General features: G+C 41.8%; 1 protein-coding gene and 1 long non-coding RNA gene across 2 annotated transcripts; both read left to right on the top strand.

The window, feature by feature from the left end:
* The first annotated feature begins 11964 nt into the window (after nt 1-11964).
* LOC311064695 (putative ribonuclease ZC3H12C) lies at nt 11965-29430 on the top strand. The gene is made up of 6 exons (XM_084084608.1): nt 11965-12098; nt 21412-22323; nt 23216-23355; nt 24089-24323; nt 24588-24694; nt 25698-29430. Exons 2-6 carry the CDS (start codon nt 21527-21529, stop codon nt 27215-27217), a joined length of 2799 nt encoding a protein of 932 aa, XP_083940734.1. The 5' UTR covers nt 11965-12098; nt 21412-21526; the 3' UTR covers nt 27218-29430.
* A 26183-nt stretch (nt 29431-55613) lies between these two features.
* LOC311065282 lies at nt 55614-57678 on the top strand. Its single transcript, XR_014602814.1, has 5 exons — nt 55614-56297; nt 56569-56764; nt 56953-57005; nt 57227-57363; nt 57474-57678. It is a non-coding gene; the product is annotated as an uncharacterized lncRNA (long non-coding RNA).
* Nucleotides 57679-62573: the final 4895 nt, after the last annotated feature.

Raw genomic sequence — 62573 nt, 5'->3', positions numbered from 1 at the left:
AAACACCCGTCCTTGGTTCTGGTTACTCACCCTGCCCTCCAAATACGCAAGGGGACCTTTGATTTCTTTTTTTCATTTATTTAATTACAATTTTGTATTGTATTTAATTATTTTCATTTTCCCAAAAAAATGTATATACAAAAAAGAAAAGCTTTGTTTCTATTCCGAATTAACCAGTATGATCCCGTCCAGGGCCCACCTACTGTATCCAATAATTTGCACACACAAACTTACTGTACATGCACGCTCTGTTTCGCTCTAGATGCAGACAGGATCAGCAACCTGCAAAGTCTTAATCCCAGTCGTGTTAATTTAACTCTAATGAGAGTACACTTTTAACCAAATTAAGAGAAAAGTAATATAACAAGTAATGCAACAAGTTACTGTTGGAAGGGAGTAAACAAGTAAAGTAATATTATTTTTGAAAGGAGTAACAAGTAATGCATAACCTTTTTTTGTAACAAGCCCACTTTCCAGGCATGCCCTAATAATTTGCATTTAATTATACTTACTGGACACTGTCTGACACAGCGTCAAACTGTGTCTCTCTCTGTTTGTGTTTCTCTCTCCCTATCTCTCTGGGACAGTCGAACATAGTGCTTTTACTGCAGGTGGTGTCTACAACTCCATTTGAGTACATTTTGTACACACAGAGTCAAATAAACACATTGGTTCCTCTTGACAGAGTCTGAGATTTGTCCAAGCTTCACAAGCCTCGTTCTTTCGGCAGTTAGGTGGCTAGGGCTGATATGCCGACCAGTCAGCACCAGTATATTACCCTCCTCCTATCACCCCCTCACCCAGGGTTAAAGGCTGTATATGATATTTTTTTCTCTTTTATTAGTTTTTTTTGTATATGGAAATATATTAGCCTGGTAAACCCTCCCTCCGGAAATCTCATTTCCATTTGATTTCAGGAGAGAGTCTGGGCTGAACCGCCTTTCTGCAATAATCGCTCTGTTCTCCGAACCGACGAGCCTATCAGCGTCGTCGCACATCGTTCTGTGATTGACAGCGACAGTTGGCCAATCAGGTGGCGAGTTCGAGTGAGCCCGAAAGAAACCGAGTGCAGCCTGACTGGGGCTGACAAAAGACGAACGGCAGCCATTGTTGTTGTCCGAGTGCCTTCACTGTTTACTTTCGTTTTTAAAACGGTCTCAAACTTCTTTTTTGAGGCACGGAATTTACTATTAAGATATCGTTTGGATAGAATTTAGTTGTTTAACTTCATATATGTGGTCAATTAATCATGACAGAGCCTATTTAAAAATATAAATTTAGAGAACCGGCAGGGGCGGGGAGTGACACGCATGTATCCTAATAAGGCAACCTATTTTCGGCATGGCCGTCCCAAAAGTCCCGTTGCGTCACATAGTCTGGAGCTCGTCAACATGAACTGCTGATTGGCTGAAGGGGAAAAACGATCATTGGTTGAAGGGGTTGTCAGTCAACGGTATTACTCCCGCCCAACTCCAGCCCACAGCGATTATTGCAGAAAGGCAGTTCAGGCCAGACTCTCTCCTGAAATCAAATGGAAATGAGATTTCCGGAGGGAGGGTTTACCAGGCTAGGAATATATATATATTGGGTGGAAACCAAAACTGTTGCTTTTCAGGATTAAGAAAAAAAAGCATAAATAGCAGTGATTTAGTGATGCTGTAGTATGATCAAGGGCATTCATTTACGAAAAAGCACAAAAAGTTAAAACATGGAGATAAGAGGTTTCTGCCCGACAGCAACAATATTTTCTATCACTTTTTTCTAGCTCCACCAGATGTTGGTCCAGAGTGAGACGAGTGGGAGACTTAAGTGCCCATGGCTGCACAGTGCACACGCTTGCTTCCTGGCCTTCGGTACTTGTTACGCAAGAGCGACCCCCTCAGGTGGAAGGAGGGATCACAGGATGCTGTTGCTAGGTGGAACTCCCTGAAATGGTAAGTCAGTGGTTCTCAACCTTTTTTTTTTAACTCTGTACCACTAGCATAGGTCAAACAATCTTCAAGAACCACCCACCCCACCTACCCAGAGTCCCCACAACAATATGCCTACATATATTTAGTATATGAGAAGACATAAGTAGTCATTTGTATTTTATATAAAAAAAAAACAATAGCCGGAATTTGACTTTGTTGCATGCCACTTGCACCGGTATCGCGCACCAAAAATACCAGATCTACGAGCTCGCTACCCGTCAAGCTGTGACATGTTGTGTGCGCGTTGATCTGTTATTTTCGGTACGTGACGCACTGCGCACAATAGCTTGTACCGATGAAGAGTGTGTGTTTGTGTGTTATCACTCCCTTGAGGGGAGATACAACCCAGTATTTGGGTCAATCACATTACATTACATTACATTACAGTCATTTAGCAGACGCTTTTATCCAAAGCGATCATCACAGTGTTCTTATCGGTTCAATCCAGCATCCAACTGTTAATAATAATAATACCTAACAAAATAATAAAAACAAACGCTCACATTGCATAATACTGTAAATCACTGTTTCTTAAAATCTGGTCCAGGGCCCACCTGGGATCCAAATGGACCCTTACGGATCTGTAACTCAGAGAATGTACAATGTGTTATCTCTGGGACCTCTGGGAATTGTGTTGTTCTTGTTGTATTCCTTGCCAATAAATTGATGACCGGCGTTTCCGGTAGGTGACTCAATAGAGACTCTTTCCACCGGTCTTCAAATTATTGGCTCAGGAATGCGACAAAAAATAACGAATTCAAGGCTTCATGGGGTGTAATTGATAGAAGATAAGACATTTTTTTGGGTGAACTACCCCTTTAAGTGTTAATTTAACTGTGAGAATGTACAAAAGGTTATGCAGACAAATGAGAGAATCAACGACAAAGAATGCAAATTGTGCTTTGTGTATTTCCATATGACAGCACACGTACGTGCTCATTTGCGTGTATAATGTGTGTTTGTGAATGTGTGATTTGCTATGAGTCTCTGTGCATCCGTGCATGCTCTGCATATGTCCCTATGTGACCTGTGCCCTCTCGCCTACTGCAGCAAGCCCCAGACATGACTGTGTGTGTGTGTGTGTGTGTGTGTGTGCGTGTGTGCGCGTGTGCGCGTGTGTGCGTGCGTGCGTGCGTGCGTGCTCGTGCGTACTTGTAATACTATACTTGTGCGGGCCTATGTCCCCACAAGTATAGTTTTTTGAGAAATAGACATTGAGAAAAATGTTCTGGTCCTCTCAAGAGAAATAGGAAAGAATTCAGGTTGTGATAGAACTTTAGTGGTTAGGTTTAGGGGTTGGGGTTGGAGAGTACCATATTTATATTAGTTGTGCACCAGTGCCACTCATTGAACATAGCAGATCTACAAACCCACAATGTGTCGCAGTGCGCTGTGTTGTGAGCTTGTAGATTAGCTATTTTCAGCTTTTGGGTTAGGGTTAAAATGGCGTTATTTTGTAAAAATAAAAATTACTTTTATTAAATTGCCTAAAATGTTAATGTCCTCATAAGTATAGTAATACACACACACACACACACACACACACACACACACACACACACACACACACACACACACACACACACACTGGCACACTCCCATTGAAAGGGAATGGTCTTGAACAGTGGAAGGCTGGGGTTGTCACTGATGACGCTGGCTCCAGCAGCTGGCTCCAGATCACTAGGGACCTGGCCCCTGCTATTGTCCCCCTCAGGACCCGGTGACATGGCACTCGCCCTTCTGTCACACACACACACACACACACACACACACACACACACACACACACACACACACACACACACACACACACACACACACACCTGCCGTCGCATGCCTGCACAAACCTGGTGGCCTACTAAAGATCTGGAAAACCGTATTCGATGGTTGATTTAAAAGTGCTACTAATGCATGTCTGTGCACACACCTACTGTATTTGAAACCGATATAACAGATCATGCTTGTTGCAGTACATGCCTGTCTCTTCCACACACTGCGCCTACTGACGCACGCACGCACACAGCTTTCTGATTAAGTCATGATAGATCGTCCCCTAAAGGCCTGACCTACTGAATGGTGTGTGTGTGTGTGTGTGTGTGTGTGTGTGTGTGTGTGTGTGTGTGTGTGTGTGTGTGTGTGTGTGTGTGTGTGTGTGTGTGTGTGTGTGTGTGTGTGTGTGTGTGTGTGTGTGTGTGTGTGTGTGTACAAATACCTAAAAACATGGGCATTAGAGCTGTTAGGGACTGTATTGGTGGCGATGTTGCAGGGTGTTGATTGCCAACGACTTGTTGTGACGTACAACAATATCTTTCAGCGGTTCGTTAAATATAATGGTACTAGTTTGAGGCTGCTTTGTGTTCATTTTCTATTTTTATTATCATTTTTTTCCATGGTTATGATGCAAGTCCATGATGATTTTTTGCTGTGCACATGTCATTCAATTTCTCCCACAGACGGAAGTGATTCTCAACCTTTTCTGGATCGGCCCTGATCCCGAAAAGGTTGAGAATCACTTCCGTCACTTGATCATTTTGAAAGTGTTCGCAGCCCACCCATCTGACCACTTACGTTAAGTGGTGAGATGGGTGGGCCAAGTGCATTTTCAGAGCGTGTTTATTTGAATAATCAATCAATCGATTATGTTCAAACCTGTGGGCCCCGGTTATACAGTACTTAATTAGTAGCATGCCGGTAGCAGTGTGATCAATTTAGAAAAACACACACACACACACACACACACACACACACACACACACACACACACACACACACACACACACACACACACACACACACACACACACACACACACACACACATATATATATATATATATATATATATATATATATATATATATATATAAAATTACAGCTTTCAACCTGGCATCCTTATTTTGGGCATGTCAATAATATAGGTGAAGATTTTCACAAATTTTCAAAACCTTTCTAAAATAGTAGATTCACAAGCTTAATTATACTTAATACATTAATACATAACTGTTGATACCGATGTCATCAAAAAAAGGCAAATAACGGGTGGATATATGAGTCTGGCTGATATATATCAGTCTGGTTCTAGTATGGAGACTCTCTCACTCCATCAGCGTTTCCCCAAACACAGGCCTGCAAACAGCAGGTGGTGTGTGTGTGTGCGTGTGTGCTTCTGCACTGCCCTCCTTGAGTGACCCAGAGGGCACTAGGCCTAAGGCCATCCTTTTGTACCTTCCAATTCTTATGACCCCGACCCCACCTCCCCTGACACACACACACACACACACACACACACATACACACACACACACTATGTGGTCTGTGCTAGGTTTGTCTGGCTTGCTGTCCCTCTCTGTAGGTGGGAGCATGTGTTAGAGCTGTTAGTATTGCTGTGTGTGTGTGTGTGTGTGTGCGTGTTGTGCGCGCGCGTGTGTGTGTGTGTGTGTGTGTGCGTGTGTGTGCGTGTGTGTGTGTGTATGTGTAAGATATCTGCTCTCCTTGGCTTCCAGTGAAGGCCTTGTGTAGCCTGGGGGCTGGAGTAATCCCCACCACCTGGAAAGGTGTTTCCACAGTGGGAAGAGCCATAGGCTGTCCTGCTGTTCCTCCACTGCAACTCATTCATCTAAACTCGTGTTTTCCTCTCCTTCTCTTTTACCTCAGTCTCATTCATTGTCTTCAGATTTCTTCGTCGTTCGTGTAGGCGAGGCTTTTCAAATCAGTTTGCACTTTAAAATGCATTAAATGCAACTTTGAATAAAAGGTAAAGGTGCCATAAAGTTCACTGTGTTGGATTACCTATCAAGTCAGTTTCAAGTGTCTATATGATTTGAATACCGTGTCTGTAACCCGGGATTCGAGCCCCGGTCTCCTGCATGGGAAACCAAGCATCTTCTACCGCTTAGACAAAGGGAAATCCCCCCTTGGCCAGGGGAGATGTTAGCTGGTAGGGCTACTCTATTTCATTAACCCCCCTTTGACCTCCTCCACCGGGAAACCACCAATGTAACACCCAGGGCTACTCCATTACACCCAAGTGAATGGAATCCAGTGGCTTCCTTGAAAATCAAAGAAACCACAGGATGCTTTGGAAAATCAGAGGTGATGTCAAGTACAGAATACCATGGGTGCCGGTATGGTCTTTTAAGCCAGGGGTTCTCAAAGTGGGACCGGGGACCTTCATGGGGTTCCAGGGGGGTCCCCAGTGAAATGGAACAGTAGTTGAACCACTTCGGCCCTATTTTATACTTTAAAAAATGTTTAAAAATAGAAGATTTGCAATTTTTCCCCTTTTCCCCCCACGAAGACATGTCAAAAATATGGACGCCAGGTTCAACGTACTTTTGTAGTTAATATGACTGTCTTCTAGAAGTTGAGAGAATGTATAAACATTTATTCAAATTTCAGGTTTCACTCTTCACTTTTATCTCCCTACCTACAGTAGAATTCTGTACTAAATCTAACAACAATAGCGCTCTCTTATGGGGTCCCTGGCACAACATACTTTCAAATGTGGGTCCATGGTAACATCAATTTTGGGGGTCCTTGACATGAAAATGTTTGGGAACCACTGCTTTAAGACATGCAATAGGAAGTCCCCTGTGGCTAACACAAGTCAGAAGTGAGATGAGCGAAGTCAGTGTTTAACCACTGCCTGGAAATATTTAAACCGTGGAAGGGAAAACAAAGCTGACCAGGGTTTACTTGTGTAAATAGCATCTGTGCTGTGCCCACAGATAGTGTAGCATTTATAACCCCTGCCACCAAATGTTCACCTACACTTCTATAGGCCTGAAACCTGCCGGAGCCTTCTCGCATGCATCTCTATTGTGCTCGCTTCTTCTCTTAAGCTTAATTTACACTATGCAGAACGGCGGCGTCACTTGACTGAAAGAACTGATTGATCAGTTCTTTCAAGCAAGCGTCACTGTCCTTCTACGGAGTATAAATTATGCTTTAACTTCAGCGCTGATCTGTCTCTATAAATAAAATACTAAAGACTAGTTCCTACCCTGCCTGGGGGGAAAAAACAGAAGTGTGTGCCATAAGGGGACATGTGATGGAAACAATTCAGTGAGAGGAGAACATGTTTATTCAAACTAGAGATTTAAATCCACCTTGGGGCAAACAGGTTGTGTGTGATTCCAGGTTGTGCATGATTCTAGGTCGTTTCTTGTGTAAACAGTATTTGTGCTGTGTGTGTGTGTGTGTGTGTGTGTGTGTGTGTGTGTGTGTGTGTGTGTGTGTGCGTGTGCGTGTCCATGTGCGTGCGAGTGGGGGAGTCTGTTGCGAGGAAGTAGGGGACACCTGTTTATGTTGGCTCTGGAAGCAGATGGTCCATGCTGCCCCCAGTCCCCTGAGGGAGACACTGTCAGCTGAGCCCCAATTAAAGAGTCACCACAAGTCAAACAGTGGAGACGCTAAGAGAGAGAGAAAGAGAGAGAGAGCAAGACTTGCAGGTAGTTTATTAGGTAGAGAGAGAGAGAAATACACAGTCTAAGAGAGAGAGAGAGAGTGAGAGAAAGAGAGAAATCAGAAGAAACGAGTGCGTCATTGCTTTACACAAACTGCTGACACAGAATTGGAAGCCCACAATTGTAGCTGTAGCATTACGATTTCTATTTACTAGAACAAAGAACACGAACTAGAAACACTAAGTATAAGGGGTGTCCACTGCTCTCAACATAATATAATGACCAGAAGTCAATGTTGTGTGCAGGTCATGTATCACTCAAGGCTAGAGCATGCTGTCAGTTTCACTACACACCATTTAAACTCCAAGTTCAGACATACATCAGGGATCTCTAATATAAGTTACTACTGTAGGCCATTACACCAGGAGCGACGCAAATAAACGATACAAAAAAGCACCGCGATTATTTCACATCAAACTCTTATTTTGGCGATAGCTTATTCATACAGATTGATGATTGTATTTGCGCAGATTTTTTTTACCTTGTTTTGAAAAAAAAATACGTCGCTTCAGCGCCTCATTATAAGCGTGCCTTTAACACTGAGGATTTAACTATGTGGATTAGAATAGCACTGGAAACTGTGTAAGGATTAGTTTTTGATTCAAGTTGAATCAACAACTCATTCTGTACAACCAGATTTGCAAGACTTTGTGAGTGCTGCGCTTACAGTACAGTATAGATATCTTTTTGTTAAAGTGGAAAAATTAAAGCTGTATATTCTGACAGTAATTGCTACAGAGTGTTTGGTCAGTAACATGGGTCTCTCCAGCTCTTTTAAAAAACTGAAAATAAATTTCAAGTGGGTTACAAATTTCATCCAACCAGGAAAGAGAACACCACAAAGAAATAATCTTATCAGCATGTGTTCCAGTTCAAAATTTTCCGCTCATTTATTTGTTTATCACTTCTCTTAGTTTATCCTGTATCCTGTATGCATTCTCTCTCCTGATTAGATGAAATTGATATCCTGACCTGAACATTTATTTTCTGTTCACTAAAGAGCTGGAGAGATGGATATTGAAAAAAAAAACACGAATTTCTATGGGAATATACGTAGATAATAATAATAGCTTAAATTTATATAGCACCTTTCAAGAAACCCAATAATTTAATTGTTGTTTTGAAATGTATTGGATGCCCACCAGATGCTCAGTGAATGAACCAAGATACAAAGCTCTCCGACTGGAAACTGTGTTTAGTAGCATTGAGCGAACATCAATCTAGACTAGACTAGAGGACTAGGAACTCCAGTGAGAACTGGACGGACAATACGCGCATCCTATGGCTAGATATGATTTTACGCAGAGATTTTGAGGAGTTGCCACTTGAGAGCTCAAGGAGGCTCATCAGAGCTCATTGGCTGTTGACTTGACTGTCCCGGACATGAGAGCCCGCCTCCATGACTGGCGAGAAAATCAAACCAGTTTGATTTTGTGCAGGGGCTGTTAAGACCGCTATGACCGTTCTCAGAAATGAACAGTTGTGTCCCTCTTGAGAAGATTACTTATAGTTTAAGAAATGGGTTTGACACTTTTTTGAAGATTTGGCAACCTTATTTGGACTTTATAGAAACGTTGTCCCTACCTCAACCTGTATCAGAGATGGAATAGGTGGTTATCTACAGCTATCTCGGTCTAGATCTATTATTTCTCGAAGCTACTTAATGTTTTTACAACAGATTTGTCTCTTCTTAATGTTCCTTTTCTTTCTTTTTTGTACCTTTTTATTTTTGATTATGTTTTGATTATTATTATTATTATTATTATTATATTTTTTTATCTGTGCTGTCCTTTATGTATGTGGGTTTGTATGTGGGGAGGGGGGAGGGTTCTGGGGGGGTTGTATGTATACTTTGTGAAAAATTAAAATGAAAAAAAAAGACCGCTATGACCGCATCGCTGGTGGTGTCGGTCAGGTTCGCACTGCCTTATATGTAAATGAAGGCAATGGTTAAGGAAAGTCTTCTGGTGAGATGGACTTCCCTCTTGAATTGAGAGCAGTGAGCTTCACAAACTGCAGTAACCAACCACTTATGCCTGACACATAATACGAGCCAATCTACAAGCTCACACAAAAATATTTGCAACAAGGGTAAGGTGTAGTCATGCAAACAGTGCGGGGGGGTGGGGGGGGGTTGTAATACGTAGCCTCAGTTCCCAGTTCCCCTCTGTGCTGGGGAAATAGCACAGCACTGAATCCTTTGAAGACACACCACTATTTTGTCAAACCTGTCCAAACAATAAATGCCCCCCTTCGGCTCTTTTGTCCCCGCCCTTGATTATTCAACATTCTCCCTCCCAGTTTCTTACTCTCTCTTTCAGCTCAAAGCTTAAAGGGCAAGACCACTTTGGTAGAAGGTTTTGGTTGTGTAGTTACCCTGCCATGATGTAACTCCAAAGGTGGACAAGAAATCAAAAATAATTGCTCTAGAAATTGATAATTCAAAATATGCTCCTTATTGACTTACATTGTACGGTAAAACAGCTCTCAAAGTCAATCTTGTAGCACGTAAACGAACACAAACAAAGCTGATTCAGACAATATAGAACATCACCAAACCCAGTACTGTTTTTCTTTTTTAATAGAAATGTCAACTTCCTGCTGATTTTACTATTTGAAGATCCGGATCAACATAGTCAACATTTTTATTTAAAAAAAAAACAGTACTGGGTTTTGATGTTCTATATTGTCTGAATTAACTTTGTTTGTGTTCGTTTATGTGCTAAAATAGTGACTTTGAGAGCTGTTTTACCATACAATGTAAGTCAATGAGGAGCTTATTTTGAATTATAAATTTCTAATCAATGGAGCAATTATTTTTGATTTCTTGTCCACCTTTGGAGTTACATCATGGCAAGGTAACTACACAACCCAAACCTCTACTATGTGGTCTTGCCCCTTAAAAAAACTGCTTCAAAAGGCTTTTTTGGCCTCGGTGCCCCAAGTGTGGCACTGACTTATGCAGGGCCAGGGTGGCATGAAGTATGATCTCTGAAGTATAGCTCCTTTTGGCAAGTGACACCGGCGCTGTACAGAGGTTAAATAAAGCTCTTGATGTTATGTCCCCCCGCCATCCCACACGTCCACTACTTATTTGTATTTCTTAAACACACACATACATGCAGACACACACCCCGTAACACCCATTTAAGGTGCACACATTACTTTCACCATAATTTGTTTAATTGTTTAGAGTTCAGCCCCCCCCCCCCCACACCCCATGTATGTAACAAAGAGGTCCAGGGAGACGGGCTCAATTCTAGGCCCTCTCTTATATCTCTGTGTGTTTGTGTGCATATGTGCGTTTGGTCATATACGTACGTCTACATGTGCATGTGTGTGTTCTGTGTGTGTGTGTGCGTGCACGATGCATCCTAATGTGTGTGTGTGTGTGTGTGTGTGTGTGTGTGTGTGTGTGTGTGTGTGTGTGTGTGTGTGTGTGTGTGTGTGTGTGTGTGTGTGTGTGTGTGTGTGTGTGTGTGTGTGTGTGTGAGATGGCCCTGGGCCTGCATGGTGTGTCTGCGTGCAGCTGCCCTCCGAGGGTCCTCCTTTGTGTCGTGTCCCCCCCCCCACACACACACCATTGTCAACACGCCCCCTTGTCCATTCACGGCTCGAGCCAGCGGATGGGCTGGTGGTGGGGGGAGTTGGTTGGAGAAGGGGGGGTTGCTGATAGTAGAGGAGCATTGAGTTCATGTGTCTTTTTGGCTGTGGGTGAGGGGTAGGAGTTTGGGTATGGGCTTGTGTGAGAGAGAGCATACTTCATACATTTCCTTCTTGTTCTTAACTGTACATACTTAACATTTGTTTTCTGTTTGGCAATGCATGTTTCACATGCCAATTAAGCCCCTTTGAATTGAACTGAATTGATAGCTAGGCAGTGTGTTTTGCATTTAATTGTATATTATTGTTTGTCTTTAAATGTTTCGATGAATTGAATACACAGGACCCCAATGGAAACAAGCCATAGAGCTTTCCTGGGTTATCCTTTTAGCATCCTTTTGTATGAAACCGTACCTCTGTGCTTTTTTGCTGTTAATAAAGTATTCAATAAAAAAAAGGGTATGCATGCATAGTAGTTCTGGAAGAAGAAAAAGAAAGTTAACTGAGACTTGCATACATGTTTATGTGCATTGTGTGTATGAGCATGCCGGCAGATTAGGGGTGTGTGTGTGTGTGTGTGTGTGTGTGTGTGTGTGGGCGTGCATGCATGCATGCATGCGTCCTCCTCATTGTGAAGTCACTGCGTTCCTATTGGCCAGTGGGCAGTCTCTGTTGCAAAGAGGGAATGGTAGAAGTTTTGCAGCTGCATTTGTTGTCTCAGTCACACTGTTGAACCTGCCTGTCTGGGGGCATTGCACTCTGCAGCTCTACCAAATAAACTACAACAAAGAAAACCCAAGGACTGTTGCTAGACGGACACTGCTCTTCTCTTCTCCTCAGAGGCTATTTGGATTGGCAGCCTTATTTTCTTTACTTAGATTCTCTGCTGGATTCCAGAGATAATTAAAGAATAGAGGAGTTTTCATCCTCTGCTGCCAAATTTTGGGAATTCATGCAGAAGTGTGTGTGGTTTCTCAGCTTGCTGGAATAACCAAAGATATTTCAATAGAGCAATTCTAGGAAGTCAGTCTTTTTGTCATTTCTCACTGGAGCCCTTGGTAAGTACGTAAACCTATTTATATCATTATTATTGTATTATTAATTGCCTTCATTTCACCAGGGTTAGCTTGAAAGTTATGTATGGTAAAAAGCAGTCACATCATTTGTATGCTGTTGGAGAATCAATTTCCCATATTTGTTATTTTATTACTTATTTTACTTACTACTTAGCTACTTACGACTCTATTTTATTAACTTAAATGTCAGTTTTATGACTCTGTCTGCGCTATGAACCCACAAAAATCTGTTTCACAATTATGTGAATTAAGCAATTAATTCAAATCTTATTTGGTCAGCTGTTGCACCGTGGCCTCTTCACCTCACCATTACACTAGGGTTAATAACGAGACCATTACACAACCATCTCTCCATCCATCAGGCTCACACAGACACAATCAGATCAAATCCTGGAGGTCATCACATACCTATTGACCAAAGACATGACACTGATAAACTATGAGCAACAAAGACATTAATAGGTATATATCTTCCACCAAAAGTCATCATTAACAATACTTGTGATTAATAATGGTGGTTATATATCAAGCAGAGACCTAATACATTGCAATCAATTGTATTGAAACTTAGAAACTAGAAGACACTACAATATATAACCACATTGCTCATATGTGGCATAATATTGCAACACAACAAAGATTCTGCAGGAGACTGACGTGTTTGGATGTCAAATTATGTTCTCCTTTTTAGTTTTGTTTTTGCTTGCTGCTTACAGTAGTAATTACTTCCTATAGCTTATCTTAACCACTTAAACCCTATTCTATAGTTTCAAAAATACCGTAGGCATTCTACAAGCTCAACATGTGATCCAAAGCTTGTAGATCTGCAAGTTTACAAACTGTGCTGCCTTTTGCTTGTTAACTGTTGTGTATATAGGCTACTCTGTAGGTAATGGAAACATATCTAAAAAGATATGTTTCAAGTTAGCAGATATTTGGGCCACAGAGAGAGAGCGTAGAAGGGGGGGGGGGGGGTGGGGGGGGGGGGTTAGCAGCAGACAGGAGCTGGATGCTCAAATTTGAAGTGTGTTGAGTTTCTGCAACACCTCTGGGCTCCCATCACATGATGCTGATGATGTCAGCATCATCAGCATGATGCACACTGAGCGTGCTGAGCTCAGGATGCGCCACAGAGATCACGTGAACCTGAACCAGTTGCCCGAAGGGGGTGGGGGGTGGGGGGGGGGGTTGTATAGGAGAGTACGCAGTTGTAGAAGTAAGACGAGGAGGATTCTGTGTGTGCGCGCGTGCGTGTGTCAGTGTGTGTGAGGGCGTGCTTTCAGGATGGTCCCCTGTGGATTCAGTAGGCATCTGTTGCCCCTGCTGCCTCTAATCCAACCCGCCCCCCCCCACATCCCCCTTTGTCCCGTGCAGACGTCACTAGTGTGTGGTGGAGGACCAGCTCGGCTGTGTCCAGCTCTGCCCAGCCGGCAAATGGCAGCCGCACAGCCGCGGTTCAAACCCCCCGGGAGTGACACAGGTCTGGCCTCAGGGGAGCGACAAGACACCCTAACACCCCCGCTACTCTCTCTCTAGGACCCCAGGGGGATATCCCCTCCCAGACCTCCAGACATATAGACACACACACACACACACACACACACACACACACACACACACACACACACCTTTGTTACTCTAATCGGGAGGACATCAACATTTCAGGACACCGATTTTATGACACCCTAACCTTAAAGCCGAAAATAGCCGCGTAGATCTGCTATTTTAAGTGTCCAACACCAGCGCACAACTAAGTATATACGTAAATCAGCCATAACTCTTATCTCTAACCCCAGTCCCTAAACCAAACCTCTAAATGCCTAATCCCAACCCCTCAACCAAACTTCTAAATAATGGCTAACCCTAACCTGAATGTTTTCCTAATTGTAAGCCTAACTAAAAAAAAAGAAAAATCTTCCATAATACAATGAGCCTCAAAGCCTGTCCTACCACTCTCCTGTGAGGAGGATGTGAGGGTGTCATTACATTTTAAGGTGCAAAGACTCAAGGAAACGATGCGAGTGAAGGACGCGAGGATGTTATAGTGTCATACGCTCAGTCACAACCCCACAACATAAACATAGGCCTATTCATTGTTTGGGGCGGCATACAGTGACTCAGGAGGTAGAGCGGCCATCTGGGAATCGGAAGGTACCCCGTTCGATCCCCAGCTCCTCCAGGCTTTGTGACTCCTGGTTAAGTGTCCCTGAGCAACACACTTTACCCCTAACGGCTCCCCCGTGCTCTCACTTGGACCAAGTCATCAATACAGAGAACTAATGTCACCTCAGCGATCAATACAAAACCCCTTTTTTTTTTTTCATTAACCACCGTCAACCTGTCGTCCATATATTGGGTGCCAGGTTGCCATGGTTTACATTATTAGCCTGGAAACCAGACGAATCTGCCAGTGTAAATCCTTTTAGCCCTCAGTGATATTAGTCTGTCCATGCCAGGCTAGGTTTACATTATGTTTAGAATTTTTCAGCATTTCCTGAATCTTTCACATTTTCCTAAAATAGTAAAAATAGCAGATCATGAGCATGTTGTATATCGGCTATTTTTGCAGTTCATTGTATGACAAATTATAGGGTTTAAGTGGTTAAGTGAAATCAGCTTTTTATAGAAAAGAAAGGTGGTTATTTTAAGTAATTTTTGGTGATGTAGGTAATAAAATGTCTCAACACAGCTACACAGTAAAATCCTCAATGTTCTTTTATTTGTTAACTCTAACTGCTACTACTAATGGCGTCACAATATTTCAAATATTGCTGATGTCATGTTGAACTTTCTCCCCCCTTTTTTCCCTTCCTCCTGACGTCCTTTAGGATGTGCTTGGTTGTGACAGCAGCACTACAGTGTTAACTAAAACAAAGACCAAAACTAAAAGGGGAAAACATATTTTAACTGAAACTAAACTAAAATGTTTTCAAAACAAATAAAACAAAGCAATATTAACTAAAACATACTCAAATTAAAACAAAATATAAATATGCATGTAAAACAATTATTTTCCCACCATCATATCTGATGTCATGCATTCTTTCATCCTACCTTTTTCAGCTTTGATAAATCAAGGTTTTCCTCATAATACCTGAAAAATAAGACTCAAGAATCTATATTAAAACTAAATTAAAACCAGTCAGTTTCTAAAACTAAAACTACTTATGCACTCACAAAATTAACAAAAACTAAAGTGACGTCAAACACCAAACTGAAACTAATGAATATTACAAACAATAATAACTTGTTTACACAGTGAGGAATTAACAGGTTGTCAGAGCAGCATTACAGTATACAGTGAGGAATTACCACCAACTCTCATTCAAATGATGGTCATTTGAATCCGTAAACTGGGGGGTTTCTTTACACTGCTAGCCGCTTGGCAGGTGACCAACCATTGTTTTGATGCTGCTTTGTATTCTAAATGTTTGTTGGTCAAACGGTAAAAGTGGCCTGTGTCCTTTTGGATATCAGACCAAGAAAATGAAGTAAAAGTAAGAGCAAATCTACAACCATTTAGGCATGCGACTTACAAATGTGAGATCAGAATAAGCAGAGTAAGTATGAACTCTAGTCAATAAACAACAAGTTAACTAATCACATAAATAGAGTGTAGGGCGAACAGTGTAGTCAGTGCCTCACCATACCAGGTAAACAATGAACCTAGCATCTGTCTAAATCACATTCTTCACATTTGGGGTTCAGAAAAACTAACCTACAAAACAAAAACGAGATCACGTGACATAAGATATATGTCTGCATAGTGGACTGCATAGGGGTACAAGGGGAGAGAAGTGCTGGGGCGTGAGGTAGAGTCTGAAGAGGCGAGTTGACGAGTCTTACTGCAGAGTTTATTACAGTTTATTTATTGGGAGCCAGGAGGGAGAAGAGTCTGGGAAAGGTGGAGCGTTGTAGCCTTATTATTAAGGCTAGGAGACTGATCTAAGTGATCAAGAAGGGTTAGAGGTTTGGATCATGCCTTGAAGGGAGGGGGGTGCCATGCCTTTTCCAAATGCCAAATCTGTTATGCAGTCAAACATGTATTGTGGCTGTTTATAGTTTAAGTACAGATGAGCCAGACTGAGTCTGGCATAGCGTTAACCACTTAAGCCCTACAGTATATACTTTGTTGTACGATGAATAGCGAAAATAGACGATCTACAAGCTCACAATGCGTCACAATGCGACTGATTGCATTGTGTGGACACAAGTGTTCCTTAGTTAGATTAACTTTCTGCCATTTTCAAATGTTATGCTTTGTATGGTCCTGTTAATGTGAACCTTTCAGTAATATTTTGCATCATTTTAGTTCTCATGACCGGATTATTAAGGCGAGGCGATTTAAATCTGATGGTTATTTGCTATGTGCTATGTAGGCTTTATACATTCTATGGGTGTGAAGTGGTAATAATGGTCTTTACATTTTATAAAATGACATGTGTAACGGTCTTAAAAGTATCCTCAATAAAAACAAAGTTATATATATAAAAAAAAGAAGGTCTTTACCCCATTATTTTTTACTTTTTTGACATTATATTGTGTGCATATATACTGTATTTTCTTACCATTTACCACAAATCTGTCAAAATATCATATTTATTATCTGGATGCTTTGGTGACTTTTTCATGCCAAGAGAGCAAAATAGATTGAGAGAAGTACATTATGTAAATGATGAAATTCCATTCTATTTCTTTTTTGTTTTTGGATTTCTTTGGATCTAATTTAGAACAGTTGGATATAGAATCTAGAACACAATACATTCTAGCCAGTAATTTGTATACCATGGCAGAGCAGCTGCTTGTAGGTTATACAACCACCACACATGCATATTTTGTTAATTCCGTTACAATGGCCATTTGTTTTAGGCTATAAATCCTCACACATCTGCATGATAAAAAGAATTGTTGCATTTCCAGTGCATACGATCCCAGTGTTGCTGTTCTGTCAGGCTGGTCAGTATTGAGTATCTTTGTTGCATTTTTGCAGTGGTGTCACTGGTCTGGTCCCCTTTGCTGTGTCATTTTGCAGTGATGACACTGGTCTGGTCCCCTTTGCTGAGTCATTTTGCAGTGGTGTCACTGGTCTGGTACTCTGTCTGTGCTGGGTCACTTTGCAGTGGTGTCACTGGTCTCGTCCCCTGTCCTGGGTCATTTTGCAGTGGTGGCAGAAGTGATGGAATGGAATCAGCACCTGACTGTTGTAGGACTGCGAATACCGATTATTTTCTTCGAAAAACAGCGATTAGCGATTATAATAACTTTTTCGAGTCATAGCGGCCAACTCTATGGCTTGGGTTCCTCCGACACCAAGGGACACACAGGTAGATCGGTTGAACACATTTATTATATACAGTGCCAAGATGTTACAAGCCAGAGCGGATGGAATTGATGTCATGACAGAGGCTCTCTCCTGAGTGTGTGTGGATGACTGATTTATCCTGTGTGCATTGATCATTGTCCACACCACAGTGTGTATCTTTAATGTGTTAAAAAAAACTATACATCAATGAATCTATCAAAGATTTTTTTTATAATTGACTCAATTGATTAACCCCTTAAGCCCAATTTTGTACTTAGTCTTTCAACAGTGTCACGCAAAAATAGTAAAAAATAGCAGATTTACAAGCTCACAACGTGTCACATGTGATATGTTGTCAGGTATTTTAGCTATCTTAGAAAATCGGTTATGTTTTATGATGTTGCACCCCTGGACTGTTCTCACGCAGCAGATTATCACTATTGTCACTTCAGTGTGTACACAGTACAATCCTCAGTGTCAAATTAACTCGGCATGTACAAATGGAACCAAAATGGATCCAAATGCTCTCAGTAGTGGTTCATGTGGTTAACATGTTTCAGAAGATATCCTTTGTGCTGTGTCATCGTTCTTTTAGTTGATTCCCCTGGAATCCTGTCCGGTGACTAAGGCCTGCACTGCATTACTAGGGGTCACTTGCTGTGTGTGTGTGTGTGTGTGTGTGTGTGTGTGTGTGTGTGTGTGTGTGTGTGTGTGTGTGTGTGTGTGTGTGTGTGTGTGTGTGTGTGTGTGTGTGTGTGTGTGTGTGTGTGTGTGTGTGACGGGTGTAGCATGAATAGATACAGCCTCCGTCTGTGCATGCCGTATACCGGTAGTTCTAGTGAACAATGACCTCCGTCGCGGGAGGACAGATTGGCTTGGCAGCTGTTTTGTTGAGCGACAGCAAGCCAGACACACTTCTCTCCCCACCGCGGCCCCGCCAAGCCCCCCCCCCACACACACACACACACACACACACACACACACACACTCTCGCTTTCTCCTTTTGTGCTACTTTCATTGTTGGAGGACTAAATTATTCCAGCCCTCTTCTGGCATTCATGGAGACAAACAGTGACGCGGCAGCTTGGATGCTGGGGGTCGGGTCATTAAGGGGGCCCCCGTTTTCCGGTGGGCTGACAAGACCCCTCTCCCATCCCCCTTTGCGGTGATCACATACAGTATTTTATAATACTGAAATACTAGGCCATGTCCAAGCACACAGTACAATTCTGAGTGTAAATTTAACTGAGTTTGCGTTTAGAGATTATACTGTGTTTTGTTGGTACTTTTGCAGATATAAACCCTTGCACCCGTTGCCATTTTGCATTATGTCCAAATCACTGTTGTAATGTAGGCCTATCAGTAATGTTGCTTAGTTACTCTATATTAGCAACACCACTATATTATTGGTTATTTAAAGGGCAACGTTTAGACCGTTTAGGTCTTCATCAGGCATATGGTTTTTGACAGACAGAGGAACATATTTATACCAGAGTCATTGGTAGAGCAAAATGTAAAAAATGTTGCCCTTTAAATAAAAAATGTTTGGGACCTACAATCCAGTGTGCAGATATTTTAACTTATGATCTCTGTCTTGTTATCCAACGCCTAGCCTAAAACAGATAGTGTGCAGACAATATCTTGATTAAACTCAATCTGTTAAATAGATTTTATGAAACCTAGTGTCCCCATTCTGGAACATTCAGTGAAAATAGCAGGTCTTACAAGCTGCAATGGGTTTTGGCAATTTTTGACAAGGAAATTTGGTGTAGACTAGGGTAAAAAAGGAGGGGGCTTAGTATAAAGCCCTGGGGACACCGGTCAACGAAGGGTTTAAGTGGTTAACAGCTGACCACCAGCTTGATTTACAAGGTTCCTTGAAGCTTTCTTTTATTGAAGAAAATAACATGTATTCATGAATAGAGGACTGGTCTAACATTGTTCGGCATTCGGCTTAATCGGCAGCACAATGAACAAAAGGTTTGACGCTATACTTATGCAATATCCTGCCCCAAACAAACACAAATTATATCCATGGATAAAGAAACCTTTAAGTCCAGCGAATCCTTTGTGAAATGGAAATCTTTTAGATTTGAGAGAGAGAGAGAGGGGGGCGGGGGGAGAGTGTGCGCGCGCAATGCACATGCGTGCATGAGAGAGAAAGATGTGGGGGTTACAGGAACATATGTTTTTTTTTGTTTTAACAGGGTCACAAGTACTTATCCAACACAACAGGTCCCTCATTGATTCAGCTAATCCAAGGACAGTGTCCCTCAGTGTCTGCAGGCTAGAGCTGTGTGCTCTAAAACGTACAAATGTTCTAAGGATTGTAACTATGGGGGAACCCCAGATGGTTCCCTGAGGAACCCCACCACTAAACTCTTCTTTACAAGCTTGCGCCTTCAAATCCCTATTTTCGGCGAAGATATAAAGTGTAAAGCCAAAACAGGAGAGGGCGTAGGAAAGACCCCTGGGGGACTTTGAAGTCCTTGAACAATATAGGTCTTAAGGTTTTAATACGTACAGTAAAGGCAATTGGCAGTTTCACTCTGCAACATATTTAACACAAGCATATCAAACGTTGCTTAATTTGTTTGTCTATTTTTTTTTTAAACTATCCGCTTGATTCCCTTCCCATGCCCAATAAATTGTTTATATTGTGAGCTATATGGTGTATACATGTTGACAATGGTGTAAAGTAACTAAGTACATTTACTGTACTACTCAAGTACACTTTTCAGGAATTCTTACTTTATGGAGTGTTTTCAATACTTTATACTTCTACTCCTCTACATCTCAGAGGCAAATATTGTACTTTTTACTCCACTACAAATATTTGAAAACTTTTGTTACTTTTACTCTTTGGATTTGGATTATTATTACAAAACATATATTAACCAACCACTTTTGAAAATAGACGATTTGAATAAATTTTATGCAGTTGTAACTTGTGAAATGGGACATTCTGCATAATGAGTAATTTTACTTTTGGTACTTTTTGAATTTTGATGCCAATACTTTTGTACTTAAAAAAAATATATACATTTTGAATTCTTTACTTGTAACAAAGTATTTTTACATTGTGGTATTGATACTTTTACTTAAGTAAAACATGTGAGTACTTCTTTCATCACTGCGTGTTGAAGCACTTTAACAGGCTAGTAACATGACCAAACGTGTAATGCTGTGCTTCGGTGCTTTTAAAGCACTGAAAAGACATTATCATTTTCAGTACACTGCTCCTACACTTGGGTCATGCAAGGCTATGTCGTTGCTGTCGGGCGGAAACCTCTTAACTCCATATTCTGGAGCAGTACACACACGTCATAGCCAAGCTGTGAGTTGGTGCTCGGTATCAAACCCAGAATCTTACAATACAAGGGCGAGCTCTCTACTAACTGAGACACACTCGGGCACAAAAACAAACATGAACAAACTTAATACACCCATGACAGGCCCCTTTAAAATCAATGATTCATAAAAGCCATTAGTCATTGGCTTATTCCACATGGTTTATAGTTCAGAAATGTGTTTAAAGCTGGATTTGTTCTGGTATTTCACCTCAGGTGTGATTTATTGTTCAGTGTTCACTTTGACATTTGAGCTCATTGCTGCTTAAATGCAAATCAGGTGCAGAGGGAGGAGACATATTATTACAGTTTGCAACCTGCCTTTGTAGAAATGCCCCTCGACCGTACCTTTGTATCAAGTGAACACACACAGGGACTGGACAAATGGAAAATGTCACAAGTCTAGTTGTCACATGGGCACTGTCCTAGCTTCCAAGATTACTGTCACATACAGTACAGTGTAGTACCTCCTGTACTTTAAGAACCTTCTCCACTCTTAGATCGGTTTGTATGAGCACAGTATGTCTGTCTAGTGCGGAATCACATTCAATTCTGAAACACCAATCATCTCATTAGTCAACCCAAACACAGTAGCCTTTCTGTTTTAACCTTTCTCTTGTTCTCTCTCCCCTCTCCCCTATAGGCTTCCCTCCCAGGATTGGTCAGTGAGTCATCAGCAGTAACGGTGGGGTCCCCCAGGTGTCAGGGCGGTCAGGGAGGTAATAGCAGGCGTGGGACTGGATGTGTGAGGCGGCTTCATGGGCCTGAACGACCATCTGGAGGATGGGACGGGCTGCATCCTCAGCCTGGGGCTGGATTTGAACTACCTCCACGTGGAAGGAGGCCGACATGCCACCCAGAGTGCCACCGCCGGGCACTTAGGGCCCCCGCTGGCCGGAGAAGAGGAGGCGGGAGCTGCCGGTTGTGGTAACGGCAGCAGTGGCAGTAACAGTAGGAGCAGCAGCACCAGCAGCAGTTTGAGCATTAGCAGCATTAGCATCAGCAGTAACTGCTCAGAAGAAAGTGCCGTCTCGGACAGCGACGATGAACGGGTCCAGCGCCGGTTTCCTGTACCCCTCCAGAACCCCTCTGCACAGAACATATCCCCTCGAGACTCTCCGCCCCCAACGACGATGCCTTCGCAGCCGCCGGCGACAGCAAAACCGGTCGCCTCCGCGGATCCCCTCTCAGACTATCGAGCCAAGGTGGACTTTGCCCTGAAGCTTGGCTACCCTGAAGAGCTGGTGCTCCTGGTCCTGAGGAAGCTAGGCCCCAACGCTCTCATCAATGACATACTGGGAGAGCTGGTCAAACTGGGAACAAAGACGGAGATGGAGCAGCAAGTCGGCGTCCTGGGGGGAGGTGGATTAGGAGGAGGCGGAGGTCCCACAGCCTACCAGTCCTCCTCCTTTTCCGCTCATTCCTCCTCTTCCTCGTCCCGCTCCTCCTCCACCTCCTCCCTGGACTCCTGCCGGTTGCTGTGTCCCTCGCGGCTCCTGGAGGACAAGGAGAACTTGAGGCCAGTTGTATTGGATGGAAGCAACGTGGCCATGAGGTGAGGAATGGGGGTCTACCTACAGTAATGGGACAAAATGAGCGTCGCCAAGTGAGCCGGTACATTAGGGCAGTGGTTCTCAACCTGGGGGTCGGGACTCCCAGGGGGGTCCCCGCATGATTTTTGGGGGGTCTCCAGATGACGAAGTGACAATTTAAGGACTTTTAAGACCTTTTTAATACTCTGAAAAAAAGAAAATAAAGTAGAAAATAACATTACTGCATCAAAAGTAATAAACAAACTATACTATAAAAACTGGTCAAACATTGGCCAAATTGCCAAATAATATAAGAAAGAGGTCAACATTGTGAAAATAGCCGATCTACAATCTCACAACGCAAGTTGTTGTGAGCCTGTAGATCTTCTATTCTCACAATATTTATCTGAGTCAGACACAATGTAATGACTCCTACAATTCCAAGTGCTTGTCAGGTGGGTCCCCAGTTCAAATATTATTATTTTTGGGAGTCACGGCTTGAAAAGGTTGAGAACAACTGCATTAGGGGTTGCTGTTAGAACGGCCTGCAGGGGCTTCCAGTGGAGGCAGGTTTTCACTGTGATACGCTGACACAACTTAACACAACTTCTAGGGAGGCGGAAACTATGTGTAGTGTTGGGCTCATGCACTACATTGTATTAGTAATGCAAGTTCTGCATTTTGCATTATGTTTTTTATGAACATAAGCAATAGCCTGAACAAAATATATATTCAAACCATTTAAAAAACATGCTGTTAATTCCAAACCCCTTCCTTGCCTGGAAACCTGTTTTTCTCATTTCAAAATCTTTCCAGGAATGTTATGACTGTGGGAACCCTGATCGTCGTCGCCTTCCCTCATTATTTACTGCCCAATGCCCATCTCTAAAATAACCATGATCATTTTCTTCACAGTCATGGAAACAAGGAAGTGTTCTCCTGTCAAGGTATCCAACTCGCTGTTGATTGGTTCCTGGAGCGAGGACACAGTGACATCACTGTATTTGTTCCTGCCTGGAGGAAGGAACAGTCACGACCTGATGCACTCATAACAGGTAACGGACAACCTTCATATTGATAGTAGCAATAATAATTTATTTATTTTACTTACCTGTTCTACCCCAGATTTGAAACCCGGTCTCCTGTGCAAGTGCTGACATTTTTACCATTGAGCTAATAGACCCTGCCTGCTTGCTCATGAGAGAAATGTAATTCCTCCTGATGATCTAATTCTGGTTGGTTAAATAAAAAGATGGGAGAGCAGTATATCGTGTGCAGACATTCCCTTCTTCACTTGATCATTTTTTGGGTCCAGCACCGTGTTCAAAGAACTGTGGGGATGCGCATATCCTACCTTTTAAAAAAAAAAATATTTTGACCTTCAGGTCAAACTTTGAGACAAACCAGAAATAGGTGTAAATGTCTCAATAGAAAAGCAGGGAGACCAAATACAACCACCCCAATTGTATAAGTTATATTTATATTGTATTAACATCCACCATACAGATTGGACAAAATGAAAAATATATCACACAAAAAAGTTACATAATACAGCTTTAACTGCAATAACCAGATATATATGTATAGGTTGTTGTTGGAGGTGGGGTGACACATTGTGAGCTTGTACTGCAGATTTGTTTTCATTTATTTTTTAAGCCATTTCACAATGAGGGGTCCACAGCCAGAGGCTATAGCTATTTGGAGTCATTGGTATGGAAAGGTTTGGTGACCTCTGGGCTAAGACATGAATGATTAAACCACTGTGATGATATCTGTCTCTGCTTGCAGACCAGGAGATCCTGCGCAGGTTGGAGAAAGAGAAGATTCTGGTCTTCACTCCGTCCCGTCGTGTTCAGGGTCGTCGGGTTGTTTGTTATGACGACCGCTTCATTGTCAAGCTGGCCTATGAGTCAGACGGCATCATAGTTTCCAATGATAACTACCGTGACCTGGCCAATGAGAAGCCAGAGTGGAAGAAGTTCATTGATGAGCGGCTACTGATGTACTCGTTTGTAAACGACAAGTAAGAGTTCCTCACCATAACAAAACTATAACTAAAGGGTCCCGTGAAAATCCTGACAAATAGTTCCTACAGTATATGGGTACCTTCTGGGGTTCCCCAAAGGTTGCATCTGAAGAACCCCTGAAGATCCCCCAAAGCACATTTACGTTTTGGATTGAAAAAATTGTTACTGTAGAAAAATACACAACTGATGTTCTTGTTTTTTTTCTTCTTTTTTTTTAGTATCTAAAAATATCGCTTTTCCATTTTTTCCTGTGGATTTAGGTTTATGCCACCTGATGACCCTCTTGGTCGACATGGGCCCAGTCTGGAGAACTTCCTGAGGAAGAGACCCATCATACCTGAACACAGGAAGCAGCCCTGTCCCTACGGTAACAACACCAACATCCCTTTACTCTCATACAACAGTTTGTGACACAAATTAAAGCTGCAATCCCAACCTTCTTTTAGTGAGTAAAGTGTTATTTTGACCAATCTTTAATGATAAACTATATTAACCCATTAAGTCCTATGGCCGATTCTACTAATGTCTTCTGAATCCTAACAGTTTTCTGAAAAAGTTATGTTGCTATATCAGTGGTTCTCAAACGTTTTCATGTCAAGGGCCCCCAAAATGATATGTATTTGGCTGCGGACCCCCATCTCAAAATACTTTGTTCCAGGGACCCCCAAAAGCAAAGATTTGAGTTAAAATGTTCACTTAAAAAATAAAAATCTATTTAAATATCAATTTAAATAGATTAGAATAGAAAGAATAGCATATCTACAAGGTTGTGACGTGCTATGAGCTTGTATATCTGCTATTTTTAATAGACAACCAATGTGCTATATATACATAGCTAAAATCTAAAATGATACAGATGCTTTCCCAGTTTTAATATTTTATTCAATAAAACGAATACAACTGCGGTGCTCAGATGACAAATGAAGATCCTGTGTTTGAGTAGAACACCTACTGGTTGAGCTATTGCCTGAAGCTCAGAAGAGCAATAACACCATCTGTCAGATGTAAAAGTGAAATGATGCCAGGCGCCACATTCAACAAGCCTTTTTCCTGTCACTATTTACATTCTATAACTATATATCCACTTGGTCGGTATTATACAGAATCAGCACTGACTTTACTTAAACCCTATATACTTTGTTGATCAGGGTCCCCCAGGGCTCTATACTATGCCCCATCCTGTTTTCGCTCTGCACTAAATATCTTTGCCAAAAATAGCTGATCTACAAGCTCACAACGCGTCGCAAGCTTGTAGATTGGCTATTTTCGCTGAATGTTTGCCCCCAAAATAGGGACGCTGGGGTTCCTGTGGTGAACCTAGTAATTACATTGTACATGCCAGGTGAAATATAATCTCTGTTCTCTCTTAGGGAGGAAATGCACCTATGGCCACAAGTGTAAGTTCTATCACCCAGAGAGAGGCAACCAGCCCCTGCGTGCAGTGGCTGATGAGCTCAGAGCCAGCGTCAAAAGTTCATCATCTGCCAAAAGCCTGCTTGGAGACACCCTGATAATAAAGAGCCTCCATTTACCCAAGGGCCAAACAGATGGGATGCTGGTGGAGACAGATCTTGCCCGAGGACCTTCAAAGAAAAAGCTGGACTCTGGCCTTCATAGTGATTGCTTCAGTGACTTCCTGGAAGATAGGCTGGGTGTCCGGGCCAAAGCTGATACTCGCAGGGGAAGCAGCAGCAGTAGCAGCAGCTGTAGTAGCAGCATTGTCCTGGGGCACCTTGCTCCAGGGGGGCCAACGGGAAGCCAGGACAGGTGGGACCAACCCAGGGGAGGAGATGGAGGGACCACAAGGGTCGTTGGCGCGTCGGGGCCAGGCCGCACTGACACCTACCCCACATGTGAGTCCCCAGAGCTGGACTACAGCTGCCTGATGAGGGCCTACTCCAGCCTCAGTCTGGTTGTGCCCCAAAGTCCAGAGAGGTTCTTCCCGGCTGACTTGCGGGCCGGGTCGCTGGCATCGGACTGCAGCAGCGAGGGCAGCGTCAGCTCGGACTCCTTCTCCCCTGACCCGCTAGATGACAGAATCAAATGCCACCGTCACCACCGTCCCACCCACTCCCACCACCATCACCACTGCCCCAAACGCTGCTCCCACCCTCCGGCCAGCCACTCCGCTCCCAGTGTGGGGCTTCACCCTCCCCATAGTTACCCCTTGCCTCAGACACTGCGGAGGCTACCTGGCTTTGGCTCGGAGGAGCCTCCGTCCTCGTACCCCCCCCATCCTTCACACCCCTTTAAGCCACCCTTGTTCTACCTACCTCTCCACCCGCAGCATTCGTCCCTAAGCAGCCGCGCTGGGTGTCCGAGGGACTACCCAGCCCCTCCACCCACTCTTCCCCAGACCTCCCCTCTGGGCCACAGTCTACTCGCCTCCCCCTGGCAGGAAAGCAGGCCCCAGGACTCCCGATTGTACGAGGGGTCGCCCCTTCACGCCAGGAGGGACTATGCTGGATTGAACCAGCACCATCAACAGCAGCAGCAGCATCTGTCAGGGTGGGAGGCGCAGTACCAGCAGCCTCCCAAACCTTTTCTCTGCCAGAGCCTTCCGGAGGGCCGTGACGAGGGCTGGCACTCGCCCTGGGGCAGGGATGGTCACTTGTCACCTCGCGGTCTATCTACGTCCCAGCACCCCCACACTTCTCTGCCTCTGTCCCACAGTGCTCATAGCAACAACCACCCACCGGTGGCCCCCCAGCATCAAGAGTCCCCTACCCTGGGTCGATACCAGGACCTGAGGGAGAATGTGTTTGTCAACCTGTGTAATATCTTCCCTCCAGATTTGGTGAGGGTGGTGATGGGCAGAAACCCCCATGTGACGGATGCTCAGCAACTGGCGGCAGCCATTTTGATGGAGAAGTCCCAACAGGGTTACTGATAGTAATCACTGTGGGCGAATGGCACCAGTAAACAATCCATAAACAGGTGTGGGTCCACACTTACACAGGTTTGCCTTGGACAGTTCAAATTTGTTAAATGATCTGGGTCGTTTTCATCTTTTGCAGCATCAGCAGGGTGAAGCAGAGGTTAATTTGAAACTTGAAAAGGTTACGGCCAGGCCTGAGGTTTAAGATATGAACCTCCTACTGCTTATTGGATGTAATAGAGTATGACCAAGAGAAATTGTGATATCATATTTTTGAAATTGTATTTAAAGAGGACGAGCCTCGGGCTACAGTACAGTACTTTATTTTTCTATCTTCAGAGTTGCTTCTCTGCTCTGATTACCACGAGCACCTTCAGCACTTAACATCGGGATAGTTTTGCTGGCATTGGCAATGTGCTTTAGGGAGGGATTTGTTGTGTTTCAAGGTTGGCCGTGTTGTTATTCTTATGTTGTGCATCTTTAATTTATTTATTTTGTTCATGTTAAGTTATTTTAATTTTTTATCTGTTCTGCACTTTTTATTATTATTATTATTTAACCAGCTTTCATTTTAAATTGGCAATCACATGAGAATAACAAAAAAGAAATCTTTGCCTTTGGGTTACCTCCGTTTGAAATGACAAACTGGGGTAATGACAGCCATTCCAAAATATAAAAAAATTCAAACATTCCTACCAAACATTTGCATGCATAATGCATGGATTATCTCAGCAGAAGAGGTTGTGGTTTTCTTTCTCTAAACAGGTCTACCACCTGTTTCAGAGTGGCTGTAGTTAAATTAGATTAATTTCCTGTTTAGGGAAGTGAAACAGCCACAGCTGAATGTCTTAAAAAGTCCTTTAAAAAAAAAAAAAGAAACCCCCATTGCTTTGTTTATTTTTTAAGCTGCGTTCACTTCCTCTTGCCGGGAGAGCCCTGTCAGCTGACTTCACAGTTTGTGAGGTTGCAATATTGATTGAATTAAAACATGTTAAGTCTGTCCTCAACCACCATAGTGGCCATTTTTTAAATCATGTTCAAGTGGCTGTTGAGGAGCAAAGTGCAGGTGCACTGGAGTAGGTATTAACTACTGTTTTTTGTTGGCATTTTAATTGTCTTTATTTATTTAAACATAAGTGTTAATTTATTCTTGTCTTTTTTGTTCTGTATATTAAAGTGGTGGTGATTTTGTTGGATGGGGCCATGTCACATGTCAGGGCTGTCATCACTAGGGAGCTTATCTCAGCATTGTGTTGTTCCAGGCAGATGAAACAGGGTATTTCTGGCCTCTGCAGCAGGCCTACATTCTGCTTGCTTCAGGGACCGGTTTCAAATACACAAACACTTGCTTACTTACTTTCATACTTGCTTTCCCTGAGTTTGATACAGTTGATGTTGCTGATGATTCTTTCACATCATGATTCAGATGTGAAAGACATGGCAATGACCACAAACCACAAGGAAAATCCAGATCTCTGAATTTAAAAATGGGTTTTTCTGCATAGGGGTAAAATACTCGGCCACCACTTGGCTGGGCCCTCCAATGTACATAATTGGCCGTGTTTGTGGTTGGGAATCTGGCAGGGGAGAGTTTTCTCTGTCACTGCACTCATGACTCCTACAGGTTGGTCGGGGCACCTGTTCAGCAGGAAGCATAACTGGCAGGGATAGCATGTTCCTCCGCATGCGTTACGTCTCCCTGGTGAAACTCCTCACTGTCACAGAAAAAGAACTGGCTGATAACTCCCATATATCGGAGGAGACACATTGTTGTCTACACCTGCCCCAGGACTACAGTGGGGGTTGGCAGTGACAGGGACTACATGGGGGAAATGGGAATTGGCACAGCAACTAAATTGGGGAGAAAATGGGGAGAATTGGGAATTATATTTAGATAAAAAAGATGTCCTGCCTCTGTGTAAATCTAGCCTTGAATAACCACACAGCAACATGTGGCTGGAGAACGCCTCTTCTTGTTGATACAAATTGTATCCTGTTATTGTAATACCAGATCATTGTTTTATATGAGAATATTTATACAAGAAAGTATTGCTTTGAGTATACAGTATGTGATGGCAAATAGTGTCTTTGGCATGTTAGCCTATAGTATATGTGGGGGCCTTAAGTATTTGAGAGCATGAAATGCATTTTTTATTTTATTTTTCAACAGCATGTAAAGTTTTAAGAAGTTCTACTTTTTACTGCATTTGGGCTTCTTCATCAAGAAAAACTGTTTTCTTTATATTTTCACATGCTGGATTTTACCAAGCTACAGTTGTAGACTATTGAGATTTTACTGGATAATATTCAAGTGGAATGATGGTACTAATGTTGAAGAGATGCAGGATATATGCATGAAAATGGATTTCTACATGGACGTTCCTTACTCGTTACTTAGGGACACTACTGTAAGTCAAAAAGTGTTGAGTGAGACTCGCTTTCAGAAGCCATCCTTGATGGCCACAGTTGGACTTGGACTTGCCGTCCCAGACTGTAAAGCCTGAAAATATCAGAACAAGCTCACAAGCTCGTTGTGAGCTTGTAAATCGGCTTGTAAACTGGCTCGTCCGTCGTATGATGGACTATAAATTCGGCATAACATTACTGTCCACCGTCCCAGAAGTGCACCTTCCCTGGATGGGAAGCCTGCTTTGTTCACCTTGGTGGTCTAGCACTGTGTGCTAGAGCGTACCATTGTGTGTGGGCACATTCTAACAACAACATGGTTATGTGCTTTGTTAACACGCCTCTGGATATTCTGAACCATGTTCAGTAAAAGAGAGAGAACATTTATTTTTTTAATGTCATGGACTTTTTCATACCAAGGTTTTTTGATTGTTTGTTTTTTTCCTTAAATTTCAATGTTTTGTTTACCAACAATAAGAATTTTCTTTTTGTGTGTGTGAAATCATTAGGGTCTTGTCGCATAAAGGGATTTTATGTTTTATTAGGCTTTTTTTTGGTCAAATACTCTGGTGCTGATGGTTTGGATATATCAATGCCAGTTCATTTGTGATTGTCTGCTCAGATAATGTTATTTATGCTATAGAAAGACTTTTTCTTTTTTTTTATTCAATAGGGATGGGTTTGTGAGCTTGTAGATCTTAACCTCTTAAAGTTATGGCCTCACTGTGCTCAGGTCAGTGTGGTCACGTAGAATTAAACAACACTGGTCCATTTGTTTGTCACTCTTACATTCCAAAATGAGTATTACAAATAAATACGGTAAATCAAATAAACTAATTTACCAGACTAACATTGATAAACTTTTGATACCTCAACATTTTGTCATCAGTATTTTAAAGTAGCCAAAGGCAACCAAAAATATATAAAAGAACAGTTTACAGTAATATGATTGTATTCTCAGATGGTCGTCTCTAATTTGTGTTTAATTTAATCGTAACTTTATTGAAGACACTGGTCAAAAAGGGTCTGATTCTCTTTAGGAAAAGCATATGGCGTATATTAACATTACACACAAATGATCGTTATGTTTCCAAGCAGAGAATGCAAACAGAATACTTTTTTTAAAAGAACTGTCGATACAGTTTGTAATATTTACAAAATAAAAATATAAACATTTAAGAAAATGTACCAAAACATTTCCAATGATATCTAGCTGTAATGCTAATTTCTTTCATATCACTTCTTTCAAACCCACCCCTAGGTATCTACAATAACATATTGCCCCGTCCTTAACAATGGTATAATTTGCTAAAGGAAGTTCTTGAAGTAGCCGGAAACTCCAACATTTTTTGTTTGTTTGTTTTCGTTTTTCATGTCAGAGACACTAATCTTACATAATTGAGATATTTAAAAAATGTATAATTTGTCTTATTATAATAGAACAAATATTTAAATTATTTGAAATATCTTTTGGAGTGAAATATTTCAGAGGTTGCTGATGAACAGAGAGCTTTAGGCAATGAAACCCAAAATTAAAGCTTAAAAAAAACCTTCTTTGAATGCTCTGGCCTGTGTGCCACGCAAACACATTCAGGGAAATGAACTGTGGCCAAATGTGAAATATGTTGAACTCTCAATGTTATGTATAACTGAGCAATAAAGTGCTACTCAAGCTTGTTTTAACATTTTGTTCTCATCTTTGGAGAGCACTTGTTTCCACGCGAAGATGGGCAGGATTGATTGATTGATCTTTTTTTATTGACAAAGCATATCATTATGGACAAAACGACTGATTGCACATGTTTGGTCAAAAGGATGACACAAAAAAGCCAATTTGGTGTTGTGACAAGGGGGGAAATAAAATACAGTAAAAAAGCAATAAAATGCAGTTAAAATCAGGACCAAATGGTTTTAAGAAAACTCATTAAGTATCCAAAAATACAATACAAGTACAATACAGATACTCAAATCAGAAATCATGGATAGTTCACCCAAAACATTATTCACCAGAAATAGCTGATGTCCAGGCTCATGTTGCGTCAAAATGCGACGTGTTGTGAGCTTGGAGATCAGCTATTTCTGACAAAGAGATTTGGTGTAAAAGGAAACGAGAGCAGACAAGTACAGTTGCAGCAAGTTTCACTGTGTATATCGAGGGTTTAAGTGGTTAACCTGGTATTCTCCTGGTGTAATCACTGACAGGTTAGATCTGTCACTGCCAACAGTACTAGAGGTCCTGGTAGGATATAAAGCCAGCAGTACATGAGGTCCTGGTAGGACATAAAACCAGCAGTACTAGAGGTCCTGGTACTAGGATATAAAAACAGCCGTACTAGAGGTACTGTGTCAAAGAAACATTGCCAGGATAGATAAACTAGCTGTCTTGGGAATTGAACTTGTGAGAATTCTGTTCTGGGCTGTCACCATAGAATCATTATCTAGCCATCAGCCCACAGTGGCCTTCTAAGCCATTTGAATTAATATGTTGTATTTTATAATGCAGTACCATTCAAACATACCATAATGTTTTTTTTCCATAAATCAGTGCTATCGAACCCCCATAGGGACTAGGACAGCATGTTGCTGTTTTCGGTAAAAAGAAAATCGTAAAAAAAAAAATCGTTTCGGTAAAAAGAAAATTTACTAAGTCCAGAGCTCGATGAATGTTAGGGACGAAAAAAAAAGTCACTACAAAGTACTAACATTCAACTCTAATTTTAAAATTTACCGAAACTTTTGTTTCGGTAAAAAGAAAAATTACTAAGTCCAGAGCTCGATGAATGTTAGGGACGAAAAAAAAAGTCACTACAAAGTACTAACATTCAACTCTAATTTTAAAATTAGAGTTAAAAGAAAAGAGCTCGATGAATGTTAGGGATGAAAAAAAAAGTCACTACAAAGTACTACCATTCAACTCTAAATTGCCTGAAACATACTCCTAACAGGTTTTTGGGGGGACGATTTTGGCCTCCACACTTAGTGATTTTTTCGGATTTAACTTTCGTTTCGGTAAAATAAATTTTACCGAAACGAAAATTACCAATCAACTCTAAATTGCCTGAAACGTACTCCTAACAGGTTTTTGGGGGGACGATTTTGGCCTCCACACTTAGTGATTTTTTCGGATTTAACTTTCGTTTCGGTGGTGACCAACTTTCGTTTCGGTAGTTTGATTACAAAATGTAAGTTGTGTAAAAAAAAGTCTGACTATACTAAGTTGTTATTTGTTTGTTTAAGTCAGGCTATACTCTACTTAGAGTCATATGTTTACAAAATGTACTAAAGTACAGTGAACGTCTGTGCGGTTTGTCTTCATCACTGAAAATAACGTACATGTAAACAGATATAAAACTGCTGTCATGTGCAGTTGGGGTGAAGAAACACAACCATTTCACTCCTAATAGTACCTATTTGATTTGACATCCTGAACTTGCTGCTGTGGCTGAGGCTTGAACCTGTTACCTGCGGCTGACTAGTCAGTGACTCTATCCATTCACCTACAGCTGTTTCCTTGGAATCTGTGGTTCTAAAACGTTTTGTTGTCAACCCCCCAAATTGACATGTATTTGGGCAGTGGACCCCAATGTGAAAAGATGTAGTGTCAGGGCCCCCCATGAAAAAGATTTATATTTATGCTGTAACACATTTTTTTTAAGTTATTTGTCTTGTTTGTTGTTCAAGTCAAAGCACCAGGAAGGCTGTACTTGTCAGCCATCTGTTAGCTCAATGGGTTGAGACGCAGTATTCATGATCCAGAGGCCATGAGTTCAAATCCCATTGATGTCTTTCCTATGAGTCTTTCCTTTGCAGACTGGCTTCCAGAAGATCAACTGAAAACCACCAGGAAGGCTGTATTTGTCATCCAACTGTTAGCTCAATGGGTTGAGACGCAGTATACATGATCCAGAGGCCATGAGTTCAAATCCCACTGGTGTCTTTACTGTGATGCTTTCCTTTGCAGACTAACTTCTAGAAAAACAAGTTAAAACCACCAGGAAACCTGTAACTCTCAGCCAACAGCATAGCTCAACTGGTAGAGCGTCTGTCCAATAACATGACTTGACTTGACTTGACTGGGTTCGATTCCCACTCGAGTCAAGTGTCCCCGGAAACTTGGGGCAACGGATAAATTGACTGATGTCCTTAGTGATGCTTCCCTTTGCAGACTAACTTCTAGAAAAACAACTTAATTCTAAAAAAAAAAAAAAAAAAGTTATAACCACCAGGAAACCTGTAACTCTCAGCCAACAGCATAGCTCAACTGGTAGAGCGTCTGTCCAATAACATGACTTGACTTGACTTGACTGGGTTCGATACCCACTCGAGTCAAGTGTCCCCGGTAACTTGGGGCAACGGATAAATTGACTGATATCCTTAGTGATGCTTCCCTTTGCAGACTAACTTCTAGAAAAACAACTTAATTCTTAAAAAAAAAAAAAACAAGTTATAACCACCAGGAAACCTGTAACTCTCAGCCGACAGCATAGCTCAACTAGTAGAGCGTCTGTCCAATAGCATGGCTTGACTTGACTTGACTGGGTTCGATACCCACTCGAGTCAAGTGTCCCCGGTAACTTGGGGCAACGGATAAATTGACAGATATCCGTAGAATAACTTGCAGGAGTGTGCTGGTTCAAATCCAGTTCAACCCAGGACCGAGCGGTCCTGGGTCCTATTCCTACTCCTCCCCCCCGACTATATTCCCTCTTTACTCTACCCCTACTCTACTCACTAATCTACTCCGCCTACTCTACACACCCTCTATCTATCTATCTATCTCAGTAACTGAGACCGAATTGGCCAGATTCGGTTTCAGTTACTAAGGTGGTGACTGGATTTGAACCAGGACACTCCTACAAGTTATTCTACGGATATCAGTCAATTTATCCGCTGCCCCAATTTACCGGGAACTTGACGTTAGTGGGAATCGAACCCAGGACCGCTCGGTCCTGGGTTGAACTGGATTTGAACCAGCACACTCCTGCAAGTTATTCTACGGATATCTGTCAATTTATCCGTTGCCCCAAGTTACCGGGGACACTTGACTCGAGTGGGTATCGAACCCAGTCAAGTCAAGTCAAGCCATGCTATTGGACAGACGCTCTACTAGTTGAGCTATGCTGTCAGCTGAGAGTTACAGGTTTCCTGGTGGTTATAACTTTTTTTTTTTTTTTTTTTTTTTTAGAATTAAGTTGTTTTTCTAGAAGTTAGTCTGCAAAGGGAAGCATCACTAAGGATATCAGTCAATTTATCGGTTGCCCCAAGTTACCGGGGACACTTGACTCGAGTGGGAATCGAACCCAGTCAAGCCAAGTCAAGTCATGTTATTGGACAGACGCTCTACCAGTTGAGCTATGCTGTTGGCTGAGAGTTACAGGTTTCCTGGTGGTTATAACTTGTTTTTTTTGTTTTTTAGAATTAAGTTGTTTTTCTAGAAGTTAGTCTGCAAAGGGAAGCATCACTAAGGATATCAGTTAATTTATCCGTTGCCCCAAGTTACCGGGGACACTTGACTCGAGTGGGAATCGAACCCAGTCAAGTCATGTCAAGTCATGTTATTGGACAGACGCTCTACCAGTTGAGCTATGCTGTTGGCTGAGAGTTACAGGTTTCCTGGTGGTTATAACTTGTTTTTGTTTTTTTTTAGAATTAAGTTGTTTTTCTAGAAGTTAGTCTGCAAAGGGAAGCATCACTAAGGACATCAGTCAATTTATCCGTTGCCCCAAGTTACCGGGGACACTTGACTCAAGTGGGAATCTAACCCAGTCAAGTCAAGTCAAGTCATGTTATTGGACAGACGCTCTACCAGTTGAGCTATGCTGTTGGCTGAGAGTTACAGGTTTCCTGGTGGTTTTAACTTGTTTTTCTAGAAGTTAGTCTGCAAAGGAAAGCATCACAGTAAAGACACCAGTGGGATTTGAACTCATGGCCTCGGGATCATGTATACTGCGTCTCAACCCATTGAGCTAACAGTTGGATGACAAATACAGCCTTCCTGGTGGTTTTCACTTGATCTTCTGGAAGCCAGTCTGCAACGGAAAGACTCATAGGAAAGACATCAATGGGATTTGAACTCATGGCCTCTGGATCATGAATACTGCGTCTCAACCCATTGAGCTAACAGATGGCTGACAAGTACAGCCTTCCTGGTCCTTTGACTTGAACAACAAACAAGACAAATAACTTTAAAAAAATGTGTTACAGCATAAATATAGATCTTTTTCATGGGGGGCCCTGACACTACATCTTTTCACATTGGGGTCCACTGCCCAAATACATGTCAATTTGGGGGGTTGACAACAAAACGTAAAAGTTGGAAAATATTCCTTGTTGGTTTTGAACTCAGAACCTTCTGTGTGGAAGGCCTGTATCCTATCCACTGCTCCACCATGGTTCATAATCCACACACCACCAAAACACATCAAAGCACTGCAAATAAATATGTGCCACACCAAACAATAAATCCAGTGCACCTCCTGGCTGTAAGAATGTTATCTATGTTGTATGTCATACTTTATAAAACGCTACATCTTAACAATTCCCACATTTTTCACAGATTTTGCCTAAATGAGGTCTTAATATGGTATTGCTTTTTTATAGGGCCTGTAGCAACTCATAATGTAATAACGGCTCATAATGTAATAATGGTTCATAATGTAATAATTTAAATGTAATAAAAACTCATAATGTAATAATCATCTCATAATGTAATAAAAGAATTAGCGCATAACGTAATAACAGATTTTTCTATAATGTAATGTGGGAATCTAGGTGACTGGTGCACCCACTGCACCTGACCTGGTCATATGACCAGGAAGTATAAAAGCCAGCTCCTCCCAGTAGAGAGCCATTTGTCTCTGCTGTAGGCAGCATGGTTCATGCAGGGAGAAGGAGAACACATGGTAGGCCAAAAACTGAACCTTGTAGATCTGCTACTTTGTGCGACCCTTTTGTTTGTTGTAGCTCATGCTAATGTTTAGCTTATTGTTTGAGCACATGTTACTACTGGCTTTTGTTTGTTTGGTTGCCTATTTTCTGTTGAGCACATGGAGGCTTCCCATTCTCTTTAGCACTTTAATTTAGCCAACAGCATTGTGTTTTATTATCTTATTTTAATGCATTTATTTATTATTTCAGTTTTACAAATGAAGTGACCTCCTGGTGGTGTCTGTTCTATCTGCCCTACCTGGAGACACGGGTAAAGCAGTATACATTTTATGCATTGCCTCTTTGTGGATTTTAGTGTATTTTAGTTTGTAACATCACTGTCTTTTATACAGCAGCTCTGGTGTTGAGGTTGCCCCCTCGCCTTGGCCTTGCATTGTGTGCACCATTACTGCAACACAAAGTAGGTTTTAAGCTGTTTTGTTCTTTTAATGATTTGAATATAATGTTTTATAGTGTGATACTAGGGCTGGCAACTAATGCGTTTTGTTTGTCTCCTTAAAGGGACCACACCGGCCACTGTTTTCCACTGTTAATTTACTCTTTTTGTTTTGTTTGTTTGAGCCATCTAGCCAAGGTACACTGTAGGCATAGGTTTTAACATTTATCCATATTGGCATATTTTAACTGTTTCTCTGTTACAATTTAATTCATGTAACCCTGTTCAAGGCCGGGTCCGCCCTGCTGCACACGGCTCTCCTCTCAGCTTGGGACTGCACTGGGGACCCCTTTGGTTTTATTGGTGTGTATTCATATAACCTGGCACTGCATGTTTTGTATTTGAGTTTTGTATTTATATTGCATAATTTCTTTGAGGCCTGTCCCCTTTAATTTTCCCCTAGTTATTTTGGTATTCACTGTGTGCACCCGCCCTTCCTTATAATGTGAGAGGTAACTGTTAGATTGCCATTTTAATACTAAATACCTTGCCTTAAATACCTTAATTGTTGTCCTAGTTTGTAATAGACAGTGATGTGTTTTGTAATTTTATGGAAATAAAGTTGTTATATTTTTCCACAAACTGCCTCTAGTAAAATAATTGTTCCTGTTTAAGGGAAGTTGAACAGTATAAGGTTTAGGGGTTCCTCCTGCCTCCTCCACAAGCGGGAGGTGGCGTAGTCAGGCATATCACAGTGGTACTACTCAGTTACTACAGTAATAATGTGTTACATTATAAATCTCACGTGGCCGCTTATAATGTAATAAAAGTTCATAATGTAGTAATGTCTCATATTGTTGAGAAAAGTGAAGTGTTACATCATATTAATCATGGTCACCCCTGTCCGTCCGTGTGTCCGTCTGTCCGTGTGTCTGTTAGCCCGGCCGCTGCAAAACTGTGCAAACACACTCCCTGGATGCCAAACCCGAACATCTGCCCCAAAATTTTCTGATTGTCCTGTTATAGCGCCACCAGGAGGCCGATTTGTGCAAAACACATTTTTGGATATCACTCCTACAGATTTTGTCCAAACCTCATGCAAATCGGTACACAGTATCTATATAGTCATGTGATCAACACGGGTCTCTCTCGATTTTTTATATTCTATCCTGATTGGCTAAGATTGGCTTCCAAAGTTTGCAGGATTGGTTCGTTTTGAACAAAATGCCTCAAATCATGAATACAGTGTCCGATTGAAAGGCCTAAGAAGAAATAGACCCTTTTCACATTGGCCTATTATAGCGCCACCAGGAGGCCACAATAACCTCCCTGACCTGGCGGAGACCTGTGCCCCGAGGAGCACTTTTTCTGGTTACATTATGCAGTGTTATTACATTATGAGTGGCTACGCAAGATTCTTAATGTAACACATTATTACATTATGGGCTCATGATTTTATTACATTATGAGCTGATTATTACATTATGAGCTTTTATTACATTTAGTTTATTACATTATGAGCTTTTATTACATTTAGTTTATTACATTATGAGCCGTTATTACATTATGAGTTGCTGTAGCAACTCATAATGTAATAACTGCTCATAATGTAATACATTTACAGTAATAAACCGGGCTAACGGTGCCAGAGATTAGCTGTTCACAGACAGACACACAGACGGACGGACGGACAGGGGTAAAACATACTCTCTCGCCATGCCTTTCGGCCTGGCGAAGACAATAACGGCTCAAATTGTTGTTTCCTGGCAAGTATGATGGTCAGTATCATGGTCGGTATAATGTCAATATCATGTACGTATCATGGTCTGTAGAATGTCTATCATGGTCAGTTTAATGTCAGTATCATGGTCGGTATCATGGCCAGTATCATGGTTAATTATGGTCAGTATCATATCAATATCATGGTCAGTATCATGGTGACCATGATACTGACCATGGTACTGACCATGATACTGGTACTGACCATGGTACTGATACTGACCATGATACTGACCATGGTATGGACCATGATACTGATACTGACCATGGTACTGATACTGACCATGGTACTGACAGAATCAGAATCAGGTTTATTGTCACATCACAGGTTTACAAGGTAAACAAGTGGGTGAAATTCGTTTTTGTACAACACTCCCATCGCAACGTTAAATTCCGTAGAAAGAAGAGTGGGGAGAGAGAAAAAGAAGAGGGGTAGGGGGTTAAGTGGGAAGGAGATCAACAGAGAACAATAGAAGGCCAAAAACAAGTTATCTACATATTTACAAAGTACCTGAGATAAGAGACAAACTAAGGTGCCTGAGCATAGCAGCAATGTATGTATACTGTGCATGATATACTTATAGACGCTAAGGTGCTTAGAGAGAAAAAGAGCGCAATAATGAAAAATCAAAAAAGTTTGTGCATTATACATGGGGATTAAGGTGCAGGGTCAGTGCGTGTTCACCTAAGGGTGGACTGACCCTGGTATAATCCGCAAGTAGCTCCATGAAGGAGAGCAACAAAAAGTAATCTTTAGCATTTTGACTAAAGCTTTTGCCACAAAGAGTACATTTAAAACCCTTTCTCCTGTGTGTATCAACATGTGTTTTTTAAGATTAGCATTTTGACTAAAGCTTTTGTCACAAACTGTACACCTGAAGGTTTTTTTTTCCGCTGGTATGATTCCTCATAAGTCCAAGTCATTTTTCCTGGTATAATAATCCACAGGTGTGTGACCATAATTAACCATGATACTGGCCATGATACTGGTCATGATACCGACCATGATACTGACCATGGTACTGATACTGACCATTTACAGTAATAAACCGGGCTAACGGTGCCAGAGATTAGCTGTTCACAGACAGACACACGGACGGACGGACGGACGGACGGACAGGGGTAAAACATACTCTCTCGCCATGCCTTTCAACGGCTCAAATTGTTTTTTCCTGGCAAGTATGATGGTCAGTATCATGGTCGGTATAATGTCAATATCATGTACTTATCATGGTCTGTAGAATGTCAGTTTCATGGTCAGTATCATGGTCAGTATCATGGTCAGTTTAATGTCAGAATCATGGTCAGTATCATGGTCGGTATCATGGCCAGTATCATGGCCAGTATCATGGTTAATTATGGTCAGTATCATATCAATATCATGGTCAGTATCATGGTGACCATGAAACTGACCATGATACTGACCATGGTACTGACCATGATACTGACCATGGTATGGACCATGATACTGATACTGACCATGGTGCTGATACTGACCATGGTACTGACCATAATTAACCATGATACTGGCCATGATACTGGTCATGATACTGACCATGATACTGACCATGGTACTGATACTGACCATGGTACTGACCATGATACTGACCTTGATACTGACCATGATACTGATCATGGTACTGTGGTAAATATTGATACACATTTATGGACTTATAGAGCCAATCTGAACACACACACACACACACACACACACACACACACACACACACACACACACACACACACACACACACACACAGAGACATGAGGCTGATATTGAGTGGTCTACAGCACATTCCAGAGAACACTAGATGTCCAGTTCAAAGGATGCTTCCCAGAGGGCATCTGACCTTAGCTGACCTCTAGGATCTTGGGGTGTTGCTCTTCTGCACAATGGACACACACACACACACACACACACACACACACACACACACACACACACACACACACACACACACACACACACACACACACACACACACACAGAGGAGATGTAGCACACACACCTAGCTCCGTGCACATCCAATGTATGCAAGTACATACACACACATGTGAAGTCTGCCTATAAATACTGTGTGGACAAAGAAACCGTCCCTTCTTGTCCCTTCCCTCCTTGCCCTTCTTCTTCTTGCTCTGTTCTGTTCCGGCCACACCATGTAGCAGCAAGGCTGACATGTGCTCTGGTGCTCTGTACTCTGTTTTGTCCAATAAATCGACTTGAGGAACATTACTGGTCTGGACCTTTCAACTTCTTCTATGCAACTTTTACTACATTTGGCGAACCAGCCAGGACGTGTAAATGGTTTGGTCTTTTTTAGACTACAGTGCTGGACACTGGAGTGTCTGTGACCGTTCCACACGAGAAGAACTTGAGAAGAGGAGTACAAGCTGTGATTTTCTTTTGGGAAGAACATTTTTTTGAAAGCTCATCCGGACCAGATGCAGACCATCTTCCTACACAGATGCACCAGAGGAGCAGGCTATGGAAAATTGACAAGACCTGATCTTCAACAGATCTACGATGGAACCTCACAGCATCAACCCCTGTGACGACATGGAAGAAAAGAAGTAAAAAGAGGGTTACAGGAAAACTTCAGAGTAGTATGGACAGAGGACAGCAGCATGTTGGCTTGCTAGCTGCACAGACAGCTGCAGCAAGGATGCAACCAGGGAACAGCACTCAGCACTGAGGGGCACAGATGGCCCCCACCCATTCTTTGCCTATGCCACAGGATCCATCTCTGCTCCGTGTGACTGGACTTTGTGTTTGTGGACTGGATGGAAGGTTTAACATGTTTCAATGTTTGTCTGTCTTTTCAACAGGTTGTTTGTTGATGTTATATGTTTGTTGATATTTAGTTGACTAAATTGACATGAGGAGTATTAGAGGAAAGTTGACATGTGTAATAAAAAGAGTCAACGAGGTATTTGCCACGAATGTGAAGATTATTTGTTTTTATGGCCTAACCTCTGGCATTTTAACATTTCAATTGAGCGGGTCCGACAGAGGTTCGGAAGCTCTTGGCCTTGGAAAACAGAGATTTAAAGTACAAACAGATGTATTATCTTACATGTCCTAAATTTGAAGATTGGGGAGAGTTTTTACACACAAACCAGCAGATCTATTGTTCTGTAAGTGAGTGACGACGAAGCTGTATCAACTAGTGTTTTGTTGAATGTATGTTGGTTATATGTTTGTGATAATGGTGATTTAAACTGCGGAGTGTTTGGCTGCCGTTTTATTGCAGTGTTGTGAAGGATTATTTTTCACTCTCTGGTCTCTTGTATTAAATGTGGAGTTTTTTATTTTTGTTGTTGAGTACATATGGACATGGTGACTAGAAAGGGTAGAAAGTCCCTAGAGAGCACATGGTTCATTGTGATGTTGTGAATATGTTTAACATTTTTTCCCAGAGTTTAAGGAACAGAGAGACCTGCACACTGATTGGAAGGGGAATGCATTTCGATGCGACGTGAGCATCCTATGTATTTTCTGTGAATAAGATTTTCTGAGTTGTTTTCTTTTTAAGCTTGTTTTATTGGGAAATAAGTTCCAGTGTTGCCGGTTATCGTCAGACGAGCGTCATGTGATCCATGGCTACGCAGTGATCGTAAGCCGACACGTTTCTAAATACTGATATTCTTGCATGATTTGTGAAACAGTTTGTCTAGTTTTATTTTGAAATTGAATGTGAATCACCTTATGACAATACTGTGTAATCTTAATGCCTGTTTTATGTTGGTCTGATTGTGTCACAGTACGTCTATCAAGGGGGGCCAATGAGATGTTGTGATGTGATGAGTTCTGTCTTTTTGAGGAGTATGTTTTTGAAGTATGGTTTTCTTACTTGTGTTTGATTTTCTTCATTGTACCCTTGTTTACGAAGGACCTTTTGGGCCCTCCGTAGGGGGGAATGTGGTAAATATTGATACACATTTATGGACTTATAGAGCCAATCTGAACACACACACACACACAGAGACATGAGGCTGATATTGAGTGGTCTACAGCACATTCCAGAGAACACTAGATGTCCAGTTCAAAGGATGCTTCCCAGAGGGCATCTGACCTTAGCTGACCTCTAGGATCTTGGGGTGTTGCTCTTCTGCACAATGGACACACACACACACACACACACACACACACACACACACACACATACACAAACAAGAGGATGTAACACACATACCTACGTGCACACTGAAGTACATCCATACATGCACACACACACATAGGATACACACTGTTTAGACATCTGGTTCAGAGCACACACACCACATGCACAAACCTATAGGAACAGCATGCATGTGCATAGACACTGGGTATAAATATCCACTCTGAGCTGAGTTCTCTCTCTTTTCCTGCTGAAAGCTGCCATGACCTGTCCTGTGTAACCATGTAAGTAATTATCTTCTCTCCTTAATAAAATCAACTGAGGAGAAGAAATGCCTTGACTCCTTAATTCTCCTTAAACAAGGGCAAATAGCCCCACAGATTAATGCATTTGACCACAGTACTGACCTTGGTACTGACCATGAGACCATTATACTGACCATGATACTGACCATGATAATGATACTGACCATTTGTGGTATTGCTCTATGACCATACTAGCGGCCAGGCATCAGTGAATCAGGCACGGAAGCAGCTATTCACCTAGAAGAGCAGAACAATTGATGGACTCCCCCCAACACGAGCTGCACTGATTCAACATACTAAGAGGGCAGCCTACCAAGCTGGCCACTGCTGGGGACAGGCGATGGTTGCAGCCCCTGAACTCCCATCCCCAGGTGAATGGGGGTGGAAGAGGAAGGAGACAGGTGAATGCAAATAATTTAATCCACTTCTTTACACTTGTAAACCTGTGATCTGACAATAAATCTGATTCTAATTTTGACAGGAGGATGGGAAGTGCACTGGACCACACAGAAGCGAGCCTGGCCTGTCGGGAACTCTTCCGCTGTGGTTGCAAAAAGGGATGCAGTGGACAATGCAGATGTGTTAAGGCAGCACTTCAGTGTACTACCCTTTGCTACTGTGGTGGACTGTGCAACTAACATTGTGTAGGTTATCTGGCTTTATTGAATAGACCCCTTAACAGACGACGTCACACTGCTAAGAACCATTATGTGCGGAACCAGTATGTGCGCAATGAAACCCATTCTATCAGGTCTCGCTAGGACGCACCTCACTAGCCAACACACAAGAGGGGGTTGGGGTGTGCTGAAACCAGCGCACCCCAAAACAACAGGTTGAGAATTGATTGCGTGAAACATTCACCTGTGCGTCCAGTCTCAATGTTGGTAAACAAATAATTGGTCTATATGCCATTAGGCTATGACTCATGAGTACTCTGTCTTTGTTGTGTCTTATAGTCCATTTAAAATAATTATGCAATACTACTACTAATAAAAGAGTGAAAACAGTGAAGTACTGCATTCTTGACTCTCACGTGTCAGTTTGAAAACATGTAGGCTACTGTACTACATCATTACATATTTTGAGGGGTTTACAATTATCTAATTAACTGAATGCCAGATATATGTAGTTAGGTAGTAGCATGTTGTAAATAGTACCACTGTATTCCTCATCCTTGAAAATGTAGGATTAGTCACCAGAATCAAGATCCTAGGTGGTCTAGCACCTGAGTTATTGGTAAAATGACAGCAGGTGGCGGCCATTTTGGAAAATGGCTGCCATAGTTACCACAGGACAAAACTGCGATGGCCCTATAGCCAAAAATGTTCCTTATGGCATGCCCTAACGGTGTGCCAAATGTCATGCTTTTATCGTAAAGTGTACGATTTTTGCTCGAAACGGCCGGACTAATATTGTGTTGAGTTTATGGACGGTTAGCTTGGTTTGTTATCGGTTCATGAAATACAGATTGAAAAGTATTATAAAAAAATGACAAACATCACTGAGTGTTAATTAGGTGTGTAAGCCTATTAGTGATCTGTTTAATGTTTTGTTTCAAATACACTTTCTTTTCTCTTTTTATCCCACGATTTTTGTATCCCATTTTTTTCACCCAGTGCCAATTGACTAAGCTGTAATCCTGGGCACTACTCTCCCTCTGCCAGCCTGGGGGAGAGCCCCGAACTGAGCTCACTGACCATGATTCTGAGCTCAAGTAGAACTGCTATTAAAAAAATATATGTATTGAATATGTATATTCTTTTAAAGCAAACATTTGTAACTCAAATCTTTGCTTCTAGGCGGGGGTCCCTGGAACAACATGGTCTCCCCTACGTCCGTGTTCAAATACATATCACTTTGGGGGTCCTTGACATGAAAAAGTTTGAGAACCACTGATATAGCATCATTTTTTAAAACAATTTGTAGACTCCCTCAGAAGCAAAAATTTGAGTTACAAATGTTCACTTAAAAATATATAAATATATATTCAACAATTTGCACATATTTTCACGACAAAGATAGCATATCTACAAGCGCATAGCCAGCCAAGGATATGAAGACTGACAGATGAATTCCCCCAATCACATGACACCCCTCTACTACTTGCCCCGCCCGTTCTCTGTCTCTGCCACATTCTCTGCTGTGAATCCCTATTCCCACAGAACCAACCTGGCAACCTGCACTGCAGCTGCACTGCAGGAGAGATCACTGAGAGCGACAGAGTCACAGAGCCCAAACAAATTAATACTAATCTAAATACATATGGAATCCACACAAGACAGCACACACACCTTGCCCATCATCTCAGTCTTGCCAGAGGGCTAAGCGTTCCTTTCTGATAACATTGGTGAGTTGCTACAAACTTTTGTTAGCTACTTTAGCAGCTAAGCAGGTGTTTTGTAGTGATACAAGGACAGGACCATTGCTAAAAATGCATTGCTTGATTTGTTTACCTCTTGTTCAGCATAAGGTATATTGAAGGACTTTGAATGAAAGAAATGTATTTCTGCAACAAAGGAATGTGGTGCTATGGATAATAAGAACAAACTAAACCAGAGTTGAGTTTGCTACTCTTTCTGTAAAGTGTGTTGAAAATGAAAGGTTTGAATTGTACACCCTTGAAAAAGGTTAAAAACAGTGTTTCATGAGTTAAAAACAACTGCTAAAAAATCATCACTTATTAGAATAAGTGATGATGTCGAAGTCATCTGCCTTAATTCATTGTAAAGTAATTACAGTAATGCTGACTGATCGTCAAAGCCATGTTAAAAAGCACTTTCAGTACAGTTTGAATGTTCTATTATTTACATTTGGAGCTTAAGTGAGCTAGTGTTATGATAGCCACCTGTTGTTCTTGCACAACGTATGGGAAACTAACAGAGTATTTTATTTGTTTTTGTACTGTCTTGCCAGTTCTTACGTTGATCTTTGGATCGTAATCAATTCATGATCAGTTCAAGTCTTATATCTTTCGGTGGGGACCGCTACACACAACTTGATGAAATTGTCTGAAAATTCCAATGCACTGCATGATTCTTTGATGCCTCTTATTCCACATGATGAACAAGAAAGGCAAAATGATTGGTTCTCAAAGGTCAATAAATATAAAGATGGATTCATTAAAGATGTTGATGCCTGGTTCTCAGTAGCCAGAGGACCCCCAAGCCAACCTCAGCTAGAGGCTCATGACAGGCCTACTGAAAGGCCCCAGCAGCAGAAGTAAAAGTAAAGCAAGTAAAAGTCTGGAATTCAAAATGTACTCGAGTTAAAAGTACAGAAGTATTGGCATCAAAATGTACTTAAAGTACCAAAAGTAAAAGTACTCATTTTGCAGAAATGTCCCATTTCAAGTTTTCAAAATGTATAAAAATCTTTTGAAAATAGCAGATCTACAAGCTCACAATGTTTCGCATCGCGATGCATTATGAGCTTGTAGATCGGCTATAACTATTTTCAAAAGATTTGTATGCATTTGAAAACTTGAAAAGGGACATTCTGCATGAGTACTTTTACTTTTGGTACTTTAAGTACATATACTTTGGTACTTTATGCCATTACTTTTTTACTTTTACTCAAGTCAATTTAGAATTCTGGTTTTACTTACGTATTTCTATATTGCAGTATTGATTGTTTTACTTAAGTAAAACATTTGAGTACTTTTTCCACTACTGGTCTATCAGGGGCGTCAATTGGGTATAGCAAGGTATGGCATTATTTTCAATCATACATGCAAGCATTAAAAGGATATGCTGCTTGCTATTTTCCAAATGGAATAGTTACAAGACATGTGCTTCATAAAATAAAATCATGAATGTGATCTATGTCTACAGCATTGATTATTATGTTATTAAATTACTGTAAAATAACTACAAATTCAAATTAGAACAAAATGATGGCTTTCACAAGGTATTATATTCTCCACAACACTTGTATTCCCTATGGTATATACCCAAATGGTATATTCCCCGGTTCAGTAGGTCAGCACAGGTGCAATGCATTATTGTTAAGATTTTTTTCTAGTCAGTGGCAGACAGTTGTACCACTGTTTGACTAATCATGCCTGTTTCATTAAGTTCATCTTAAGGTATAACAGCACTAGTCTTTCTTTCCAAAATTTGGGGTTCCTCCCTGGGGGAGACTAGGGTTGGATCTGGACGTCGTGGCTGCACGTCATTGAGCTGGACGTCTAACGATGACACACGAAAGAAGAGGACGCCTGAGTATCACTTCTGTTTGTAATCTATGTAATATCTGTTTGTTTATCTTTGTAATATATGTTTCATTTTGTTGATTTGCAGTGACCTTTGGAGTTGCATCATGGCGAGGTAACTACACAATCCAAACCGCACACACACACACAGGCACACCGGAAAAAGTGGAGTGGATTCCTGGAGCTACCCCCCCCCCCTCCTCTCACACAAACACGGTATACAGCTGGTTGCCTCATTCATTCGTTCGCCACCACGGTAAAGGTCGTGGGGCATTTTTATTTTGTCTTTATTTCATTTTGGTTAACCAATTTCAATACATTTGTGAATAACCTGTTTTGAAGGAACAGTGGGTTGTGAATAGTGACTCTCTGTGAACTGACACTAAACTGCGTGGTATTGGACAAACTGTGGACTGGATTGGGGATTATTTTACAATACAAAGTCAAACTGAGGTTTTTTGTGTCTGTGTATTTCATTCATTCTGTTGTTTATTGAGTTGAAGGTATTCTTTTGTGGGTAATCAATCCCTGGTTTCAGGTTTTAAGGTTCATTTGGTTCTACTAATTGTGCATTTAAATCCTGTGTAAGGTTGGCTTTTAAAAAAGTGTTTTTTTTGTCCAGACTGGACTAAATTCGTGTTAGGCTTTGGCCTAACTGGCACCCCAAACAGTAATATCAAAGCTAAACCGTTACATAAAAAGTGGCACCCCAGATGTTTAAAAGGACCTCAATCTCAAGCAAAAACAACTGAGTTCACAGGTGCAAAACCGGATCATTTTCAACAAACAAAGGAACAAACAAGCAAAACTGTGCAAACAAGCTCAGTGGGAAATAACAATTTTATTTATTCAAACGCAATCAAAAAGGGAACATTTGCAATTTCAAAATGGAAAAGTTTGATGGAAACTTGTGGGTCTTTGATGAAATAGAAACTCAGCACCCGTGTTGGTGTCAAACCCACCACCCTCAAACAAATCATCACCACCACCACCACCCTCAAACAATGTCAACTCAAGCTAACCAGCCTCAAATACATGAACCGGATGGAAATTCACCTGCAGTAAGTGAAATAAATCAGATCAATGAACCGGATGGAAATTCACCTGCAATAAGTGAAATAAATCAGATCAATGAACCGGATGGACATTCAACTGCAATGAGTGAGCATGAACTGGAAATTGAAACGCCATACTGAAGTTCTGAGGGTTGTAAATACTGCTCTGCCCCTATTGTACACAATTTGGAACACACTCAATCATCAGTAGCAACATGCTTGAAAAATCTGGAGACCATGAATACAGAAATATTAACAATATTAACACTACTTCAGTGGCTGGAACTGCTGTTCAAACCACACTACAAACCAGTTCTCCTGTCATACCACCTACTGCACCATCTGGTAAGGCGCATCAACATCTGCAGTCCACGCTACGCACTGGTGGAGGTACACGTCGGGAGAACGTACAAGGTGACCTGCGAGGAGGATTTATGGGCAAATCTCCCATTAAACTCCAATTAACCACCTTTGGACAGCGTGAGGACACCTAAGATCTATTGCGTTATTTGGAAAAGTGCCGTGACTTTCTCGCCATGCAGCCCCTGTTGGATGAGGAACTCATTGTGACACTCAGGAATGTGTTGCATGGCACTGCCAGAGACTAGTGGGATGTAGTAGGCCAGGAGACCAACACCTGGGCGTGTTGGTCTATGAGGACGAATTGGCTGAGAGTTCGAACCCGAGTACAGGGTGAAGACGAAAGCCTTAGACATTTTGCCTATATGTACAGGTCTCTGTGCCAACGTTGGCAGCCTCAGCACAAGCAAGCTGCGAAGCAGTGGAGTGAACACGGTGGATTGCGTTGGTTCGACTTGGACAACAGCTGGCAAAAGACAGGGAAAATCGGCGTGTTTATGACCAGAGAGTACAGACAACAACACCAAAAACAAGACAGAATAATGCTGTAAAAGTCACAGTCACTGTGAATACAACCACTTCTTCCAAAGCTCCAGCACCGTTCTGTTGGCGTTGCAAGGGCACACATGCTCCTGCTACACGTCCCCTTGCGGATGATGGAAAGAAAAGTAAGGGATATCAGTCTTTTTCAGGACAAGGTCCCCAGGCTGGTGCCAACACGGTAACTTCTGTGCAATTATTTTCCCTGAAGCTTTCCGCATCTCACCCACTTAAACAAACCTCAAAGCAGCCATCACTCCAATTGATGGTGCCCGTAGCGATAGGACATTGGAAAGGGAGAGCGATTGTGGACACTGGCTCCTCCTTCACACTGCTTAATCGGGGCCTATGGACAGCAATGAAGGAAAGGGGAAAAGGTGACATGACTCCTTGGACTAAGGGTCCCATATACTTGGCCGATGGAGAGCAGAAAACACCAGTGGGTCAGAGTGAAGTGAAGTACAACTTACATGGCAACTTACAATGGACTCAAGCCACTGCTGTAGGTGTTAGCTTTCGCTAGCAGAAGCCTAAACAAAGCGGAGAGAAATTACTCAACCAGCGAACTGGAGTGCCTAGCTGTTGTGTGGTCCGGAAATAATAAAATCTTCCGACTTTATTATTTTTTTCTAGATAAACTTTATTTTGACGCGCTATTCCTCCCACAGTTTGGGCCTGACAGACTGCAGTATGCTTATGCAGACTGCCTATCACATAATCACCTCTGTGTCCTGTACAGGCCACCATCGGAGGCCGGTCTCTTTGATGTGGGACCTGAGACGAGGGCGGGGCTGCACGTCATTGAGCTGGACATCTGATGATGACACACGAAAGAAGGAAAACGCCTGAGTATCACTTCAGTTTTTAATATATTGTAATATATGTATTATCTGTTTGTTTATGTTTTTAATATATGTTTCATTTTGTCTCTCTGTTGATTTTCAGTGACCTTTCGAGTTACATCATGGCAAGGTAACGACACAATCCAAACCCCTACCAAAGTGTGTATGTGTGCGCGATTTAGTGTTGACTATAGTAGACTATAGATCTTCCGGGTTTCTTCTTCTTTCTTTCAAGATAAAGTTTATTTTGCCGCGCTACTACTCCCACAGTTTGGGCCTGACAGACTGCACAGTATGCTTATGCAGACTGCCTATCACATCATCACCTCTGTGTCCTGTACAGGCCACCATCGGAGGCCGGTCTCTTTGATGTGGGACCTGAGACGAGGGCGTGGCTGCACGTCATTGAGCTGGACATCTGATGATGACACACGAAAGAAGGAAAACGCCTGAGTATCACTTCAGTTTTTAATATATTGTAATATATGTATTATCTGTTTGTTTATGTTTTTAATATATGTTTCATTTTGTCTCTCTGTTGATTTTCAGTGACCTTTCGAGTTACATCATGGCAAGGTAACGACACAATCCAAACCCCTACCAAAGTGTGTATGTGTGCGCGATTTAGTGTTGACTATAGTAGACTATAGATCTTCCGGGTTTCTTCTTCTTTCTTTCAAGATAAAGTTTATCTTGCCGCGCTACTACTCCCACAGTTTGGGCCTGACAGACTGCACAGTATGCTTATGCAGACTGCCTATCACATAATCACCTCTGTGTCCTGTACAGGCCACCATCGGAGGCCGGTCTCTTTGATGTGGGACCTGAGACGAGGGCGTGGCTGCACGTCATTGAGCTGGACATCTGATGATGACACACGAAAGAAGGAAAACGCCTGAGTATCACTTCAGTTTTTAATATATTGTAATATATGTATTATCTGTTTGTTTATGTTTTTAATATATGTTTCATTTTGTCTCTCTGTTGATTTTCAGTGACCTTTCGAGTTGCATCATGGCAAGGTAACGACACAATCCAAACCCCTACAAAGTGTGTATGTGTGCGCGATTTAGTGTTGACTATAGTAGACTATAGATCTTCCGGGTTTCTTCTTCTTTCTTTCAAGATAAAGTTTATTTTGCCGCGCTACTACTCCCACAGTTTGGGCCTGACAGACTGCACAGTATGCTTATGCAGACTGCCTATCACATAATCACCTCTGTGTCCTGTACAGGCCACCATCGGAGGCCGGTCTCTTTGATGTGGGACCTGAGACGAGGGCGTGGCTGCACGTCATTGAGCTGGACATCTGATGATGACACACGAAAGAAGGAAGATGCCTGAGTATCACTTCTGTTTTTAATATATGTATTATCTGTTTGTTTATGTTTTTAGACTATAGTAATCTTCCGACTTTCTTATTCTTTCTTTCAAGATAAAGTTTATTTTGCTGCGCTACTACTCCTACAGTTTGGGCCTGACAGACTGCACAGCATGCTTATGCAGACTGCCTATCACATAATCACCTCTGTGTCCTGTACAGACCATGTGGGACCTGAGACGAGGGAGTGGCTGCACGTCATTGAGCTGGACATCTGATGATGATACACGCAAGAAGGAAGACGCCTAAGTATCACTTCTGCTTTTAATATATTGTAATATATGTATTATCTGTTTGTTTATGTTTGTAATATGTTTAATTTTGTCTCGCTGTTGATTTGCAGTGACCTTCAGATTAATCAAACTGTGTGATGAACCAAGGGAAAGTCATTCATCATTGGTGGTTTTGCCATTACCTGAGGAGGAAATTGCAAGCAAAATTCATGGTTTCAACCAAAAATGTATATTCTGGAAGGTTTTGTACAGGATGTACACCTGTGGCTATCAGAGGTGAAACAGCAAATGCATGTCATTATTCAGAAGGAACTACCAATACATGTCACTGTTGAAAAGGAGCCACAAACACCGGTCACTGCTGAAAGTGAAATGTGGAGTGCTGTACATTCTGATGACATTGGACCCCATGACAGTATATCAAATGTATCAAAATCCACACACAAATCCACTCCATCAAAATTATCTTCAACTTCATCTGCTCATCATAGCTCAGGCTGAAAAGGCTGCTCTCATGGAACAGGTGGCTGGCTTACACAAAAATATGAAATTGAAGCATAACAGGAACAACTCAGAATGCAAAAGGAGCAACTGGAAATGGAGACTCAGCTGGAAGCAGCAAATGCAAAGGCACATGTACTGGAAACCATGGGCCAAGGAACTCATCAAGAGTGTCAAGTGGGACAAACTCAAAGAAAGGAGCTGCTGCTCCAAAGGAAACAACCCCATTCAACCCAAATGCAAATACATACCTACCTACCTAAAAAGGAAACAATGGAAACCACAAAGCCTCCCTCCCAGCCACAGGTTGTGAGACCAAAACAACCACTTCATGAAAAATCTGCCAAAGCTCATTACATGACTCCTCTAATGCAATACTCTCTCCCCAGGCAAAATGTTCAAACCGAAAATATAATAAACCAAAATGTGCAAACTGAAAATGTACAGCTTCATGGGAAAAAGAATGTTCAAGGTCATGTCACTCACACTACACCCCCTGCAGGTGATATTTGTAATGTGCTACGAAGACAGAATGAAAAAACTGCTTTACTGGTTAAGCAAAATCTGTATTCCACTTTACCACCAAGAGACATTCCAGTTTATGATGGTGACCCATTGCAATATGAAATGTTTATCAGGGCATTTGAGAGAGGAGTGGAGAAAAAGACTGACGATTACAGTGACTGCTTACATTACTTTGAACAATATACAAAAGGCCATCCATACAAGCTCGGATAAACCTGGAGGAACAAGGCATGCAAGCTACAGGAGAGGCATGGACATCGTGCTAAGCTTTCTGACCTTGTACAATTCATAGAGAGACAGGTAAAAAATACTGTCTGACCCACTGTTTGGAAACATACAAGATGCTAAGAAAACTACAACTGTCAAAACCTCAACCATCATCAAACCAAGAGACACAAGAGACATTCCAAGAAGCAGTTTTGCCACAACAGTAACACCCATAGAAACGGCAGTGCAGTCAAATGGAGTGGAAAGAAGTGTATTCATCAGCTATCATAATGATTGTCTTTTCTGCAATAAAAGTGGTCACACATTGGAGCGGTGTCCACAGATGAAATAGAGAAGACACAGAGAGAAGATGGACTACTTAAAGGAAAAGGGAGTCTGTTTTTGGCTGTTTGAAAAGAGGACACTTAAGCAGAGACTGCACAAGTCGTTTAACCTGTGATACGTGTGAACAAAACCATCCTGATATACTCCACATTGAAGAAACCAGTGGTGAGCTGTGGATTTTTGAACTAAGGGTACTGTATTTTATGACGTCACGTGCGCAGGCATGTGCACATAGCCACTTACTAATACTGTATTCAACATGTGATTATTAATGTATTTATATTTCTTATTATTTTGTTGCATTGTTAATTTGTTGTTTTTATTTTTGTTTCAATTAATCAATTATTTAATTTTCCTTTTAGTTTTATATAAAAGCCCTTTACATAGACTCACCCACAGATAAGCAGTTAAAATAATCAGACAACTTGTCTTTGTCTTGTCTCAGAGAACTGGGTGCTCTGCTAAGCAATCCCCTTCACACTCTGCAGTGCACATTCAATTCAAGTACATGGCTTTTCTCCAGTAGCCTAATGTTATGCAAAGCAGCCAGGTAGACGCTATTGAGAATGTCTCGCCACTGACGGCGCTAACCTTCAGAGGCTATTGTTTAAACTTTAAGGTGTTAACGACCGCCGCTGACGGTGAGTGCATGTTGAGCACGCGCGGCCCCCACAGTCTCATAACTAAGGGTACGCCGTACCCGCCCGTACCCCCTAGAGCTCAACCCTGGAAGAAACGGAAAAGAAATCAATAGGAAACAATGCTGTCGTCTCACCTCACACATGTGGTCATATTGATGAAACCTCCATCTTCTCCATAGTACCCGTTCAAGTGAAGAGCCACAGGGAGACAGTGTTGCAAACATATGCATTTTTGGACCATGGAAGCACATCCACATTCTGCACTGAAAACTTAATGAGAAGGCTAAACATTACCGGACAAAAAACAAATATTCTTCTCCGCACAATGAACCAAGTGAAGCCTGAGACCAGTCACCATATCTCAGGTTTGGAAATAGCCAAGTTGGACAAAAATGATTTCATACAACTCCCTAATGTGTTCACTCATAAAACCATGCCTGTCTCACAACACAATATTCCAAAAACAACAGGGCTTGTCACCATGACCTTATTTGAAACATATGAAACTGCAAGAAATAGACTCTGGTGTTGACCTACTGATTGGCAGAAATGCTTCAAAGTTATTGGAACCTTTTTGGAGGTGGTTAACAGCCAGGCAGATCGACCATATGCTGTGAGGACCCTATTGGGGTGGGTCATCTATGGTCCCTTGATAGGAGACAACAATGTCAGGGATGAGACTGGCTGCACTGCTGCGGCTGTCAATCAAATCATATATCCAGAAAAACAATCAGGACTTCAGTGAAAGAACAAGCAAGGAAATGGAAGCCAAGTCAGGGTAGGATGAAAGATGGACTACTGCGTGAAACAGATCTGTTCCGCAAGGTGGCTTGCCTCCCACAAGAAACGTTGGTGGTTTTGTCCTCATACCCTTTCGCTATGGTCTGGAACAGCAATATTAAAGGTTACATTTTATTTTTCTTTCAGCTAGTTCCCATCATGGCTGCACCTTCCTCGATCATCACCTGCTTGTCTCTCTCAGCACACCCTAAATTTGCTATTTGTCTTGCGTTTCAGCATCCTTCTCCCTCCGCCTCAGATAAACCATCTCTACCTCACCTCTCGCTTTATCCACCTCTCTTGCTTTATCGTCTAACCTTCTAACCTGGGCTTATACTCAAATGTAGTCATTTCTGTTCTCATCCCTCCATGTTGCTTCTAATGAGAATCGTAGCATTTTCAATCCGGCCGCCTCTAGTTCTTTGCCCTCTACTAACATGACCACTTGCCCGGTGATTTATTGACTATGGTTCACATAATTTATTTTCTGATATTGCACTAACATGTTTGTGCTGTCTTTTTCAGGTCATGTATGCCAGGGATGTGTGGTTGGAGGATGGAAAGGAGACAGAGGGTACAATTCCTAATAATTGGATCGACAGGGGTAAGGGAACCATTAGATGGCCAAATGCCAAACAAACACAACTTACAAGATGAGAAAGGACCCCCAGGAGGACTGGCTGACGTCCCAGTTAGTCAAGATAAAGATGACTTCAGGCAGGTTTTTGGATCATTTACTCAATAATTCAAGTACAAATAGTTGAATCAATATTTACAGTTGAATTGTATAACTTCTAGTTAAAGCTTGTGAATGTGACAACTACAACCTGACCAGCCAAGCAGAGGAGGAAGAGGAGGATGTGGATGTGGTGATAAGGGAAGAGGAAACCTGTTAAAAGACAAGATGATGACTGATGTAGAGTTCATATGTTTCTCAAGTAACTTCTAAATATGAAATGTGTTAACAGAAACTGGGCCTCACATTGTAGACCATTCATGTTTTATATGACGTTTTGGAGCATTATGGGTAACTTTCTTCTATAATCAATTTATAAGTCCATTGTCAAAAATGACAATCAAATGCTTTAATAAGGCTGTCTATTTTAGATATGGATATGTTTATTTTTACTTTATATTGCAGCCGTATAGGTGCCCTCCTTTCCTATCGCACCAAGGAAGTTGCAGTCCAGCCAGGACAACAATGTGTTACTCAATGCTTGTTGAGTATTGATGTCAATTTATGACATATGATAATGATGTATTGGGTACACACAACATGAAATCAGTTACAAGCTGATTGTTATGTTTCAGACTCTGAAAATCAAGCCCTGGATGGCCTGGTGGATGTCGTGGTGGACACCATGTCTGTCGAGTTGGAGCATGCTGAGGGGTCTTGGCACAGGGAGATGTCTACACACAGTGAGTATGAATCACATTTAAGCAGTCACCTTTTGTATTTCGATCTAAGAACATTCTTTGTCTTTTCCAGGCTCCCGACATGCAAGTGTAACACCTCGGAGCAGAGAAATGTCCACACCCCGTGAGTATTCACTTTCTCCATTGCACCAACACATTTTAAGTACAGTCAGTACAAGGTGTTACATGTTGTGCATACTAAAGAAATCATTACCATACCTAATTCACAAGCAATGAGTAAGTAGTTACAGGATCAATGTGTTGAACTATGTGTATCAGAGGAGATGTGTGATTGTCAACATCTAAGACCAACCAGTAGGGGTAGTCTTTTTCAGTGTGACATGGTGTTGTAGTAGTATTATGTCCAAGTATTAAGTCTTTAGTGATGGCTCCAGCCATCAGGCACAGTGATGGCTCCAGACACAGTGTCGGATACCGGCACAGCATCAGGACCAGCCACGACTCCAGGTACAGCAACAGCTCGGAGGCACTCTGTCAGGTCCAGACATGATGACAGGTCCCACCGCAGTGATGGGTCGAGGAACACGGTCAGGTCCAGACATGACAGATCCAGGGACACGGTCAGGCATGGTGAGTTGTCCAAAGGCCCCAAGTAATCAAAACCTTTACAATTCAGCAAGTAGTATCGTGCACCCCTAATTGTTACAATATGACATATTTATTATTTCTCATCTAATGTATAGTCATCTGTCTTGGAAAGTTTTAATGCAAAAATATCACTTTGTAATTTCTAAAATGTACTTTTGTTCTTATTACAGGTGCTATGCAGTGACTGAGAGGCCAACATGGGCATTCCCATTGCCAGCACAAGGTAAGTTCTGATCTATTTCAATGAAGACCCCCAACAAACTGGGGGACACTTAATTTGCAACCCTTCTCTCTTCTGCCCATTCTCTCCTTTCTTCCTTTACTGTTCTCTCTGTCTCCTCTCCTATCGGGACACAAAAACTGCTCTTCAATTATATCAGTGTTTTGTATCATTGTAGGGTGGTGTCTATAACATGTCTCTGTGTACACTTACTTATTTTTCAGTATACCAGAAGAAAGTCCTGACCATATCAATATTCACTAAAGAACCTGCCTCTTCAGCGGCCAGTCATGTTGAGAGAATGGAGGACTTCCAGAGAGAGGAGCAACTCCTCAGTGATGTCCAAGCTTTTAATACCCTGGTAGGCTTTTCAAGAGTCTGGAAGTAATGAACAGCATAAGATGCACTCGCACACTTTTTACGTTCCTCTGGGATATGTCAGTGAAAGTTTTCATGGACTTATTCCAACAGGTGCTGCAACTTTCCCGTTATAGAGGGAAGGACGTTAAGGACTGTGTCCACAAAGTTCTTGACAGGTATGTTTCAACATACACTATGAATTAACCCCTGTGTGATGTTTGGGTGCGCTGTGGTTTTCAATGTGTGAACACTTATTTGGTTAATTCTTCTAGATGAGCGCCTGACTGCATGTTTCCATTAATTTGCCTTTTTTTTTTTTAGCTTAACACCTGAATCCTCTGTTATGTCATGTCAATGACATAATGGTTGAACATTAAGTGAAAATTAGTTGAACATGAAGGGGGAAAAAGAGAAGACTGCGGCTTTCAGCGCAATACAAGGTAAGCCCATATTTCATGTTGACCAAGGACAAATCAAAATGTAATTGGGTAAAACATGTCCTTTCCGGTTGACATAAAAAAAATACAATGCCAACTGTCTACCGTTACCGTTGCTATCATAACATTTTAAATAACTGGTGGTTAGGTGTAGAAGGGAGATGGCTTTGTATTAAACTAGTTGTGGATGTACAAGCATTTTTGCATGTCAATATGGAGACTCGCAATCAGTTTTATTGTCACTTCCACAACACACACTAGGCAAACAGGGGAGCAAAATGCCATTCTCCTCAACTCATGATGCACATTAAAAAGAGGCAAACATTAAAAAGTAAAGAGCAGACAACATTGGTAAAAAGTGCTGATGCATTCAAAGTGCAATCCATCTTTCAAGATGTTGGTTTTGGGGGCAATACATGGTTCAGGGTTCTGATGGTTTGGGGCAGCTGTTGGATGACCTGCTGGTGCTTCCCCCTGAGCTCTTGAACCTCCTACCAGATGGCAGGAGTTCAATCGAGCTGTGTATTATGTCAGATAGGGACTAGGACAGCATGTTGCCTTTGCACATTTTTTATTGCCTTTTTCTACTATGCAGATGCAGTCATGAAATTCGACCCAGAAGCCACAGAGGACCTCATAAGGCAGCATGCCGCAGACCACCTCAAGCATGCTCCAGCGAGAAGGGGAGGACACACAGCAGGCACTCAGGACTGATTTAACTTGAACTTTCACTGTCCATTGTGGGGGATCTTAGTGTCACAGTATTGTACAGTGTTGTGTAATTTGAACTTGTGTTCTGTTCAACGAAGTAGCTCTGGTTGGACCTTACCCTGGTAGCTCACTGGCTATTCAGTACAGCACTTGTTTAATATGTTTCAGTTGTTGTGGAACCGGCCCAAGCAAAAAGGGTGTCCCTGCAAAGTAAGCTGTGCTATTATGTTTTATTATTATTTTATTTTCATTCGACTAGTGACGTGGACTTGGACTTAGCCCCCCTCGGACATACCTGTGGACTACACCAGGTACAAATGACTTTTTTGTTGCTCTCCCTCATGGAGCTACTTGCGGATTATACCAGGGTCAGTCCACCCTAGGTGGACACGCACTGACCTTTTGCACCTTAATCCCATGTATAACGCACTGACTTTTTTGTCTTTTTTTTTATTGTACTCTTTTTCTCTAAGCACCTTAACGTCATAAGTATATCATGCACAGTATACGTACATTGCTGCTATGCTCAGGCACCTTAGTTTTTATTATCTCAGGTACTTTGTAAATATGTAGATAACTTGTTTGGCCTTCTGCTGTTCTCTTGTTTGATCTCCTTCCCACTTGCCCCCCACCCCTCTTCTTCTTCCCCCCCTCTTCTTTCTATGGAAATTAACGTTGCGCTGGGAACGATGTACAAAAACGAATTTCACCCACTTTTGTACCTTGTAAACCTGTGATGTGACAATAAACCTGATTCTGATTCTGACGTGTAAAAAAAAAAGAAGAGAAGTTAACTGCTCTGTTCTGGATCAAGCTTAATCAGCCCTGGTGACTGCTTTGTGTGTGCTTTGTGTTAAGTGGCTGTCCCGCTTCTGTTCTGTCAAAAACAATTCAAAGCTGGCTTGATCTGCTGTTTGTTTGAATACTTAATTAGTCAGATAGGTAAACGTCATGAGGTACGTTAAGGCTAAAAGGATAACACAAGTCCTGGGGACTTGTTTCCATTGTGGTCCTATGAACTAGATTCCATTTCAGGGGGTCTAGTTCCAGTCCACAAATATTCCACAATCATATGGAATATTTGTGGAATACTGTAATTGTGGAACATTTGTTTGCGCAGCTGTGTATTCACAAGAAGAATAAAGAGATAATAAGGAAATAAGTGTGTATTGAATTGTGATTTGTTTGTAAACCTCTGTGTACTGTATTCCCAGTTTTCAGAAGGTGGCATAACCATTTGATCTTGTTCATTTTCCTGTAGCTTTGTTTGATTAGCTTAGCAGCATGTTAACTACTAACTATGTTAAAGCTACAGGAAAATGAACAGGAAATGGGGATTACAGTTATGCACCGAGCCTAGAAGAAGTGGATTGTTTGATTAGTTTATTGAATATTAAAATTCAAAAGGATAAAAAACACAAGAAAGCCCGTAGGCTTGTTTCAATCGTGGTCCTTTGGGAAAGGGGACATAGGGAGCTACAATACAATACAATATAATAACATAAAAAACATAAAACAAGGCCAAATAAAACTTACAAATTCAAAAAGGACAAACAGAAGCCTAAACATCAACTAAACAAAAATTAAGATTGGGGTAAAGATGTCTATAATTAGTCTAAATTTGACGTAGAAAAGATGACCACATTTGGACTAGAATAAGCCCTTATGTAGAGGTTTGGACGTTCAGAAGACATCCGACAAAGACGCAATTAAAACTTTCATTCTGCACCCTTCAGGGACCAAAATGGGACGTTCAAAAATGACCTCATTGCACATTGGGAATAAAATAATATACTGTATATGTGAAAACATCTGTTCCATTCCTGTTGTTCCCTGAAGATGAAATGGTCGAGCTCGTTTGCCTGACCCCCAATTGTTATAATTGATCGTTCCTTCCGACCGACCGAGAGGCATACCGGACCGAGGTGGAAGGGCAACACTGCCCTCTAGTGGATACATCCAGTTTGTACATGCACATGTTAACCCAGAGTACAGAAGTCCTGACGTCACTCGTCCATCCCCTGGGTCGTAAAGTCATTTCCCTATGGAGAATAACATTGGGTCATCATAGAATCGTCTCATAAGAATTGTGGTCCAAAAATAAACAAACTGCCTCGGCGATATTGTCAGGGAGGAGCCTCGGCATTGTTTATGATAGTCAGTCACTCATATTTGAAAAAGTCAGTTTCTGGCAAATTTAACTAATTCGGCAGAAGTAACATTAGCGTTTTCTCACCGTCAGTTGATGCTTCATATCCATAAGAGTAAAACCGCCGGGGTCATTTGTTTATGTTTGGAACACAGTTCTTATTTGACGCGATATTAAACACGTCTATGGGAATTCAGAACAGGGGGGAAAAGGTTTTAAAGGTTTACGGTTCTAGAGGTTTTACATCTTCTAAAGCTCTAAGGTATTCTCTAAAATTCAAATGGTAGCCGATATGTCCTAAGTAGGCCGAACGTTGTAGAGTTGGAACGGAGTTTGTAGCTAAAAGTATGAAGGACTAGTTAGGGGTCAAAAAACGGGCCGAATACGTAGTGACAATAACGTCAGTGTGCTCGCTAAGTATATACTGTTAGGCACATACGTGAAATGTGGCCTCTGCACTTTAACAGCCTCCAATCACTCTAAGATTGCCACATTGTTGACCTGACCTGGAATCGTACCCAGCACATCCAGGACCTCTGGTTCACCAGGCAGGCCCACTAACCACTCAGCTATAGCACTCTGATTAACATCATGTCAGAAAATGAAATGAAACAGAGGTCTGACTATACTGAGTCAGAGTCAAGCTTTACAAAATGTAAGTTGTGTAAAAAAAAGTCTCACTATACTAAGTTGTTATTTGTTTGTTTAAGTCAGGCTATACTCTACTCAGAGTCATAAGTTTACAAAATGTACTAAAGTACAGTGAACGTCTGTGCGGTTTGTCTTCATCACTGAAAATAACGTACATGTAAACAGATATAAAACTGCTGTCATGTGCAGTTGGGGTGAAGAAACACAACCATTTCACTCCTAATAGTACCTATTTGATTTGACATCCTGACTTGCTGCTGTGGCTGAGGCTTGAACCTGTTACCTGCGGCTCACTAGTCAGTGACTCTATCCATTCACCTACAGCTGTTTCCTTGTAATCTGTGGTTCTAAAACGTTTTGTTGTCAACCCCCCAAATTGACATGTATTTGGGCAGTGGACCCCAATGTGAAAAGATGTAGTGTCAGGGCCCCCCATGAAAAAGATTTATATTTATGCTGTAACACATTTTAAAGTTATTTGTCTTGTTTGTTGTTCAAGTCAAAGCACCAGGAAGGCTGTACTTGAGAGCCATCTGTTAGCTCAATGGGTTGAGACACAGTATTCATGATCCAGAGGCCATGAGTTCAAATCCCATTGATGTCTTTCTTATGAGTCTTTCCTTTGCAGACTGGCTTCCAGAAGATCAAGTGAAAAGCATCAGGAAGGCTGTATTTGTCATCCAACTCTTAGCTCAATGGGTTGAGACGCAGTATACATGATCCAGAGGCCATGAGTTCAAATCCCACTGGTGTCTTTACTGTGATGCTTTCCTTTGCAGACTAACTTCTAGAAAAACAAGTTAAAAGCACCAGGAGACCTGTAACTCTCAGCCAACAGCATAGCTCAACTGGTAGAGCGTCTGTCCAATAACATGACTTGACTTCACTTGGGTGGGTTCGATTCCCACTCGAGTGAAGTTTCCCCGGTATCTTGGGGCAACGGATAAATTGACTGATATCCTTAGTGATGCTTCCCTTTGCAGACTAACTTCCAGAAAACAAGTTAAAAGCACCAAGAAACCTGTAACTCTCAGTCGACAGCATAGCTCAACTGGTAGAGCGTCTGTCCAATAACATGACACTTCACTTGAGTGGGTTCAATTCCCAGTCGAGTCAAGTGTCCCCGGTAACTTGGGGCAACGGATAAATTGACTGATATCCGTAGAATAACTTGTAGGAGTGTGCTGGTTCAAATCCAGTTCAACCCAGGACCGAGCGGTCCTGGGTTCGATTCCCACTAACGTCAAGTCCCCGGTAAATTGG

This window comes from Gymnoscopelus microlampas, assembly GCF_963454915.1.
Source record: "Gymnoscopelus microlampas genome assembly, chromosome: 17".
Lineage (NCBI taxonomy): Eukaryota > Metazoa > Chordata > Actinopteri > Myctophiformes > Myctophidae > Gymnoscopelus > Gymnoscopelus microlampas.
The sequence above is the reverse complement of the archived record's forward strand: the minus strand, read 5'-3'. Positions and strand labels throughout refer to the sequence as shown.

What these genes read in the sequence shown, in the direction of transcription:
- LOC311064695 (XM_084084608.1), top strand. Translation starts at nt 21,527, where the DNA reads ATGGGCCTGAACGACCATCTGGAGGATGGGACGGGCTGCATCCTCAGC. An exon ending in GGAAGCAACGTGGCCATGAG is followed by an intron (nt 22,324 to 23,215) that starts GTGAGGAATGGG and finishes TTTTCTTCACAG; the next exon opens with TCATGGAAACAAGGAAGTGT. An exon ending in TACTCGTTTGTAAACGACAA is followed by an intron (nt 24,324 to 24,587) that starts GTAAGAGTTCCT and finishes CTGTGGATTTAG; the next exon opens with GTTTATGCCACCTGATGACC.